The following is a 60,948-nucleotide window of genomic DNA, read 5'->3' on the forward strand; positions in this document are numbered from 1 at the left end:
AGCATTTGTGCCTCATGGGGAGCTCCTAGTAAAGCTCTGCCTCACAGGATGGCGAGGGGGTGGGCTGGGAGGTGCAGGCAGCATGCAGCTGCACCCCATACTGGCGAGGGGGCCTGCTGCCGAGCTCACTGGGCCACTTCTCACAAGCACTTGAGGTGGCTGCTACCAGCTGATGTGCACTATGTGCTGGGACGGGGGCAGAAATAGAAATTGAGTCTTAGAAATGGGGTCACATAACAAGTAAAGCCAGGCTCCAACCCCCAGAGTAGCCTCTTTGCATGGCCCTTCCTGTTGGATGTCTGGGTTTCTAGTACCTCCCCAGCCCTCCCTTGTGGGTCGCAGAGGTGACTATTGCCTTCTGTGCCTTGCAGCCCTACAGGGGCCTCATTATGCTGTTTGCAATGCAGTTTGCTCTGCCCTGTGTGATGACCAGGCCCGGAGGACTCTTATTTTGCGAATTGGGGCAGAGGCCTTCTCACACCAGACCCTCCAGGTGCTCAGCAGACTGCAGGAGCCTCTGCCTGGCCCAGAACAGGTCCTGCCAGCAAGTCTCTGCCCAAGGACCCAGGGGTCTCAGTCCCCTCAGCCCTGTCCTGCCCTAGCCTCTGGCCCTCTTTCTGCTGCCCTATAGGAAGCTGTGCTTGGCTGGGTGGCAGGTGGAAAGACTGCTGAGTTGTCATACCCCTTAGGTGCCTTTAACATTTTTTTGGCCTGACCTAGGGGCTGGGCAAGCACAGACAGTGAAGGGACTGGCCTGAGGGGTCAGTGGTCCCCAGTACACACACCCACACCCAGTGATCCTCAAACCTGGCTGCACATTAGAATCCCCCTCAAGCTGGCAGGAAGCATAAATTCCCAGGCCACATCCCCAGAGACTGGTTTAGTCAGTCTGGGGGTGGAGCCCAGGGATCCACTTTTAGCCATCTTGTTGGGTGGGGTTGGGGGACACTTTTTGAGAGTGAATTATGTCAGAAAACAGGCAGAAAGGGAACTGTCCTTGGTCCACTGGGACAGTTGTCTCCTGGTGGTTGGTGCATTGAACTGGAAGCCCATCTCATCACCCAGCCAAGAGCCATCCAAGTGGCTTGGTGCTGTAGTGGGCCCTCCACCCCCAGGTGGCCCTGTGTGTGGTTGTGCAGTGCTGGGAGAGGGTGCCGGGCTGGGAGCTGTGTCCTCCCTCCCTGGTAGACATCACATGCTGCCTTTTCTAGAAGAGGAGACTGACATTCAGAGAGGTGAAAGGCTTGTGCCACCTCCCTCAGTGGGGGATGCAGAGCCGGGGACCTCGCCAGGCTGCCTGGTTCTGCTCCAGGCACTGTGCCACCTCCCTCAGGGGCTCTACCTGAAGAGGGCACTGAATAATCTTGCTTTAAAAATAAACGTGAAACACACAAATGGAAACATCTGCGAGAGCATTGCCCTGATTAAGGAACTCTCAGACCCTGCAGCCAAATGCCTCAATAGCAGCTCCCCACCCAGGCCAGGCCCCTCACTCTGAGAATGCAGTCTCTTGCCCCCTCCACACCTGACCAGGGACCTCTGCCCAGGGTCCTTGGCCTCAGTGCTCACTGGGAATGTTGAGCCCAGATTCCCCGGGGATGGAGAGTGAATTGTTAATATGCCTTCTAGCTCATTGTAAAGAAGATTTATTCATAGCAAAAATCTGTATCTGAATGAAGGCTGAGCCCTCACTGGGAGCCTGATAGCAGACAAGGCGTAATCCCACCCATCTCTGGAACCTGTACTCAAGCCCTGTGTCCGTCCTTCCTGCTGAGAAGAGGTGCTTGCTCTACAGAGCAAGACACCCGCCCCCCCCACCCCCAGCCCCAACAGAGGCTGGACTCAGGCTAGGGGGCTCCCTGCAGGCTCAGCCTGTTGTTCTCAGGGCCTCTTCCAAATTGGAGGTGACATGATGTGTGTGGCAGGTGGTTTCAAACTTTTTTTAGCAATGAAAGAAACCCAAGATAATGCAATATAGATCCTAAGGACCAGCTTTATTTGAAAGGGCGTGGGAAAGATGGCTGAGAGGGGAGACAGTCATAGGATGACCCCAGGAATAGTATGGCTGTGGAGGCTCCTGATCTGTAAGCCCTGGCACGGAGGAGGTGTGTGTGCAGGGAGCGGGGCAGGCAGGCAGGAAGAGCATTCTGAGCAGAGGGAATAGCCTGTGCAGAGTTCTGTGGGGGAGGGAGCAGAGCCGCCCAGAAGCAGTGGGGATGGGGTCAAGGTGAGTCTGCACCTTGCTAGCCACTTCACCAGGTTTTGTCTTCCTTGAAGCAGTGGGAAGCCATTGGAATGTTTTAAGAAGTAGGGGCAGGCAAAAGCCTCACACAAGATCCTATCTGTAGAGCGGTTAGCAGCTGGGGAGGGGCTGAAATGAGGGAGGGTAGCAGTGAAACAGTGACTCCTTTTTTTTTTTAATAAATTAATTTTTATTGGTGTTCAATTTACCAACATACAGAATAACACCCAGTGCTCATCCCGACAAGTGTCCCTGGGAAGAGGTTCCCTGGAGGAGACAGATGGTCACTTGGACTAGGTTGCCAATGAGGGTGGATAGACAGAAGTGGTCAGACATGGGAAATATAGGGCAGGCAAAACTGCTGGGACCAGGTGGTGGATTGGATATGGGGCAGAGGGGAGGTCTTTGTAGCTCTTTTACAATCATTTCTTTTAAGATTTGTTGCCTAAAGTATGTGTTTCCTCTGGGGTCGGTTCTTCCCTTGGCCCTTTGTCCTTTTGCCTTCATGCTGTTCATTCTTCTCTTAAGCCGGTTTGTACCTCCTGAACCTAAGGTTGTCTGTTTTATGGAAGAGGTCTGGGGGCTGGCTGAGCTCTCCCTTCCTGTCTTGGGGGCAGACTGTATCCCAACAAGTCTTGCCTCTTGCATGGAATTCCCAGACAGATGGGAGCAGGGGAGCCCAGGTGAGTTAGCACGTGGGGGCTGGGGGCCCGCTGTGAGCAGCACCACCCCTCCCCTTAGTGCCTGAGCTTTGAGGGCTTCACTTGGGGCATCTGGCTCCACCTTGGAGGCCTGCTGAAAGGACAGCTCTCCTGCAGCGCCAGTCGCCAGTCGGTAGGAGTGTGCCACTCTGGATCTCAGGGTCATAAGTTCGAGCACCACATTGGATGTAGAAATTACTTTAAAAAATAAAGAAGACAGCTTTCTATGTGGGGTGTACCCCGCCTCCCAGCCTGGTAATGACTTGTCCATATCCTGTGGCAGGAGGGTGGGGTGAGCTCTCCCTGGGGCAGACCTCCACAAGGCCTTCTGTGTGGATGCCCACTTCTCCCCTGAAAGGTGGGGCTTCCTGCTCAGGCTTTTCTGTGACTTCGTTCATCCAGCCACCCCCACCCGCCTTCTGTTTTCCGGAGGTGTGAGTCACTCTTGTCCACCAATGACCCACCCTCAACCACAACTTTTCCTCCGTGTTCCTTTATCTTATGGAGGTAGGGAAGAGTGAAAAGCAAGTGCATGTGCTCCATTTGCCATCTTGAACTAGAAGTCAGAAGAATTTCTTCCTGCAAAAAGTGCTCTTATCAATCCATAGGTGTTATTACCATTTCTCAGGCCTAAAGTTGTGATGGCATCTTTCATTTCCCTTTTCTCAAAACTCACATCTGATTAATGAGCAAACTCCATCCTTGATAAAGTCCCCGGCCTGCTACTTCCCCTGCACAGGCCATCCCCTCAAGCACGTGGAGTTTGCAAGAGTATCTACCTCATCTCTTATATTGATCTTGCCCCTTTGTTTTGTCTCCATAAGCCAACAAGAGTGGTTAAAAGAGGTTGTGTCATTCTTCACTCAAACCCTCCAGTGGGAAGTAAAGAAAGTATGTGGATGGAAGAAAGAGGCAGGGAACATCGTAGATAGACACAGACACCAGAGATCTAAAGAGAAGCCCTCTACTGGTGTGAACAGTGTCCCCAAAATTCATGTCCATCTGGAATCTGTGATGTCACATTATTTAGAAATAGGGTCTTTGCAGATGTAATCAAGTTAAAATGAGGCCATACTGGATTAGGGTGGGCCTTAGCTGGGTGTCCTTGTAAGGAGAAGGGGATATAGAGACATGGAGGGAAGAAGCCATGTGATGATGAAGGCAGAGATGGAAGGGATGCATTGATAAGCCAAAGAATACTGAGCATTGCTGGCAGCCACAAGAAGCTAGGGAGATTCAAGGAAGGGTTCTTCCTTGGAACCTCAGAGGGAACATTGTGCTGCCAATACCTTGATTTCAGACATCTAGCTTCCTAAACTGTGAAAGGATAAATTTCTGTTGTTTTAAATGACCAGTTTGTGGTTGTTTGTATGGCAACCTTAGGAAACTAATCCAAGCCCTTTTCCTGGCCCACAGAAGTCAGGGTTCAAGGCCCAGCAGGATCTGTGCCTACTTCTACCACCCTCACTCACCCCTGCAACACAGGTCTTGAGTAGGTTGTTCCCTGAACAGGCCATGTATGCTTGTGTCCTAGGGATATCTCCTTAGATCCAGATGAATTACTTCAGGTGTTGCTGAGAAGTCATTTTATCAGAAGGGCCTTCCCTGACTGCCTGATGGAAACAGCAAAGCCCCTGGCTCCCTCCCCTCCCCCACCCCATCTACTCTGGGTGCTCCCTGCTTGCTCTGGTTCTCTTCCTGGCACTTACTGCCAGCTGGCATGTATTCACTTGTTTACTATTTGTGTCTTCCCTCTATTGTGTACGCCTCACGAAGGCCAGGACTTTGTCAATTGTATTTATGACTGTATCACCAGTGCCTAGAACAGTGTAAGGCATATACTCACTATGTAATCACTGAATGAATAAGAAAAAAAATCCATGAGCCAGTTGAAAAAAGGAGAGAACCCCCCCAAACCAGTAATTCAAGGCAAAAATGCCTCAGTCTCACTCATAATTAAAGAAATACAAATTGAATCTGTAATGAGATCATTCTCACCTATTATTAGATTATAGTGAAAGTGAGGGGAATTGGGTGCTGTCTCAATGTCCCAGTGGAGTGAACTTGGGCCATCTCTTTCCTCCTTTTTGAAAAAGTTGAAATACATAATTCATATAAAATTTGTGTTTACAAGTGAATAATTCAGTGGTTTTTGGTATATTCACAGGCTGTAGAATCATTCCTGCTATCTAATTCTGCTACCTTTTCTTAACCATAGAAAGAAACCCCCATCCTCATTAGTAGCTGCTTCCCATCCCCTACCTGGCAGCCCTTGGCAGCCACTATCTATTGTGTGACCCAGAATTTGCCTATTCTGGACATTTCATGTAAATGGAATCATAAAACATGTGGCCTTTTGTGTCTCGTGTCTTTCACTTAACATGATGCTCTCAAGGTTCATCCATGTTGTAACATGTACTTTATTCCTTTTAATTATAATATTTCATTGTGTGTATACACATTTTCTTTTTTTTTTATTAAGATTTATTTATTTTTAGAGAGAGAAAGAGAGGGCAGGAGGGAGGGGCAGAAGGAGAGGGAAACAAGCCGACTCCCCACTGAGTGGGGAGTTAGACACAGGGCTCGATCCCAGGACCCTAACATCATGGTCTGAGCCAAAATCAAGAGTTGGACATTTAACCACTTGAGCCACCCAGACACCCGCAATACATTTTCTTGATCCATTCATCAGTTGATGAACACTGAGTTATTTTCACTTTGTAGCTAATATTAATAATGCTGCTGCGAGCATTTACATACAAGGTTTTATGTGGGCATGAACTTTTAAATATCTTGGCTATATACCTGGGACTGTAACTACTGAAAACCATGTTTAAAATCTTAAGGAACTACCAGAGTGTTTTCCAAAGCAACTACACAACTTTATAGTGTTACCAGCACTTTACTAGAGTTCCAATTCCTCAGTAGTTTCATTAACACTTGTTATTATCCATCTTTTTTTTATTATAGCCACCCTAGTGGGTGTGAAGTGGTGTCTCATAGTAGTTTTGGTTTGTATTTCCCTAACAACGAATGAGCAATTTTTTATGTGCTCATTTGTCATTTGTTGTTTTCCTTAGAGAAATGTCTATTCAGATTGCCCATTTTTAATTTGGTTATTTGTCTATTATTATTGAATTTTAAGAGTTCTTTATATAATCTGGATAGTTATGATGTAATTTTATCATATATAGTATAGTATACAAATACTTTCTACCATTCTGGATGTTGTCACTTTGGTATATTTATAGTATCTTTTGAAGGAAAAACATTTTTATTGTGGTGAAGTCCAGTTCATGTCCTTATTATTTGGTTGCTTATGCTTTCAGTGTCATATCTAAGAAACTGTTGCCTAATTCAAAAGCTACAGAGTTTTCACATCTGTGTTTTCTTCTAAGAGTTCTATGGTTTTAGCTCTTATACGTAGGTCTTGGATCCATTTGGAGGATCCATGATGTAGGGTACGTGTTCAACTTCATTCTTTTACAGAAGGCTATTCAGCTGTCTCAGCACCATTTGTTGAAAGGACTGTTTTTTACCCAATGAATTGCCTTGCCACTGTTGTTGAGAATCAATTGAACATAGATACATGGGTTTTTTTTTCTGGGTTCTCATCCTGTTCCTTGGTCTCTATGTCTGTCCTTGTGCCAGTATCACACAGACTTGATTACTATAGCTTTGTATTAAGTTTTAAAATGGGGAAAGTGTGAGTCTTTCAACTTTTTTCTTCTTTTTGTCATCTCCCCGTCGGGGAATCGAACCCCAGTCTCCTGTGTGACAGGCGGGGATACTCACCACTATACCAATGAGGAGAACCTTTTTTCTTCTTTTTAAAAAAGGGTGCTTTAGCTGTTCTAGGTCCCTTCCATTTCCATGTGAATTTTAGGAACAAGTTGTCAATTTCATCAAAAATCCCTCCGAAAAACACATCCCCAACACAGCTAGAATTGTGATAGGGCTCACAGTGACTCTGAAGATCAATTTGGGGAGCATTGTCATCTTAACAATAATGTCTTCCAATTCATGAACATGGGATGTCCTTGCATTTATTTAAGACTGAATTAATTTTTTCCAAATATGTTTTGTAGTTTTCAGTATACAAGCCTTGCATTTCTTTTGTTAAATTTATTCCTAAGCAGTTTATTCCTTTTGATACTATTTTGTGAATACAATTATTGCCAGTATATAGAATTATAACTGATTTTTGTATATTGATCTTTTATCCTGCAGCCTCTGAGAACTTATTGGTTCCAATAACGTGTGTGTGTGTGTGTGTGTGTGTGTGTGTGTGTGTGTAGTCCTTAGGATTTTCTATCTACAAGATCGTGTCACTTGCAAGTAGAGACCATTTTACTCTTTCCTTCCAATGTGTATGTCTTTTATATGTGTGCCCTTACCTAATTGCCTTCATTAGAACTTCCAGTACAATATTGAATAGAAATTGATATCTTTCTTCTTTTAAAACATAGACATTTACAGCTGTAAATTTCCATCTAAGGAGTATTTTAGCTGCGTTCTATAAGTTTTGGTATGTTGTGTCTTCGTGTGCATTTATCTTAAGGCATTTAAAAACATTCCTTGTGATTTCTTCTTTGCCCTGTGGTTATTTAGGAGCATGTTGTATAATTTTCACATATTTGTGAATTTTCCAAGTTTTTTTATGTTATCGATTTCTGCTATTCCATTGTGGTTACAGAACATACTTTGTATGTTTTTATTTCTTTTAACTTTATTAAGACTTGATTTATGGCCTAACATATGGTCTGTTTGGGAGAATGTTCCACGTATGTTTGGGAAGAATATGTATTCTTCTGTCTAGTTGGTTTACAGTATTGTTCAAATCTGTTTCCTTAGTGATCTACTGTTTAGTTGTTTTATTTATTATTGAAAGTGGAGTATTGAAGTTGAGTACTATTTTTGTTGAATTGTCTATTCCCCCCCCTCAGTTCTATCACTTTTTGCTTCTTAAATTTTGGGGCTCTGTTTTTAGGTGCATATATTTATAGTTGTTTACCTCTTGTTGGATTGACCTTTTTATCATTATAAAATCTCCTTTTTTCAGTAGTAACAATTTTTAGCAGTCTTAGAAACATCTATTCTTTTTGAAACATCTATTTTTTAAAAAGATTTTATTTATTTGTGTGTGTGTGTGTGAGAGAGAGAGAGAGAGAGAGAGAGAGCGAGCAAGCATGAGCAAGGGGACGGGAAGAGGGAGAAGGAGAGGGACTAGCAGACTTCTGCTGAGCAGGGAGCCCAACTTGGAGCTCCATCTCAGGACCCTGAGGTTGTGACGTGAGCCCAAGTCAGGTGCTTAACTGACTGAGCCACCCAGGCACCCCAGAAACATATATTTCATATGTCTTCGTACACAGCTGTACATTATTGCAGAATTGCTAATATATCCAATAACTGCATAACATGGTTCAAAATAATGAGTAAGTAGCAATCTTAGAAATAGGTTTAAAAAATAGCATGGAGCTCAACACAGGGCTTGAACTCAACCCTGAGATCAAGACCTGAGCTGAGCTCAAGTCCTGAGCTGAGCTCAAGAGTCAGATGTTTAACCAACTGAGCCACCCAGGTGCCCCTTACAAATAGCTTCTTAACATGAGTCTTTTTTTTTATGTGAGTCTTAAAACAATGCTGTAGTTGATTAGAGACTGATATCATATCCATATACCAAAATAGCAGTTTTCTCAAGCTTCTGAACAAGTGACACTCTAGGAACCTCTTTTGTGTTTGTGTCTATTAACGTGTCTCTACATGAGTTACAGACCTGTAAGCACATCTTTTCACAGAAATAAAACTGTTCTCATCTTAACAAGCCTGCAGTGTACATAAAAACTTGTTTTTTAAAGTATGTGTTTAATCAGTTTTTCTATATACAATACCAATTGGTCAACAGATATACCTAATGAAGTTATACTCTTCTAAATTTTCTGAGATAGTGGCATTCTTAGAAATATTTTTGTATATGTATTTAAATAGTTTTCTAACATGTATTACAGAAATATATTTATTGAAATATTATTCTCAACTGGCCAAGTGTGAAAGAATCACACAAACGTCTTTTTCACATATCTAGTAACAATTTTTTTCTTAAAGTCTATTTTGTCTGATAAATTCTATGTTATCTGATGTTAAAGTCTATTTTGTCTGATACAGCCATTCCAGCTTTCCTTTGGTTATTGTTTACACAGAATATCTTTTCCTATTCAACCTATTTGTTCTTGAATCCAAAGTGTGTCTCTTGTAGAAAGCATATTGTTGGATCATGTTTTTAAATCCATTTTGCCAGTCTCTGACTTTTGATTGAAGTGTTTAATTCATTTGCATTTAATATAATTACTAGTGAGATAGGGCTTGCTATTTGCTTTTCATATGTAACGTCATCTTTGTTCTTCTGTTTCTCCCTTGTTGCCTTCTTTTGTGTTGAATAGGTGTTTTGAAGAACCATTTTAATTCCCCTGTCATTTCTTTTACTATATATTTTTGAGTTTTTGCCTTAGTTGTGCTTACCATTATCACCTTAGTTTTTAACAATGTAGTTCAGAATAATACTAACTTAATGTCAGTAGCATACAAAAACTTTGCTCCTCTGCAGCTGTTACCTTCCTTCTCTTTTGTCATAAAATTTACATCCTTATACATTGTGTACTCATCAGTACATACTTATAATTACTGACTTATGCAGTTGTCTTTTAATTCAGATAGGAGAAAAAAGTTATAAGTGCCAAATACATTTATACTGTCTTTTATATTTATGTATATAGTTACTTTTACTAGTGCTTTTTATTTTTGCATGTGGATTTGAGTTTCTGGCTAGTGTCCTTTCATTTCAGCCTCAAGGACTCTCTTTAGTAGTTATTGTAGGTTAAGTATCCTTGTAATGAGTTCTCTGTTGTATTTATCTGGGCAATTTCTCCTTTGTTTTTGAAGGATAGTTTTTCTGCATAAAGATTTGTTGGTTGATTTCTTTCTTTCTTTCTTTCTTTCTTTCTTTCTTTCTTTCTTTCTTTCTTTCTTTCAAGATTTTATTTATTTGAGAGAGAGTGTGCAGGAGCAGAGGGACAGGAAGAGGGAGAAGAAGAGGGAGAATTAGATACCTGTTGAAGCAGACATCCTGCTGAGTGGGAAACCTGACATGGGACTTGATCCCAGGACCCTGATATCATGACCTGAGCCAAAGTCAGATGCTTAACCAACTGAGACACTCAAGCCCCTGATACCTCTCTTTTTCTTTCAGTTCTTTGTATATGTTATCCCACTGCTTTCTGCCCTCCAGGATTTCTGATGAGAAATCTACTTGGAGTTTGTTGAGCCTTTTGGATATGTAGATTCATTTTTTAAAATCAAATTTGGAAAGTTTCAGCCATGATACTTCACATATTCTTACTGCTCCTTCCCCTACCTTCCCTCTTTTTCTGGGACTCCCATTATACATATGTTGGCATGCACGATGGTATCTGAGGCTCTGTTTATTTTTCTTCATTATTTTTAGTCTCTGTTCCTCAGACTAGATGATAGGAATTGACTTACCTTCAGGCTTACTGATTATTTTTTTCTATCTGTTCAAATCTGCTGTTGAGCCCTTCTAGTTAAAATTTTTATTTAATTATTAGTTGCTATAGTTTTCTTTTTTAAAAGTATTTTATTCATGAGAGACACCCAGAAAGAGAGGAAGAGACATAGGCCGAGGGAGAAGCAGACTCCCCACAGGGAACCCAATGTGGGACTCCTTCCCAGAACTCCGGGATCATGCCCTGAGCTGAAGGCAGATGCTCAACCACTGAGACACCCAGGCATCATCATCCCTGTTATAGTTTTCAAAACCAGAATATATATATATATATATATATATATATATATATATATATCCCTTTATTGATATCCTCCATTTGGTTAAGCAGGTTCCATATTTCCTTAGTTATTTAGACATAGTTTCCTTAATTTTTAAAATTATTTTCCCCCAGTTTTATTGAGATATAATTAACATATTAAATTTTATAATTTTAAGGTATACAATATAATGATTTGATACATTATATATTTCAAAGTGTTTACACTATAAGTTAGTCAACATCTATCACTTCACATAATTGCAAATTTTTTTCCTTCTGATAACTTTAAAGATTTACTCTCTTAGCAACTTTATACACTATTGTTAACTATAGTCATCATGTTGTATGGTACATCCTCAGAATTTACTTAAGGAATGTATACCTTTTGACCACTTTCACCTAATTCCCCTACCCCCTACCTCCTGCCTCTGGCAATCCCAGATCTGATCTCTGTTTCTATGAGTTTGGTTGTTATAAATTTCACATAAAAGCAAAATATACACAAAAAAAGCGAAATATACACCAATTTTTTCTTTCTCTGTATGACTTCTTTCACTTAGCATAATGCCCTCAAGTTCCGTCCATGTTGTTGCAAAAGTCAGGATTTCTTTCTATTTTATGGCTGAATAGTATTCTATTTACATTTTCTGTATTCATTCAGTGATGGACATTTACGTTGTTTCCATGTCTTGGCTATTGTAAATAATGCTGCAGTATCCATACTTGTTGGCATAGAGTTTTTGTTTCCTTTGAATCTCTACTCAGAAGTGGAATTGCCGGATCATATGATAGCTCTATTTTTAATTGTTTGAGGAACCTCCATACTGGTTTTCATAGTGGCTCTACCAATTTACTGTTAGAATGGCTATCATCAAAAAGACAAGATGTAACAAATGTTGGTGAGGAGGTGGAGAAAAGAGAACCCTTGTGCACTGTTGGTAGAGTATCTTTTCACATACCTCTTAAGAGGCTATTTGAATATCTTCTTTGGAAAAATGTCTATTCAGGTCCTATGCCCATTTTATTTTATTTTAAAGATTATTTATTTATTTATTTATTCATGAGACACACACACACAGAGGCAGAGAGAGAGAGAGAGAGAGAGAGAGAGAGAGAGAGAGAGGCAGAGATACAGGCCAAGGGAGAGGCAGACTCCATGCAGGGAGCCCGACATGGGACTTGATCCTGGGTCTCCAGAATCATGCCCTGGGCTGAAGGCAGCACTAAACCGCTGAGTCACCTGGGCTGCCCCCTTTGCCCATTTTAAATGGGATTGTTTGTGTTCTATCTATTTATCTAGCTAGCTGTTAAGTAATATGAATTTCTTATATATTTTAAATATTAACCCCTTACCAAATGTGTGCTTTGCAAATATTTTCACTCATTCTGTAAGTTGCCTTACTTAATTTCTTTGAATACATTTTAATTTTTTAAAAGATTTTATTTATTCATGAGAGACACACAGAGAGAGACAAGAGGCAGAGACATGGGCAAGGGAGAAGCAGGCTCCCCACAGGGAGCCCAATGTAGGACTTGATCCCTGCACCCTGGGATCACTCCCTGAGCTGAAGGCAGATGCTTAACTGCTGAGCCACCCAGGCATCCCTCTTTGAATACATTTTAAATGGCTGACTTTTTGTTTTAACGAGTCAAGTGTCTGAGGGCATCTGGCTGGCTCAGTTCGAAGAATGTGAGACTTTTGATCTTGAGGTCATGAGTTTGAGTCCCACATTAGGGGTAGAGATTACTTACAAAAAATAAGTCAAATGTCTGGACTTCCCCAGGGACAGTTGTTAGTGGTTGCTTTTTTTGCTTGTAGGTTTTACTTTCTTGCATGTCTTCTAATTTTTTGTTGCAAACTGGATATTCTAAATAATTTATTCTTACTTTTCAGGATTTATTGTTATTGCTGTTTGTTGAAGCCATTGTGATTTCTTTGTATAGTGACTTTTCTGAATTAATTCTGCAGAGTGGCCACTAGAGTTTCTTTTTGGTTATCTTAGTTGTCATTTAATAATTGGGCAGGAGCTCCTTAAATGCCTGGAACCAGTAAGTCTCTTAGTCTCTGCCCAGGGGCTCTGTGTGCCTGTTGGGGCACACCTTCAGCTCTTGGCTAGGTAGTGGACAGCTCTGTCTTAGCCTTCACTTCCTGCTTCCAAGTCAGCTGGAGCCAGCAGAGGGTCTTCCCAGGGCTTATCTAAGGATGTGCACATGCCTGGGCATACATGTGGCTTCTGGGTCCCCAGGAATACATTGCAACTTCTTACAGCCCCTGCGGACCTCTCATTACTGAGCTTTGTCTTTTAAGCTCCTTGATTAGTCTACTCTGCTGTTATTCACTGCCTCAGGCAGCTGTGAAGTTAAATGCCTGTAATTGTTTCTGACAATCAACCCAGGGGAATAGGCTTTTCCAATTGGATGAGCTCTAAGTTAGGTCAAATGCAGACATCCTTGCAAAGGGGATCTTCCAGGGAACCACCAGACAGGTAAAATAATGACAGTTTTCTGAGAATGAGGGCTTGCAAAAGTTTTAGTCCTGTTCTGCACTCTGCAGTGGCTTCTAGGCTACTGATTTTCATGACAGGTAGGGTGTCTTGTTTTTCAAGGCATGGGGAGCTAATTGAGTGGAGGATGGGATTATGGCAAATTAAATGCCATATAGCTTACAATTCTTAGTGAGGTTCGGTTTTGTTTTTGTTTTGAGAATAGATGCTTCCTGATTTGCTCCAAGTCCCTGACTAATTACAAAGTTCTAAAAAAGTTGATTCTGATAATTTTTGCTAGTTTTCTTGGGGAGAAAAATTTTATGGGGAGAGTTTTCAGAGGTGCTTGCTCTACCATTTCATTGATACCTGACCATCCTTTCTTGAGAGCACTTCTGTGATGTCTCTTTAAATTTATAATACACCGGGCAGCTGGGGTGGCTCAGCGGTTTAGCATAGCCTTCAGCCCAGGGCCTGATCCTGGAGACGTGGGACTGAGTCCCATGTCTGCATGGAGCCTGCTTCTCTCTCTGCTTATGTCTCTGCCTCTCTCTCCCTCTGTGTCTCTTGTGAATAAATAAATAAAATATAAAAAAAATTTATAATACACATAATCTTTGATCTGATACATCCTATTTTAGGAGTTTATCCTTCAGATATGCTCACATGTTTGCATAAAGACCCTTGGCCAGGGATCCCTGGGTGGCGCAGCGGTTTGGCGCCTGCCTTTGGCCCAGGGCACGATCCTGGAGATCCGGGATCGAATCCCACGTCGGGCTCCCGGTGCACAGAGCCTGCTTCTCCCTCTGCCTCTGTCTCTGCGCCTCTCTCTCTCTCTCTGTGACTATCATAAATAAATAAATTAAAAAAAAAAAAGACCCTTGGCCAAAGATGCTAAGTGTAGGAATGTTTGTGGTGACCATACCCCACCTGAATGCCTTTTGCTAGGGGAACTGTCATGCATGTGACAGCCCAGCTACCTAGCAGAGTATCCTGCAGCTATTACAGAACCTGAGGAATTGCCCAGAAAAAAGAACAAGTTGGAAATAGTGTGTGAAGTAGGAGCACTTTAGTTCAGAAAAAGAACCCTATATGCCCATGTAAATAATTTCATGAACTTAGAATGTTCTGGAAGGTTGCACATAAGACACTGTTAATAGTGACTATCTCTGGGGAGGGGCTGGGGTGAGAGGGGACTTACTTTTTCTTATATAATCTTTTGTAGTTGGTGTCAGCTGGGAGAATGAAGAACACTTCTCTGCAGGCCACGCCCACCACTCTCCCTCCTACAGGATTCTCAGGACAGGGGTGGGCCCCCAGGGGGAAAGAGCATGTGCTCTTGTCTCAGCTCTGTGACTTCATCAGGTATCTTCAGGATAGCCCTGTCCAGTCCTGGCCCTGGGCTGCCACTCATTGAGGGCCCGGAACGGGTACTGGCCAGGGGACCACAGCTCTCTGGGGTAAGAGGAGAGGGTACAACAGCATCCTTCAAGAGCCAGTGATTCTGAGAAAGAAGAAGAGCTCTTCCAGTAATGTCTGTGTCTGCTCAGGAATAGGCATATGCACAGCATACAGGTTTGTGCACACAGAACTCACCTCGTATCCAGTTAGCAACGAATCCCTTTCCGCCAGCCTGGAGCATTATTCTCTCCAGTTCAAGAGAGACTCTGGCTGTGCACAGATGCTCACTGGCAGGCAGCTTCAGTCCTCCCAAAGGAGGAGGGCATAACTCCTAGAGGCCCACTGCCTTCTCACACACCTGACAGCCCAACCAGCCTCACCTCGGATGCTCCTTGGGGGTCCTCTGGTGCTCCTCCCTGCTCAGATGTCTGAGTGGCTGTCAGGGCCTCCTTGTCCACCATAGACAGCCTCTCCCACTGAAGGGCAGGGCTAGAGGAGGGTCCACGGGATCCTCACAGAGGCCCTGGAGCCTTTTCAGGGCCTCAGGACTTTGGAAGGACTATTTGTGACCATATCTGAAGGTGTGGGGACAGGACAATGAACAAGGCGATCAGAGGAGGGACCCAAACTCTTCCTCAAACTTACAATAAAGTATAAGTAAACTGTCAAGAAATGTAACTATCCAAAATATTTGAAGTCAGTGAAGTAAATAGAGAAGCTCAAGCATAGGAGACCACATATTGTTCTGTGGGTAAAAACTCTTCTGAAGGTGGAGCTCAAATGTAACCTGTATCAAGCCCCGGCACACCTCTGCCTGTTGGGCCTCTTCTCTCCCACCAGTTCAAGGATGGTATTGGGTCCAGATAGCTGCCCACAGGGCATGAGGGGTGGGTCTCCATGTGCCTTTGCCCAAGGGATTCTAGAAGCCTCTATTCTTCTCCAAGAGGGAGAATGGGGCAGTCCCAGTCAGACTAGGGTACACAGAGAAATGTCTTAGTGTCTGGGGACTCTGCATGTGGAGGGCTCCTCAAGGACTCCTGCAGGGCTGGCTGAGGCTGGACATCCTAGCATGGAGAGCCTGGGGAGCTCCTGTTTTTGGGCATCTGACCTTAGGACCAGGCTGAGGCTCACTTGTGAGCAGTTATGTCTTATTGAACTGGAGGGCCTGAGTGAACCAGTTGCCCTGGAGTGGGTGACAGGGACAGTGAGGGATGAGCCAGGAATATTATTCTAGAGGGTAAAAAAAAGAGAGGGGCCTGGGCTGGGAATGTGTGCAGAACCAGAAGAAATAAGAGTGGCATTGCAGGCTCCTCCTTCTAGAAATGTGGATGAGAAGAGGTTGGAAGGCAGCCCAAGAAGGGTCAGGGACACTGTTGATTACATGTCTGGACCAGTGTGGAGGGGGCGAGGAGATGGGGCAGAAAGGCTAAAGAGTGGGGTGTGGAGGAGGCAGAGGGAGGGGGCAAGGCCACAGGGTCAGCTCCTAGCACTGACCCACACAGCGGCTGGAGGCTCTTTTTAAGGGGAAGGGTGAAGTGGGAGAGCCTACCAGGAGCCCCCAGGGACAGGGAGCCAGTGAGGAGCTCCAGGAACATGAGGGCTTTGGGAAGGAGTTGCAGAGCTGGCCAAGCACAAGGGGAAACTAAGAGCTCCATGAGACAGGAGTCTATTCCTCATTTGCTGACAGCTCTGTGTCCCCCAGGCCAGGCTGGACCTGAGTATCCCTCCAACACACACACACACACACACACACACACACACACACACACACACACACCACCCCACACACAAGATCTCAAATGTGAGCTCTCTGGCAGTCTCTTCTGAGGACTGTGAACAGTAGCCAAGTAACCTGGTGGAGAGGAGAGGATATAGCCCTCTGATCCAGTCCTACCACACCTTCTCTGGGCATCCCTAAGACATTGCAAGTCCCCCTGTTCCAAACGAGGAGCCTGACCTAGATGTGATTGTGAGGGGGACAGCACTTTGCAGAGGGCAGGGGAGAGGTCTGGCCTCAGCCCTGGAGGAGAGGCAGATTGGGGAGTGGCCAGCCCAGTGACAAGCAGCCCTTAGGCTGCACAGAGATGGCTAGCCTGGATCTAATAGAGTGAAGCTTCCATCCACATCCAGCTGAAAACTACCTACTGCCATGCCGGCCCCAAATGGGTTAAAGCTGGCACCCCAGGTATACTGGGGCTGCTCAGGGTCTCAGGTGGGGGTGTCAGAACCCTGCAAGGCTTTCCGTAACAGAAGAGGTGAGAGCCTCCCAGGTAGCCCCCCTTCCCCAGGCCCAAACTCAGCTATTTTGCTGAGCTTCTGGGGAACTTGCGGGACAGCCAGGAGTGTCTAGGTGTCTCTCACTGGTTTTTTTTTGTGCCTTGAATACACAGAGTTCTTTCCAGCTTTGGGGCTTTTGCACTTCCTATGCTCTCCACCTGGTATGCCCCTAGTACCTTTAGAGGATGGCTCTAACCCAGCATGAGGGTCTCTGCTCCCAGTTCATCTCCCAGGGAGGCCTCCTGGGACTGACAGGCTCTGTTATGTTCATTTGTTTACTTGTTGACCATGCACTGCTCCTGTGGCCCTGAGAGTAAACCCTGAGAGCAAACCCTGAGAGCAGTGACCATGTCTCTGAGAACTTGGCACATAGTAAATGTTCATTACCTTTTAAAAAATGAGTAAGTGAATAGGTCTAGTCAGGGATGCAAATTCCCAGACAATTGTTGAAGAACCCACCAATGAGGAGCTAGGGGAAAGGATGCAGATCCAGTGAGGTGCCTCCTCCTCCTCCTAATCGTCTCCTGAAGCAGACATCAGTAATGTAGCCCAGTTCATTCAATTCCATGGAGCTCTGACATGAGCTCCAATCCTCACAGTGAGGCCCTCCAGGGAGCCACTAGCTCTTGAGAGGCGATGAGAGGAAGACTAGGGTATATGGGGCATGTTATGAGTGGGCTGGCAGTCCTTGGGTGAGGACCTTCAGGATGTGCCAAGTCAGGAAGGCTTTCTGGAGGAGGTGACAGGGTGTACACTGGGAGCAGAAAGGGAAGAAGGACAGTTTGGAGGGTGGGTAGTAACATGAGTCTTAGAGGTAAGAATCAAGTAGACATGTCCTGAAGACAGTCAAAAGCTACTTGTGTGGAAGGAGGGCACTTGTTAGGCTAGCTCAGGGGCCCACTTGCCTGCCTTCAAATAGCTCCCACAGCATGTCACTGCCTGCCACCAAGTAGAGCCTTCTGGTTGGCTAGCTGGAGGGAGAAGCTCGTGGGATGGATGGAGAGGAGTGACGAGCACTGCTGACCACACACACCCAGGAGTGAGGTAGCATGTCAAACTCTCCCAGGTTCTTTATGACAGAGACGAGACACCAGCCCACCTATATGTCTGGACAGTGCTACTCCCATGCAGTTGTGCCACCTGATACAGCCTTTCCTGACACCCCTCCAGGATGGTCCTCAGCTTCTCTGACCTCCTCGTTCCCTACCCCCATCTGCCCTGGGCACCCTCCAAGCTTTGGTTATATACCAGCTGGTGGGAGTAAGTCTGCCGTCTCCGGGAGCCTGTCAGCTAGCTCAAGCCTCAAGTCTTGGTTTTAGAAAAAGAATATGCTTTGCATTAGGCTGATGACAGAGCCATTCACATTCTTTGGAGAAAATTTGGGAAGTACTTGACAAAGATAAATGAAGAGCAAAGAGGGCATGAGAAGAGGCCAGTATGCGGCACGCACCCTGATTAACCTTTCAGTGTGTATATACCAGTTGGTTTTATGAGCCCATGTACACGTTTATGCATACAAAAACACATACAGGCACACACTGGCATACCCACACACGAGTGTGCATGCAACACATGTGCACACTCCTGCACAAAGCCTGCATGTGCAATTACATGCACACATACGTGCTCATATAAAAAGTTGTATGTGTACTCTTGCACACACACACACACACACACACACGGGTGTGTTGTGCTTTAAGCCATGCCTGCTGTCAAGAAGTGACTTCTGTCCTGTGAGGTGCCTTGTGGAAACCCATCTCTGGCTCCACTTCTGGCCTCCTCCTACCTTGGCCTTCCCTGGCAGGTGTGCTAACACTCTGTATTACCTTTCACATTAATTTTACAGGTGAAAATTGATTACTCAGGGATTTTTGTTGCCATGAAGCAATTTGCTCCTTGTTGAGGGCTTTCCAGCATCCTTATTTGCACAAGACTGAAGCCCCCCACCACCCTCCTTTCTGGGTTCAGAGGTGGCAGCTCTGCAGGGTGCACAAGGACCTTCATACCATGTCCTCTGTGCACGTGATGGGGTGGGTGTTAAGAGCTTTGTGGGGGAAGGGGTTTCCTCTATCTTTCCCTTGACAACTCCTGCCCTCACCACCCCCACAGATACTTTTATCAGGCTCTTCAGGAGGGCCTGGTTTATGTCATGACCGGTTTCATGTGGGGAAGTCACCTGCCCCAGCCCCTGCCTGCGGGGTGGCCCCTCACTCTCCGCCTGGACCTCCCACACACCTGCCCTCCCCCCCCCTGAGTTTCACTGGGTTCCACTGCCCTGTGTTTCTGCCCTCCTTTCCTTGAATGGCTTCTGATTGTCCCCTCTGAGCATCGCCCTTCAGTCCCATGGCCCAGCTCTCCAATCTGGGTTCTGATGCCATCTCCAAGAGTTTTGAGTCCCCCCCACACCCAGGGAGGCAGGATCTCTGGGGACTGGGCCGGGCAGGTGCCTTTTCTGCAAATTCCGAGAAGATTTTTCAGGTTTAAGAGCCTCTGTCTAGAGGAAACCCCTGGCCCAGCCTGCCCGCCTTTTCTGCTACCCCCACCCCTGTGGCAGCTCCATGCCACTGAGTCTTGGTGGGGGGCGGGGGGGCCAGCGTGGACCCACGGCCTGCAGAGCCAGCAGAGCGGGACAGCACATGACTCCAGGAAGAGTTTCTGGAGATACCTTGTCCTCTTGGCCTATAGGAGGCAGAAGCGAATGGACGGATTCTTGGAAGTCTTGTGTGAAAAGACATCACTAATCCTCCATGACACTTTAAGGCATTTCCTGATGGAGGGCATTGGTACAGGTGGAGCTTCTGATTCTCAGATGACTGAAGGGACATGCGGGTTCTGGCTTCCCGCCTGGCAGGGGCCTCCTGCAGGGCTGTCCTGTGGACCTACAGTGGGACCCTGGCTAGCAGGCAGGCACACCAGATAGCCAGCCAGTAGGGGGACCTTAGAAGGGTCTTCCTCAGCTGTTGCAGGGTCTCTTGGAACATTTGGGAGGAAGCAGCTCTGTGATCAAAACTTTGAGAAATGCTCTATCTAGTGCTCCCTCCAGAGTGGGGCTGCCACAAAAGGGTGACAGGCCAAGGGGTAAGTAGGCCGAGAGCCAGCTTACCTCCTGCTTGTGACCATGCCTTCCTGGGGTAAGGAGGACTTTTTTCTAATTAGACTAGAATTTCCAACCCTCCTTGGATCTACAAGACACTGAAAAGCCCTGAGTAGGGAGCCCAATGTGCCCAGCATTGATCCAGATCTCTGATCTCCTGTAGCCCATCAGGGAGCACAGGCCAGAGGCCACGAGATTCTCGGGGGCCAGGCTGGCCCCATGTTTGCACCGCTCTGTTCTGCAGCTTTAAGCAGTTTCCAGGCTCTGCTCTGGGCCCTGTCTCCTCACCTAAGAGTCATTGTGGAGGTTGTGGCCAAACTGCATTGGTTTGCAGGTTGATGCAAACCCAGACAGCAGCTCCACCGAGAGCCACCTGCTCAGTGCTTGTAATCATAGTGACCACACGGCTGGGGCATTGTGCAGGTGAGGTCAGATGAAGTGGATGGGAACGACACTCTGCGGCAGAAGCACAGGACAGTGGTCTGGGCTGTCCTGCACCCCCTCCTTTGGGTGCTGATGGCATCCCAGCCCCTGCAGTGGAACAGGGCATCTCTCTGGGCCTCTGCCCCCGCCCTGTAGGATGGAGTAAGGGGACAGGCTAGACGGAGGGGTCCTGTCCTCTGCCCCTGTGCCTCCTGCCCATGTCATCCCTGATTTGGTGCTCATCGGATGTCCTCCTCTCTCCCAGACAGGGCCGGTCATGTGGCCTCCCTGTCCTGCCAGGCTACTGGTTCAGCTCTCTCTGCCCTCTCTCTGCTGAAAGGCCACAGGAGAACCAGGGCCCTCCAAACTGTATTTGGCTCTCAACACCGTCTTGTGAGAAAGAATGTTATGTGTGTCATTTTCATTCCGGGCTGGGGAGGGTGGACTGAGGCTTACAGTAGCTGTGAACCGGTCAAGGACGGTCTGCTAGTGACACCACAGTCCATGCGCAGCTCACTGCAAGTCCCCTGTGCTTCCCTACCATCCAGGGACCAACCACTCTCCTGGACAGAGTGGCCTGCTGTCCCCCAAGGCCAGGGGACGGCCTAGCTCAGGTGATGCACTTTGGGGGACCCAGCCTCAGGGTCTCTGCGCCCCTCCCTGGCCCAGGGCCCTGCAGAACCCAGAAGTCTCACCTCAGACCTGCCCTCTCAGCAACCACTCCAGGGTCAGCTTTCTGGCAACATGTCTTCCAAATCTAGAGGCTGTATCCCCTCGGCAAAGGGAGCATTCTCTGAAGACAACCACTGCCGGTGAAACCAGGCCCCTCAATGTCAGGGCAGCCTTTCAGCGTGGCCAATGCCCATGCCAGACAAATGGAAACTTTTGGGGGGCAACTGACAGATAGGGCCTTGCCTCTCCAGCCCAGCAGGAATCTGACAGTGGTGAGCAGCCAGCTTCCTCTGCATTTCCGCTGCTGGCACCTGTCAGGGGGGCATGTCTGGGCTTCCTTTGGGGGTGCTTCTCTTCTCACCTTTCCTCAGTAGAGAATTCCCTTTCCTCCTCTGTTCTCATTTTATTTATTTATTTATTTATCTATCTATCTATTTATTTATCTATTTATTTATTTATTTTTCTGTTGCAGTTTATTTATTTTTATTTTTTTATAAATTAATTTTTATTGATGTTCAATTTACCAACATACAGAATAACACCCAGTGCTCATCTCGTCAAGTGTCCCCCTCAGTGCCCGTCACCTATTCACCCCCACCCCCCGCCCTCCTCCCCCTCCACCACCCCTAGTTCATTTCCCAGAGTTAGAAGTCTTTATGTTCTGTCTCCCTTTCTGATATTTCCCACACATTTCTCCTCTGTTCTCATAAGATGAATGCTGGCTGCTGGTATCACACAATGACAGGAAAACCACCTCACTCCGTAAACTGGCCCGGCCCGGGGTTGTCACCCAAAGGGAAGCCTCACTTGTGAGAAATTAATTTACTTCTTCATGAGCAGGAATCTTGAGTGTGGCCTCTCCGAGGCCTTTTGTAGGGTAGTAGAAAGGGCCAGAGTGTGGCCTTCAGCAGCCCTGGTGGTATTCACTTGCCCATCCCACACTGGTTCCTGGGACAGCTTAACCACTGGTGGGCACCAGGGCAGTGTCCTGGGTCAGGTCACTCCATCTCTGCCTGGTGATCTGTATAGTGGTCGATGGTCCATACTCTGACCACCTCTGCCAGCCAGGACTAGGGAGACTCAGTGCGAAGGGGCAACAGGACCTGGGGGAACATACCCCGGTCCAGAGCACTGCTAGGATCTGACCCCCACCCCTTCCTTGGAAGGACAGGACCCATAGCCAGGTCTGTGTCTTTTCTTCCCTCCTCCCACAGGTGGCCTGGGTCCCACCTCAGGACCTCACCAGGACAGAAGAAGGACCCCCCTCCTACCTACCTTTCCTCCCTCTCCAGAAGCAGAAGCCAGACTAGGAGCACCGATGTTTCTCCTTATACACCCCAGCTCTCCCTCCAAAGGGCGTGTTCTCTCTAACAGCTTAAAGTTCTTTTTTTTTTAATTTTTTGTTATTTATTTATGATAGTCACACACACACACACACACACACACAGAGAGAGAGAGAGAGAGAGAGAGAGAGAGAGGCAGAGACACAGGCAGAGGGAGAAGCAGGCTCCATGCACCAGGAGCCCGACGTGGGATTCGATCCCGGGTCTCCAGGATCGCGCCCTGGGCCAAAGGCAGGCGCCAAACCACTGCGCCACCCAGGGATCCCTCTCTAACAGCTTAGTACCTTCTGGCACCCTTTGCAGGAGCAGGGCTCTCCTGCAGAGATCCAGGATCTTCGTGTCCTCTCAGCCTCCACCCTTGGTACCCCCAGGCTCTACCCCGGACCCCCCCTTGGACTGGTGAGGACTCCCTGAGGAGTTGTGCCCTCTGGATGCAGACCCAGGACACCGGCAGAATGGACAGAGAGGGTGAGCCAGAGCCAGGCCAAGTGGAAGGAGGTGCACCAGGGGCTCTAGTCTTTGGGCAAGGGCTCTCCAGGGCCTTGGGAACATCCTGTTTTCCCAAAGTGAGTGTTGAGGTATAGAGATGTACAGAGGTAAGGTAGCCCCTCAGGGACTCCAGCACCATCCCTAAGGGTGATGCCCATCCCCGGCATTGAGTCCCCATGTAGCCCACTTCACCCCTCTGTATTGCTGCCATCCTCTGATCCTTGTGTACTGGGAGGGGCAAGGGCAGGCCTACAGAAGGCAGGAGGGGCTGGGCAGAGGGGAGGGGCACCCTGGCTTTGGGAAGAGTCTGTGAGTTAGTTATGAGTAGTTACATGCTGGGTCAAACAACATGGTTAGTTACTCACCCTCAGGGCAGGTGGGCGGCTCGCCCCCAATCTGTTATGATGTCAGGACGAAGCGGAGGGCCACAGGGCAAGGACAAGTGCTGGTGGTAGGCAGAGGCCTGGGAGGTTCCTGCCCCCAGATGGGGATGGGGGAGGTCATTTATTTAGGCAGAGCCCTGACCTCTGTGGTATGAGGGAGGCCAGAAGGTTAGCTGTCCTCCCCAACTCTGCCTACCCCCACCATTTCCTTCAGTGATGCCTAAAACCATAGTGATTTGTTTGCTCAGAATGTGATTCCCCCAAGGTGAGTGTTAATGGGACGGTTTTAGGGAGATGCAGAGGCCTGTGCGGCTTCCCCAGTGGACATCAGATAGTGCCCGATTGGTCCAGGTCTCTTGGGGATTGCATCGAAGCTGAGGAGAACTGGCACTCCTTCCCCTCCCCCGGTGGCAGGCACAGCCCATGGGTATGAGCTCCATAGGGGAACCATGGCCACTCAGGGAGTTGACCGGCTCACAGGCCAAACTGTGTCATGCAGGTTCCTAGTAAATGCTCTTAGCAAGGCCTTGGGAAGAGAGTGTTGCTGAGTGTAGACAGTCCAGGCTATCTCCCAGGGGAGCCTAGAACCTCTGGACAGTGTGAGCCCTGGGAAGTAGAAGTTTCTAGAAGTGCTCGGTTTATTTTACTTTGTGTCTTGCCAACCACGCTCACAGTTGTGTGTCTCAAACCCTGCTTTATACCCGGAAACAATAATTGAGAGCATGCCTTGCCCATGACGCTGAGAGGTTGGAGATGGAGCTCTGCCCACACAGCTACTCTGGGTGACAAGGGGGCCAGTGGGCTGGAAGTCAGCGCAGGAAGCAGAGCCCCACTGTCATCTGCCCCCTCGCCCTCTGTGCCCGCTCCTGCGTGGTCTCGCAGTTGCCATTCAAACTGGCAGCCGGGCCTCCCCTGACCCCAGAGCTCAGGCCTCTGAGGTCTTAGCCTATGCAAGGCCTTCGTTGTCCTTGTTGACACCCCCTGTGGGGGCACTTGGGTTCCTGCTTCCTCTGTTCTGCGAGGTCCGTCAACCCAATTTAGGTCACCTTCCATCTTCCAATCAACACCGGGCAAGTGGTACCTTTTAAAAGACAGGAGCAGGTGTTTTCACAGAGGGGCCTTTGTTCTTGGGCAGATGAGGAGAGGAGGCTAAGGCCCCTGGGGCCCCGAGATGCTCCTTCTCCCACATCAGCTTCCCTCAGCTGTGGCTCACAGAGTACTCAGAAGGTCCCTGAGCTCAGGTGGCTTCTTCCTGACCCATGTCATTATCTTTTTCGTTCTCAACTTTTTGTTTATTTTTTTTAAATATTTTATTTATTTATTCATGAGAGACACAGAGAGAGAGAGGCAGAGGCAGGCGCCCTGCAGGTAGCCCGATGCGGGACTTGATCCCAGGATCCCGGGATCACGCCTTGGGCCGAAGGCAGATGCTCAATTGCTGAGCCACCCAGGCGCCACATTGTTCTCAACTTTTTAAACATAAATTGTTTCAAAGTGTGCCGTATAGCCAGAAAAGTGCCTGAGTCACAAGTGTGAAGCCCCGGTGATTTTTCATGGGATGAATACATGGGTGACCGGCCCCAACCCCAGCAGCGCCCTTGGAGCTTGATGTACACGGGATCCTGATCCCATGTGCCTGGCTTTCGTGCCTGGCTTTTTTAGCTGCACATGATTTGGTGAGATTGGTCCTTGTGGGTGGTTGACTCTGTCTAGCCTCATTGCTGTGGGGCTCTCCTGGATGAATACCCCACAGCTCACGTGGAGGGCAGCCGGCAGCATCCCAGTTAGTGCCATTGTGAATAGTGCTGCTATAAATGCTCCTCGATGTCCCTTTCGGTGTGAATATGTCAGCATTTCTACGGGGGCTACACCCAGGGAGGAATTCCTGGGCTTTCCAGGCACAAGTGGACCATCTTCCCATGGGACCCTACCAGTTCTTGCTCCCACTGCCAGCTGCTCAGAGTTTCCACTGGGCCACAGCCTCCCTGGCACTTGGCACTTTCTGCCTTTTCATTTTAGCCATTTTGGTGGGTGTACGGCAGCGTCACACTGTGGTTTTAATTTCCCTTCCCTGGTGACGAATGAGGTTGAGTGTTATTTCCTTTTTCTTACATTTATCACCATGTTAGAGATCCTTTTTTATGCAATGCCTCTTCAACTTGCCCATTTTTTCAAAATTGAGTCTTTTGACACTTTTGATTTGTTGGAGTTCTTCATATATTGTGGATATGAGGCCCATGCTGGATATCTACATCTACATTTGTATCTGCACATATATGCACAGACACACACAGACACTTATTCAACAGATCAGTGCCGAGTGCCCCCATGCACAAACATCACAATTATTGGGGCACAACAGTGAGCAGGAGAGACAAAGGGCCTCTACTCATGGAGGCCGAGTTCTCCCTAGAGATTAATGAGGAAATAGGAATGTGTGGACTGCAGTACAGTAAGGAGAAAAGGGGGCAGGAAGTGCCACAGTGGAGGTTAAAGTCTGTAAATATGTCACTGGGCAGGTGACGTGTCTGTAAGGACCTCCAGGGAGAGCCTTGCTGATGCAGGAGGAGGGAGGGAGGACAGGCCTTCGGGGGCTGGCACACAGCGAGCAAGGGCTCAGTGGAATGTGGCAGGCTTCAGATGGGGACAAGTCGTTGGGTCACTGGGACTCTGGTTTTCCTTCATTGGGGGTTTTAGGCAGAGGAGGATGGGCCCTGATGTAGACTGAACAGGCCCCTCACCTCGAGCCTCAAGTGTAGGTGGAAGGAGGGACACGGATCAGAAGTCTGTTGCAGTAGGTCTAGCCTCCTGTCCCAGGGTCCCCTCTGTCCCAGATGTTTGCACTGGCGAGGGTGTCCAGGGTCACTGTCACGGCTTCCCTGCTCTTTGCCTTCCTCGGAGTGTCCTCTCATGGTCACCGGATGGAGACGCGGTTCTTGGCCTCACATGCAGCTCTCATCATCTGGGGTATCCTTCCTCTGTACCTTGTCTTTCCAGAAGCTCCCAGGAGATGTCTACTGGTCATTCCATACCTGGATCATTCTCTACTTTCTAAAGCCAAACCTGGCAGTCTCCATAAGCCCTCCCTACAGGATCTTACTCCCTGCACCCAGCTCTACCCACAGCTTCAAGCAAGGGAACAGGCCAGCAGGGGTCAGCCCTGGCATGCCCATCCCCCCACCTCTTTGGGCACCTGGAAGGGTATAGATATAGTCCAGATTCATACATGAATGCTGAGGTCACACTTGTGAGCAAAGGAAAGAATGCCCTCTGTGTCTATAGGGACATTCCCATTGTTGAGACAATGGGCAGAAGGGCCCTCCTTCCTCTGGGGAAGCATCTACCTTGGGGATGCTGGTGAAATCTGTAGGTGAACACCTGGGAGAAATGGCTCTGTGACTGTACAGGAAGGTGCTATGGAGCTGCATATCAGCTCAGCCACCCCCTCTGGGCTGTACTGTTTAGAGCAGCAGAGGAGAAGACTTGTTCTGGGTGCAGGGGGTGGCAGGCATGTTAATTGCCCACATGGACTTCCTGAGACCATACTGTGGCCACCTTAGGGCACAGATGTCACACAGGGTTGTGGGTTAGAGCTGAGGACCACAGGGTGCCTGGCAGGCTTCCCCAGGGCAAGAACCCAGGCTTCACCCTTCTTGGTGCTCTGGAGCCATCTGAAAGGATAGGGTGGACAGACAGGCCCAGGACCCAAAAGCCAGGCTAGTCCCAGTGCTACAAGTCACCTGCAGAGGCCACCATAAACTTTGTATCTTCCAGCTGGCCTGAAATGAGATGCAGAAGCAGCAGGGGGAAAGGGCAATGTGAAAGCTTGGAGGGCTGATGTGCCAATGGTCTGTGGCCCTGGCCATTTCTGCCTGGTGCTTCTTCCCACCCCCCCATGGCCCACCATAGGAGCTGCACGAGGCTGCAGTTAACAGTGCCAGGTGCTAGAGCAGTGAGACCTGGGCTCCAGTCCTAACAGAGAGTGAGGGGTTGGTGGGCAGAGCTCCAAGAGATAGACACCTGTTTCCAAACTCTTGCATCTTCTAGGGGGAGGTAGGTGAGGGGACCCTGCACAGCCCCTAATTATGCAAGACAGAAATAACCGTCCACGAACTCAGCCTGGTGACCAATCTTGGGACTGTTAAGAGAGCAGGCCAACAAGAAGGGGTAACTGGGAGGAGAGATGCTGTCTCACCAGGCTGCTGGACAGAGGGTGGGCCTGTGGGCCTGGTGTGGACACAGAGTCACCTCTGCCCCTCCGTGCTCCAGGGCTTGCGAGTGAACTCTCTTGGGCTTATCTCAGCCTATCTCTGGGCATCCTCTCCTCTCTGTAGCGTGCAAGCTGAGAATCTCCCTGCTCCTCCCTAGTGGTGACTCCCCCATTTGGTTTCCCACCTCAGCCTCGGAGCCCTCCAGTTCCAGGTCTCCCAGGGAAGGTGCTCTTGGCTCAGTCCATCTTTTCCATCCAAATTATCAGAGCCCAGGTTGGGGTCCACGGCAGGCACACGATGGAGGGGGTGACGTGTCACCTGACAGGATTCCTTCGGAGTGCTGGGGCTTCTGGGGGTGGAGTGATGGCTCACTGTGCCATGTGCCAGGCCCGCCCCGCGCCATGTCTCAGATTAGTCCTCCCACAAAAGCAGCTGCCGTATCCCCCGTGTTCACTCAAGGAAATGGAAGAACAGAGTTCCGTGTGACGCTTGCGACCAGAGTGAGCGCCCCGTCAAGGGAAGCATTCAAGCCAAGTGCTGGCCAAGCACCTGCTCTGTAGTGGATATCTACGATGAGGTGAGGTCGCAAAGGTGGAAGAGAGGCTCAAAGGGAGGAGATGGGGTCACAGCGGGGCTCTCCGCGAGCGGGATCTCGCCGACGCATCTGCTCGTACCCCACACCGAGTCGCGACCCACAGAGCCCCCCTTCGCCCGCTGGCACATCGCGCCCCGCAGCACTGACGCGCTGGTGCGGCCGCCAGACTGACGGCACGGCCCGCGCCCCTGCGCTCCCAGCGCCCCGAGGCCCCGCGCAGGGCCCGAGCGCCCTCGCCGCGCCCCCGGCCGCGCGCCCGCACTTGCCCTCCTCGTCCACCCCCGGGCGGGGCCCCGCCCCTCGGCCCCCTTCCCGCCCCCTTCCCGCCCCGCCCCTCGGCCCCCTTCCCGCCCCCCTCTCGCCCCGCCCCTCGGCCCCCTTCACGCCCCGCCCCTCGGCCCCCTTCCCGCCCCCTTCCCGCCCCGCCGCTCGGCCCCCTTCCCGCCCCCTTCCCGCCCCGCCCCTCGGCCCCCTCCCGCCCCGCCCCTCGGCCCCTCCCGCCCCGCCCCTCGGCCCCCTTCCCGCCCCGCCCCGCCGCCCACGCCCCCGCCCCCGCCCCGTTTCTGGCGCGACCCCGCGGGCCTCGGCCCCACCCAGGCCCTCGGGTGCCCCGCCCGCCCCGCCCCGCCCCGCCCCGCCCTGCGCGGGGCCGCGAGCGAGCCGGAGGGCAGCGGGCCCCGGGGAGCCCGCGGGCGGGGCGGGGCGGGCGGGCGGGGGCGGGTCTTCCTCGGCGCTCGGGGAGACGAGCGGCCGCGCTCCGGGCGCTCGCGGCGCCGGGGCTCAGCGCGGGGAGCAGCGGCCAGGATGTTTCTGGAGCCCCAGGTAGGGCTGCGGCACGTGGCAGGTGCCGGACGGCGAGGCGGCGACGTGGGGGCACACGCAGGCCGAGCCCTCGGTTGCGGCAAGACCGCGGGCAGGGGTTCCTGCGCCGCCGAGAGCTCGGGAAGAGGCGCTGTCCTCCGGCAGTCAGTGGACCCTCCGCGCCAGGCTGGCCCCGCTCGGCTCAAGGAGCCTGCCCTAGGGAACCACTCCCTCTGCAGGTCTGCGCTGGGGCACCTGCTGCCAGGTGGGCGGCGCCAGGGCTCAGAATGGGTGGATGCCCTGGGCTGCTACTGCTCTTCCTGGCACGGCTTGCTGATACTAGTGATCCTCTATGGCTGAGGGGCACCTGCACGCGTCGCAGGGGCCCTTGTGGTGTGAATAGGGCCAGGGAGGCAGGAGACAGCAGCCCCAGCAGCATGCAGGAGGAGGGTGGCTGCTTTGGGACTGGCAGTCAGGTTTGTTAGAGCCCGGACAACCCTGGATCCTTTCCCAGACTTGAGGGGTGCAGAACCACCTGTTTGCCCTGGAGGAGGTGGGGGAGAGGAGGAGGTCTGTGACGAAGTGGGCTCGTGGGAGGTGTGTATGTGTGTGTGCCATGTGTGGGCGAGAGTGAGAGTATGTGAAAATGCAGGCGTGTTTATATATGGGATGTGTGTGTGAGAGAGGGAGAAGGAGGGGAGGTGTGTATGGGGGCAGGGTGGTGCCTGTGTGGGCCTACAAATGCCCTATATTTAAGGAGAGTGAGCTCCAGGGTGGGGCTTCAAGGAGTGTGGGTAGCTTCCTTGCTGCTGCAAAGGAGACAGAACATGTCCTGGGTGTAATCTTGATCATGAGGCAGCGTGCTGCATCTCCATGGCTGTTTATTAGAATCCACCCTTTGAGACAGATTGGCAGTGTGACTCAGGTACGGGGAGCTGCCTCTGTTCCCAGCCCCCTTCTCATGCAGCTGGCCGCACAGACCTGGGAGCTCAGGCCCAGTGTGTGTGTGGGGGGGAGGCAGGGACACAGAGGGGGGCCTCCGCTGAGCTGGCCAGCCCTGGCTGTGCCAAAGTCGCAGGCCTCGTTTGTTTGTTTCTTCATTCATCACTTGTTCAGCACACACTGACTGAACACCTGTTGTGTGCAGGTTCTGTGGATTCAGCAGGGGACCAAACACCACATTCCCTGTCCTCATGGAGCCCACCTTCTAGCAAGTGAGAATAGGGGAAAGCACCATCAGTAGATACAACATGAGGGGTGCTTGGTTGGCTCTATTGGATGACCGTGCGACTCCTGAGCCGCATGTTCGGTGCAGAAATTTCTTAAAAAAAAAAAACTTAGAAAAAAAATTAAATATGATGTGGAATGTTGCATGGTGATGATAAAGAGAAAAGGTAAGGTGAGAAAGAGGAATGGGACCTAGGGAGAGTACATGGGTCAGAATAACTCAGGGTATCTGCAGAAACAGATCAACCCCATGAACCCAGTGGGTTTTAACTACACTGCAATTTGGATCCTGCCCCAAGCCTTCCTGAGGCTCTGTGTGGAGTGGAAGAGAGGCTCCTGCACTAGCGTGGTAATCCCCAGCTCAGAGTGCCGCCTGTACTTCTGCTTCCTGCTCTTGAGCCAGATGAGTCGCGTGGCCCTGCTCAGTATCACTAGGATGGGCAGTGACCATCCTGCTCAGACTGGCTAGAAGGGCCCAGTGTACTGACCCCCACTGCTGTTTGCACCTGGGGTAGGATGGTGAGGGGACACCTTGGAACGTGTGCCATGTGCGGTGTGCAGGAAGAGCAGAGGGGAGGAAGGGAAGGAGGTGGTAGTGGGATTGGAGGGCACACTGGGAAAGCGCTAGGCAGGACTTTGAAGAGGAAGCCACCTATGTGTCCAGAGGACAGATGGAGGCTGGGTGTCAGGAGCAGAGCAGGCCAGAGGGACAGGAAGGGGAGCCAGCTGCGTGACCCAGGGGCTCAGGTCAGGGAGCTGCGGTGCAGGGCAGAAGGGCCCATCCAGAAGCACCCTGAAGCTTGGCGAGAGGCCTTGTGGGGGGGGTGCGGAGAGGTGGCACTGGGGGCAGCAAGGGGCAGGTTGACCCCAGGAAGAAGGACATTGCCCCCAGCAAAAGGTGAGGAAAGATGCAGGGAGCACCGTTGGGGTGGGCAGGAGGCAGAAACAGTTTGACATCCCCCGGGGAGATGTCACCTGGCAATGGGAGGGCGGAGGTCTGGCGTGGAGTGCTGATTTGGAGCCCTGGTGTCTCCCATCCTATGGGCCCCTTGCTGCCCCCTTGCTGCCTTCTGGATGTACAGCTCACGCCAGTGCCTGCTGCCTCTGGGCAGCTTGGCCTGGGCACCACACCGCCAGCTTGCTGGTCCTGCCTGCTGGGATGGGGGCCCTTTGTGTGAGTTTCCCCAGGGACAGCAGGGTGGGCCAAGGGCACTGTAGAGTTCGGTATTGACCTGGCTGCTGTGTGTATCAGGGACTGGCAGAAGTCCTGGGGACAGCATGGCTAGTAAGCACAGGACCGCCATAGTCTGGTCTTCAAGGGCTAGGCAGTCGTGAGGGCTGCTTGGGGGACAGTCACAGGCTGGCCTTGGAATGCATAGGGTTTGGCTCAGGCGTTGTGTGGCCTGTGTTGGAGTTGAGGTCTCTATGGAAGCTGCCTATACCCTCTGTACCTCTGGGCTTTGTGGGCCTTATCCTCCAGGGGAGCTGCTGAGGAGTGACCAGAGGATGGCTGCATCTGTCAGCACTGCTGCGTCAGCCAGGAGACCTGTCCTGTCTCCATGCTCTTACTTCTCCTAACCTCCTGGAAAATCCCTGGTCATCTTGGAAGCCCATCTCAAAATCACCTTTTCCAGGAAGCCTTCCTTGACTCCTTCCTACAGAGTTAGTCCTCTCCACCCTTGTGCTTCCTCAGCATTCAGCACAGACTCTGGTTCTGAGTTGCTCACGCTGCATGGTGGTGTTGCACCCGTCTGCTCTGGCAGATACTGAGGCCCATGGGTTCTTCCATTTCCAGGTATGCAGCACAGGTCAGTAGGGCCTCATGGATGTTTGTTGACTGACTAAGTGAGGGAAGGAAGGAATAAACATGAGAACTGGACATGGCCCGAGGAGACTGCTAAGTTCTGCCTCCTTGTTTTACACCTGGGGAAATTGAGGCCCACAGTAGCCTGGCTTACTTGAGTTTAGGTAGGAGGTTGGGGGGTAGAACTGGCTCCCAGACCAGGATGCCTCCATTATGCTGGGTTTTGGACTGTCCGGGTCCCCGTGGTCTCCAGGACAAAGGGGCCCCAGGGCAAGCAGTCAGGTGGGAGCATGTGGACAAAGGCAGTGGTGTTTCCGGGTCTCAGGAGGAGTAAGGCAGCCATGGACCTTTAGTGGGGTCTCTCAGTCTCTCCCCTCAGGAGAGTCCCAGGCTTGCGAGGGCTTCAGCCCTGTGGCCTCCTGTCCTCGGTGGCGTTTCTCTGGCAAAGCCACTGGCGGGCACCTCAGCCTGCAGTGGAACAAGCCGCCTTCACTGTCCTGCTCACACCCACCTGCCTGGCGAGGCCCAGCCGCAGCAGTTCCCAGATGTCACGGCTACCCCCTGCCTGAGGTGGGGCTGGCCACTGAGTCAGAGTCCCCAGTCCCAGGACTGGGTCTCACTTGGCCTTCAAGAGGTCGCTGCGCCGGTAACCCAGGGGAAGGTGGGCTCCAGGCTCCAGGGTCACGGCTGCAGCAGTGCCGGGGAGCAGGAGGAGCTGACGTGCATTCTGCTCCCGGAGCCTGGCCTTCCTGTGAGCTGTGGGCAGCAGCCTTGGAGGAGCGCCCCCGCGGGTTCCCAGGGGACGCTAGTGCCAGCCTGAAGGGCGCAGCGGTGCAGTGTCACGGTGTGTGGCCGGGTGGCTGACCTGGGTGGCCCTTGTATCCTTGGCCAAAGGTGGGGCCACCTGCAGAGCTGGGAGGTCCCGGGACAGCTGCTCACACACACCTCTCCCTACTGCTGCCGCTGGACTGAGCATCCGGCACCTGCTCCACATGGTGGGGATATCTTTGGGGACAAGGACACTTTGTACCCAAGGGAGGTAGATAGCTAAGCTGTTCATTTTTTAAAAAATTAATATTAAATAATTGATAAGTGAATTCTTTCTTACTAGTTTGAACAGCTTTTCAGTTTGGCCTCCTAGAAAACCTAAGAAATTATCAGATTACCTGCACAAGGAACATTCTAGCTCTTCATTTCTAATGTATCTTTTATTTATTTTCTTATCTTATTGTGTTTTCTGAAAGGGGCAAAGCAACATTAAATAATAGCAGTTGTCCTTGGCTTGATCTTCATTTTAATGAGAAGGCCTCTAATGTTTTACTGAGTCTGAAATTGGCTCTAAATTTCAATGGTTTGGATATTCTTCATCATGAACAGTAGGCTCCTCTCCTCTCGCATTAATTGCCAAGAGTGTACAGCAAGAATGGATATTAAATTTCATTGAAAGCTTTCCTATATCTAGCAAGATCATCAAATTTCTTTCCTCCTTGGACCTATTAATGTGTTGACTTATTAGCTTTCCTGAGCTAAATCATCCTCATGTTTCTGGAATAAATCCCACTGGGTCAGACTCAATTGTGCCTTAAAATGCTTCTGGGTTCATTCTGCTGATAAGTTGCTTAGGGTATTTTTCATCCATATTCATAAGTAAGAATTTATCTGTACTTTTTATTAGGGGACAGATTTGTCACATTTATAAATCATAGTTATGTCAGCTTTGTAAAACGAATAGGAAAGGTTTCCAATATGAATTGCATAGTTGAAATAGTTTAAATATCTTATAAAATTATCTTATCCTCCAAGGCTTGGAATAATTCATTTTAGAAACTGTCTCAGCCAGGAGTTGGTTTAATTTTTCCCTAAGGTTTGGTTGGCTGTCAACTTTAATTTGCACTATGGTTATTGGTCTTTTGGGGGTTTAAGCATTTTTTGTTTATTTTGGTTATTTATATTTTCTAAATAATATCCCTGTTCAAATGCTTTTGGACCTTTTAGCACAGATTTATATAGTTGATTCTTTTATAGTTTCTTCTCTATATCTGAGACTAGATTCCCTTTTTCATTCCTAGTAGCTGTATTTTTGCATTTTCTCCCTCCTACCATCTTCCCCCTACTTCTCCCTTCATTCCCTCCCTCCCAACCTCCTGCTCTCCTTCCTCCTTCCCTTTATTCCACCCTTTTGTTGATTAGAACTGTGAGAGGTTTATCCTTCTATTTTGTGTTTTCAAAAGAAAAATCAGCTCTTACATTCAGTCAGCAAGTTTTACTCTCTCCTTAGTTAAATACACTAATTTATATTTTAGTAATTCCTTCCACTTTGCTTTGCTGTAGGTCTGTTTTGTTTTGAAGCTCTTTTTAGCTTTTTGAGTCAAGTGCTGAGTTCATTTTCATTTTTTCTTGTTTACTTAAAATATATTTGAAGTCTATGAATGTTTCTCTGAGAGCAGCTTTGGCCATATCAAATTTCATGAGGCATTTTCTTGTAAGAGTTATTTCTCTGATATGTCTGTAATTGAAGTTTTGATTGCCTCTTTAACACAAACATGACTTAGGGAAGCTTTCTTTTCTTTTTTTTAAGATTTATTTATTTATTCATTCAGAGAGAGAGAGAGGCAGAGACACAGGCAGAGCTCCGGAGAAGCAGGCTCCATGCAGGGAGCCCAACGTGGGACTCCATCCTGGGTCTCCAGGATCACACCCTGGGCTGCAGGCTGCGCTAAACCACTGTGCCACCGGGGCTGCCCTTAGGGAAGCTTTCTAATCAAGTGGGTAGACTTCTTTGGTTCACAGTTTGTTTATTAATAACCAGCTATTGTGTTAAGTTGTGTCCACAATGTTCAGTTACCCGTACATTTCTGTTGGGAGACTCTTTTGGGGTTTCATTGGTTATAGGATGTGTGAACAATGCAGATGAATACTCTGGATGGAAGGTATTCCATGTACTGTCTCTTCATGCTTCCATGCCTCTGGTTCAAGGGAAGACACTGCACTGTTTTCATTCCTTTCTACCCCTTAACTCTGGGTATCCACCACTTGTCAGAAATTATAGAAAATATCAGTTGTTGTTCTCTCTATCTGGTCCATGAAGAGGAGCTCACTGCATTGTGCTTGGACTTTGACAGCTGACCCATTTCCTGGGCACAGCAGGGCAGGCATATTCTCCTATTCGCTTTTCACTTTCAATCCTTGGCAGAAAGAAACAGCCTGCTGGCGAGGAGATGTGGCTAGGCCCCCAGCTCTGCCCTGTCAGATCATGTGGCCTGGGGCTATCCTTAGCCTTCTGGTCTGCACCTCATGGAAGGTGGACAGTAATGCCTTGGAGAGTGCTATGGGATGTGCAGGATGGCCCAGTGGGTAGAAGGCTCTCCGTGAATGTCACCCATTGCCAGTGAGGTTGCTGAGCTGTTTCAGGGAAGTCCTGAAATCCTCCCAGCATGGGATTTCTTGGGGGCACATCATTGGTTGGCCCTGGGACCCTGACATGACCACCCCACTCATCCTGGCCTCAGCGCTGCACTCATCGGGCCCTTCTCTACACAATCCAAGCAGGTGACTCTACCTGGGCCAGGCCGTGTCCATCTCAGAGGGTCCTGGTTGGCTGCTACCTGCCTCATCTTACATCTGCTCCCCTTTCTCCTGAGCCTGTGCTGATGGTTCCAGGTTTTATGTCAGATCATGGTGGTCACATTCACCAGGCTTCAGATCTCAGACTCCTACTTTGGAGTTGTAAGATCTGGGCTGATGATATAAGTAAGCCCTTTCAGCCTTTGTTCCTTCCTCTGGAAGATGGGATGACAGCTGTTGTGCTAGCAGCATATGTAGTGCCTTATGTGGGGAAGTGTGCTACCCTGGGGAGGGATGGAGGCAGTTGGGCCCTTGGTACTCCTGGGGGCTGCTGGCTGGGATCTCGCTACTGGTCATGAGCCCCCAGGGCCAGGGGACATCGGGGGTGTGGCAGTAAAGCTGCTGTGTACAAGGGAGTGGACATAGGAAGTGGCCCAGGGAGTGGAAACAGCTCTCTGGGTCCAGCAGGAAGGAGCTGGGAGCCCCCTTGCCCTCCATCCCAAGGCTACACAGAACCCTCCTACTCCCAGCACAGCAGGGTCCTGGGGCACTCCTCGGGGTGTCTACAAGGAGGGTGACAGTTCAAGCAAAGGAAATTGATTTTTATTTGTTTTAAACACAAAGGAAAATCGTTGCTTAGCCTAATTAGATGTCATTTGAAAATAAGGGAACTGTGTGTTCTTATTTTTCTATACCCCAGCAACCCTAGGCAGCCTTGGAGGTGGAGGCTGACTCTTACACCTAGGAAGGTCTGAGCCACAGCCTGTCCCACTCCCTACCCCACCCATCCTGGGGAGCCCAGCCTCCCTGCCTCTCAAGGACCCTCAGCTCTGATGCAGTCCCCTCACTGTCCCCCTCCTGGAACCCCGGCTCTTCTTGCCTGATGGGCAGAGCCCCAGTGACGGGGCAGGTTCTGAGCAGCAGCCTCTTAGGTGGCTGCTCCACGTAGAAAAGGGACCCTAGAGGAGCGAGTCCGGTAGAGGTGGGGATCTGTGCCCTGCTCCCCTTTGGGACACCTTGAGAAGACTCCCAGAAATGACAGGACTGGCTCGCAAGTGGATCTGTTGGGGCACTCTCCTGTCCTGGCCTGTGGCCGGCCGCTTAACCTCCAGGAGTGCAAGCTGCACCGCACATGGGGGAGTGTTGGGGTGACCCCTGTGGAATCCAGTGGGTGGGCCCCAGGGGAAGGAGGCCCTGGGGACCGCCCCCGTCCCAGGGCCCTCAGCCACGAGTGGGAGGCCGCGTGCCAGCCCGCCGCCCTGCGGGAAAGGGCAAGGATTCTCTGAAATCCTACCTGCTCCATCCCAGGACCTCTCAAGGCTCAATAACGGGATGGTTATTGGTGGACAATGACATTTTGTCCCCTGAGCAGCCACCAGAAGAAGCTGACTGGACAGAAAGGAAGAAAAGAAGGAGGGGAAAAATGAGGAAAAAAGCCGGGCTCTGCAGAATTTGTATTTAGGAGTGTGAAGAGGAGATGGCAAGATTCCTTCACTCAATTCAAATAGTATTTGGTGCTAGGAAGGAATTCAGAAGGAAAAAAAAATGAATCATGCGTCTGTAACAAAGCTTTAATTATCAGCATTGCTCCCTAGTCTAGGCCTTTGTCGAGGAGGCACCCGGGGAGGTGCTGCCCGGCTCTGGTTCCCACAGCAGCTGCCTCCTGGCTGGAGTCCAGCCTGCAACCCCCCGCCAGGCCCCAGACTGCCCCCCCAGGCCCATAGGGGACACCGAGGTAAATACGGCCCTTTCTCATGGCATTTGTGATGTGATTTCCAGAAGCTTAGTTTATGTAAAAAATGTCACTGCTTGCCCTCCAGGAGCTCCTGATGCCCACTCGGCTGGGAGGACGGAGAGGTAGGAGCTGCAGGGTGCTCCCGTGGCCCGATCTGCAGGGATGGGACCAGCCATTTCCTCCCAAGGCCTTCCCTGCTGGAAAGTCCATGCGGATGAGGAGGGAGGAGGGTTGAGGACCTGTCCACAGGGGTGTGTCACCCCCACCCCTCCCCACCTTGGGCAGGGGCCAAGCAGCCACCCTGAGGCCAGAACCAGCTCAGAGCCCCACTTGCCAGGGCAGGGCAGTGCAGGCAGATCAATGGGTCTGTCTGGAGGCAGGAGGTAACTTCTCCCCACTTTTCTCCTGTGTGCAGGAGGGGACTCTGCTGTCCTGGGCACAAGGAGGTGAGTGAGAGGGACCTCAGAGATGGGGTCAAGAGAGGCCAGCACCAGCCCCCAAAATCTGTGTCTAGGAAGGTAGCAGGTAGCTTTGATGACAAGTCCACCCCAATCAGCTGATACTGAGCATGTCCTAAGTGTGGGGGCCTCACTGCATGCTTACTACCACCTGTGATATAGGTGCTGGAGGTGCTGATTTTTTGCAGAGGAGGATGTGGCTCCAGCTTGTGGCATGGTCAGACCTTACTGCCAGTCCACTGGACTTCCAGCTCACGCTTGCAGCCAGACCCCAAATACTTGCAGCATGTGGCCCAGCAGACAGGACCAGGGCTCTCTGGTGCTTAAGGGAGACACATTACAGCTCAAAGTTAGGAGGGTCTGAGAGCCAGTGTGTGGGGAGGAGGAGTACAGCCCCCAAGAGGGAGGTTCCTGCCTTAGGAGTGTCTGAATTCAGGCTGGGGGCTGCTTGTGTCCTTCTGCTACTGGGACAGCCCTCCATTCCTGGGAGTGAAGGAGCCAGAGGCGGATGGACAGCAGGTCTGAAGGAAGCTGCTCCCCTGTGGCCCAGGATCCAACCACTTGAGCCAGAGGACAGGCCACTCTGGGGGCTGGGGCAACCTATGGCTTGCAGGGTCTTGGCTCCTAGAAGCTCTTGCACCCACCAGAATCTATGGAAATGACTGTGAGCTGAGCACACAGATCCTCTCAAGCAGGTGTTGTTAATCTGTGCCCTTTGCGGATGATGCCCTGAGGGCCACTGGCAGGTCACTGGGCCATCTGCCCCAAGAGCTGCCAGCACCACCTGGCCCTAAGTCAGGGTGGATCCACTAAAGGTTTACCAAAATATTTTGCATATGCACAAGGAACCCTATAAAAGTGGTTGGGGGGGCATGCATTTTTTTAAAAGATTTTATTTATTCATTCATGAGAGATATACAGAGAGAGGCCGGAACTAGGCAGCGGGAGAAGCAGGCTCCATGCAGGGAGCCTGATGCGGGACTCGATCCCAGGATCAGGCCCTGAGCCAAAGGTAGGCACTCAACCACTGAGCTACCCAGGTGTCCCCAGGGGGCATGCATGTAAACAAAGCATTTCATTTATAATTTTGATTTGTCTTACAACCTCCCGCCTAGAGTTTCCTGCTGTGTAAAGTGAGGGTCCCCTCAGCCAATTCCTCTCCCCAGTCTGCACCTCAAAGGGGTCACCTTCAGATTCCAGGAGAGCCTCTTGGAAGGCGTGCTTCATCCTGGACCCACGCCAGAGGAGTCTCCCGGAGACCTGTGTAGGCAGTAGAGGAAGGCAGAGAGGGTGCCCTGCCCACTGCAGCCCGACACATTTAGTATGGCTGAAAGATAGGCAATCAGGAAATATTTGTTTGGAAGTGAGCAAGCAAGACATGCTCCAGGGAAGATTTCCAGAGAGCCAGTGGGATGAAGGCTCATAGGTTGTAGGGCCTGGAAGCCTTGACACCAGCCCTTCCTTGCTCACCATGTTCTTCCTTTTCTAGAAGTCTCCTTCAAGTCTGCTCAGACCCTACCTCCTTAGGGAGGCCAGTCTCTCCATCTGGTTAGGTTACCATCTGCTCTGTCCCCACACTCCAGATCCTCTTCTCCTCTTCCTATTCTAGAGTGCTGATTCTTTTTAAACCCCCAATATTGCATCCATTGATATGGGTCATTATGCCTGGCAGCTACAGCCTGCTCCAGTAGGGGCTCCGTGGGCACAGAGATCCTGTCTGCTTCATTGCTGGGTCTCCAGTGTCTAGGTAGGTCTTTGTTAACATCTGTGGATGGATGGATGGATGGATGGATGGATGGATGCATGCATGGATGGACAAGGAGTTGGGTTCTGTGGAACATTCCACCTCCTACTCCGCCCCAGTGCAAATGATTTTAGAGAAGCAGACAGCCCTAGAAGGGTGATGGGGTCCATTGTGCTCCTGCCTGACCTTGGCTGCCCCAGAGTCCCCAGCAGAGCTGGTCTGTGTGTGTTGCTGGCCCTGGTCCAAGTAGCCAGCATGATATTCTCCCCAGTTGCGGCCTCTGAGTGCCAACGGGGCTCCTGCCTGCTCCCACCAAGGCTGGATTTTTCTGGAGCCAGGATGTAACCCAAGATAGCTCCATGAATACACTCATTCTGAAATTTCTGCCAAAGGCTGCCCTCTTGATTAAGTGGCCCACCAAGGGTGGGGTGAAAGCACTGGCACCCAGCTCCCTCCAGGAGCACTTTCTCCCAACCCCCACCCTGTCTCTCTGTCTCTCTTTATCCTCCAGCCAAAAGAAGGGAGACTGGCAAAATGTGTAATTTTCAGTTGCTAATTGTGATGCCCTGCAGCTTGCTGAGCTAAAAATAGTCTTCGTTTTTGTTGAGTAGGTTAAAAAATAGAAGCCCACGTGCTGCCTCCAAAAGAAGCACCCCTTGCGAAGCTGGCAGAGGCAAGGCCGACGGGTGCCCCTCTTCCACCTCCTGGCAGATCATGGGGGACTCATGCAGGATGGGCCCCGAAGGCCATTTTTATTCCTGTTTTCTAGGAAGCTAGTCTTAACTTCACATTTGTAGATGGGCTTCTGGGTACCCACCAGTCCCTGGAATTACATGCAGAATGCCATTGGGATGTGCATTGATTCATGTGTCCAGGGCGATGGCCTCAGCCTTCATCCAGTGCTCAGAGGGTCATGCCCAGCCAGGGACGTTGATGAGCAGAAATGACAGTGCTGAGAAGGAGCAGGGAGGTGGGCAGACGTATTCACAGCTGCCCCCCAGAGCAACATTATACAGATGCCCTGAACTCAGTGCCCTCATCTGAGAAATGGGTGTCTCTGTGCTGCCCCCTGGGTTAGGGGACATTGCATCAAGTGAGATGTGTGATGCCTAGCATATGGCTGGGCTCCAATCCCTAATGACAAACATTTGAAGGTTAGTCAAAAGAAAGCTTATCCCTGCTTTTGTGTTTCTCAGAAATTTCTGGAATTGCAGACTCTGTGATCTGGAAGGGGTGCTAAAATTCTGACTGCCCTGGGAACCTGCCCCAGCTCCTACCCTTCAGAGTCGAGTGAAGGCCTGACCCTGTTCCTGTCCTGCTGTGCAGGAGGCCATTCCCTCCAAAGGCTGCCGTCCCCACTATCAACTGGGGCAGAGTTGGCTTTGTCTGAGGTTAGCCAGTTATCTTTTGTGTTCTTCCAATAGTCCCCCTGGGGCTGAAGGAAGCGCTTGCTTCCTGCAGATGCCCTGTCGGGGTTGAGCTCTGTCTCCCATTTCCCAGGATCTGCCTTGGGGAAAGAGCTGGTGTTGGGAGCTGGTAAGCTGGGTGTTGGAGGCCAGGAGGCCTGAGGGCTCGGCAAGCCCACCAGTGTGGCAGGCTGCGGTCCCTCCCTTGAGGAGGCTCCTGCCCCAGCTGGCCACTCTGAGTCCCTTCCTGCCCAGAGCCAGCCGGGGAAAGGCCCTGCGGGATGAAGCAGCGACCTGGAGGCTCCCTCCAGGGCTGGGAGGCCAGAGATGAGGGCCAGTTGTCTGAGAGCAGACGCTGGGCATGGGAACACCTCCAGGAAGGTGTACAGGGCTGCCTGGACAGTTGTGAACACAGAAGACTCTGCAACAGATACTGCAGGCATCAGAGTCAGTGTCATTTATATTCCTTACCCAACAATGTTCCAGTAAACCGTTGGCGACATCAGCTCATTGACTGTGGGAGTGCTTTGCAGGACCACTGGGCAGTGTCGGGCCTCCCCGGGGCCTCACTGGATGGCTTGGCACAGGAAGCAGGAGAAGCACTTGGGAAGGAGTGTAGCCCTTACCCAGGCCTGGGCCAACATGAGGGGCACATTTGGGTGCTCACAGCAGGTTCCGGCCCTCATGGTGAGGCCCTGGCCCTCTGTCAGAGCAGCAGCTCCCAGGGGCCCGGGGGCTCTGGGGGAGATGGCTGGGGGCTGCAGGGTCTGTGCAGGCCATCTAGGGCACAGCTGGAGTTTGTGGGTAGAAGGACGGTACAGCAGGTCACAAAAGGTGTGCACAGGTCCGGTGCATGGCTGTCCCTCCCAGGGCGTGTGTGGCCTTTGCACACGTGTGGCCAGAAGCAGATGCCCTCCTGTGTTGCTCCCCGAGGGAGGGCCTGGACCCCTCAGGGCCCCAGTCTGCTGGCGCCGAATCAGGAAACAGTGTGGTCGTGTGTGGTACTCACGTCTCTAGCTGAAATCTCTGAAGGAGGCTACAAAAGGGAATTTGATTCATAATCTTCTACAGAAAACTCCTAGAAACCCTCTTTTTCCTCCACTGCCGGGTCTCTTGGGGCGCTGAGGCTGCCTGCCTTCTTGCCACTTACTCTCCTGAAGTCTCTGAGACCATCTGCCCCCACTCACTGCACTTCCCTCTCTTCCTCCAGGGCCCTCTGCTCACTCCTGACGCTTTTGTCACTGTGTGTTTTCCTTACAAGGTTTGCATGTGTGTGTGCAGACTTGAGATGCGGGGCAGCTGCAAATACTCAGAAGCTAAGAACTTTGGCCACGTCCCTAAGACGGGCCTTGACTCTGAGCTGCATCAGGCCGAGCTCCGGACCCCCGGGAAGGCACCCGGATGGAGGAGTGTGTGCAAGCGGTCCCGCAGCTGGGCCGAGCAGAGGCTGGAGCAGGGTGTTCACCTCCTGAACTAAGGCTGCCCGGTGTGTGAGCGCAGTTCTGGGCCAGAAGCCGATCTTGTGCGTTCTCCCCTCCTGCGCTCCCCACCCCTGATGTGAAGCTCAGGGGCCAGCGACCTGTCCCATAAACTCTGCCATCAGCATGTGCCCGTTGCAGGCACGGCACGGGGGAGAGGGGGTGTAGGGGACAGAGGGCACAGAAGCAAGACAAATGGAGGCTCTTCTCCCAGCCCAGCTTCCCCAGAGATTGGAGCCTGAGCCAAAGCTAAAGTGCCCGCACTTACCCGGAGTGTGGTCCAGAGACGCAGGGGCGAGGGAAGGGGAACGAATGGGTATGGGGATGCCTTCCTGTAGGAGTCCATCTCACTGGGTGTCTTTGGAGAGGCTCTGTAAGACTTTTGTACCTCCAGCAGTCCATCTGGGGTGGGGAAGGGGAGTTTACCTGTGCTTCCATGTCCCGTTGATCCGAGTCCCCTATGGGGTGTAACCTGCCCCCGCTACAACTTTTGGGTTGTGCATGGGGCCTGGACGGATCCACAGAACATGGCCCAGCGAGAACCCACAGCTGAGGGTGATGGTGTGAGCCCCTAGGCCAGAGGCTGGTCAGAAGCCGTGGCAGCCAGTACTGGCCACTCTGTTGTCATTGAGGCAAGGCACAGACATGGTGGCACACAGTGGCATCTAGCACAACTCCCAGGGATGCTGGCTTCCAGTTTCTCATCTAGCCCTCACCATCACTCTGTCAGGGAAGTGGGGCAGGAAACTATACCCAACTGATAGCAGAGGGAACCGAGGCTCAGAGCAGCTCAGAGACTTCCCCAGTGTCCTTGAGACAGTGTCTCCTGACTTATTCTGGACTGTCTCACTGAAGTCCCAGACCTGAACCCCATGAAAGGGCCCGGGCAGGTGTGGGTGGGTGGTCACTATTGGGGTGAAGATGAGCATTCAAGGAATGCAGGTGAGGTGGCTGGGGGTTTTTCCAAGGTCATGTCCCTTATCAGACCATGGAGGAGGAACAGTAAGCAGGGGTAGCTGCAGGGCCCCATGGTAGCCGTTTCATTTTCTGGGGAGCAGCAACAGATAGGTCAGATGGAGCAGAGTGGTGGGGGGTACCTGGGAAGGGGCAGAAGGATGGAGAGAGGTCAACGGTTGCAGCTCGTTGCTTTGCCCTCCTGGCCTACCTCACCTCTGGCCAGCCTCCTGGACCCTGCTGGCAGCAGGTAGCTAAGGGTCCCTTGGCCTGCACCTCTCCCAGGCCAGCCCTCTCTGCCTGCCCCCATCCCACTACAGCTGCCACAGTGCCACTCGGCCAGGGCAGGGGCAGTAGCTTCTCACCTGGTTGCCCGGCAGAGCCAAGTAAGACCAGGCATGAAACAGGCAAGTGCTGGCACTCAGCGCAGAGCCAAGTGTCTGTCAGGCTGGCAGGAGGGCCCTCCCGCCTGTGCCTGGGTACCTGGGCCCCCGGGCCTGGCCTGGTACCCACCTGGCCCCGTGCGGAAGGTGGGAAGCTCTCAAGGCCCAGCTTCCAGGAGATGGTGAATCACGTTCACCTGCCTCACTGTGAGCCAAGTGCATCTCTAATGAGAAGGTGCTTGCCGTCCTGCCTGAACAGGGGAGCTGAGGGGAGGCAGAGGAGGTCGGGTGTAAGTGGCCTCCCCTCCCCTCAGGAGGCTGCTGCTTTGTCCAGGTGGGAGGTGTGGGTTCTGACCTCAGGACCTGCAGAGGCTGGTGTGAAGACTGGCCCACCCTGGCTCCGTCCTCCTGGGCCGGGGCTCAGGAGGCTTCCAGAGCTCTCCTCCGAGTGTCCATAGCCTCCAGTCGTGTCTGGGTTTAGCCAAAGGCAGAAGAAGTGAAAGAGAGGCTCCCTGTACCCCTTGTTCCCATTTTCACCTGGAAGACCCTGAAAACTGCCACAGCCTGGACGGGACCCCGAGCCAGTTAAATCAGGGTTGTGGGGGGCCAGGGCGGGCAGAACGTTTTTTTAAACACCCAGGTGATTTTGGGGCAGCCACAGCGCTGGCCGAGGTGAAGCTGGCTCGCTTCGCTTGCAGGCTGACGCTCTCAAGGGCACAAGTATGTCCCACGAAAACTCCATGTCGCCGAGGTAGGCCTGGGCTGGAACTCGAGGTCCTGCATTTTAGCGAGTCTCCAGGTGAAGGTGCTGCTGGGTGGGCCATGCTGGGAGCCGCGAAGCTTTAGGAGAGGGTCTAAAACTCCTGAGAGTGGGTGAGTTCTGACTCAGGCCAAGGTGCACCACCTACAAGTTTCCTGGTGCTACTGCTACTGCTGCTGCAGCTCCAGCACCACACTCGTTTTAGGGCGTCTGTGTAGGGCTGGGCCCTCTGAGGCCTCTGGGGGCCTGTGTCTAGAATAATCTTGCACCTCTGTGTCCTGGGAACCCACATGGCCTGTGCGGGGTGCTGAGCAGGCGCGTCCTGGGAGTTGGCTCCTCCGGGACGGGGAGGTGATAGCATGTCTCATGTGCAACACTGTGCACATTTCATCCTCCCTGCAAATCTCAGAAGTAGTACACACCCTGTGCCCATCCCACAGGCGAAGAAATTAAGGTTGAGGATCCTGACAAAGTGACAGGTGGCCAAGCCAATTTCAGATTCAGGTCTCCCTGATGGCCTTTGCTGCCATCCGGGTGCTGCTGGAATCTAGCTGTGTGACCTGGGCCAGTTACTTAGTCTCTCTGTGCCTTGTCCTCATCTGCAGCATATGGAGAATAACAGGTTTTATGAGAGTTCTTGTGGGGTTCTTGTGAGGATTATTTATTTATTTATTTATTTAAATTTTTATTTATTTATGATAGTCACAGAGAGAGAGAGAGGCAGAGACATAGGCAGAGGGAGAAGCAGGCTCCATGCACCGGGAGCCCGACGTGGGATTCGATCCCGTGTCTCCAGGATCGCGCCCTGGGCCAAAGGCAGGCACAAACCACTGTGCCACCAGGGATCCCTTGTGAGAATTTTTTTAAAAGATTTTTGAGAGGCATGAGCACAATGGGGTGCAGAGGGAGAAGCAGCCCCCCTCCCCCACTGAGCAGGGAGCCGAAGTGGGACTTGATCCCAGGACATTGGGACCCTGACCTGAGTGGGGGGCAGACGCTTAACCAACTGAGCCATCCAAGCGCCCTATTATGAGGATTAAGGAGGGGCTCAGTGCTAGCATTGGTGTCACTGATGGCTTGTGTGAGGTCCTCAACCTGAGCTTTGTTTCTATTATGATTGCGATTGCTGTGTGCTACTCATCAGGACAGGAGCCCAGATATCCTGGGCGTTCCACTCTGAGTGGCCCTTCCTTGAGAAGTGGGCCAGTCAGGACAATAGACACGAAGGAGTGTGGCCAGTGACGCAGTTCTGCTCTTGCTGGGATGGGAGAGGAGGACCCCAGTTGCAAGAACAGAAGGGACCACAAGGCCAGGGCGGTGGCCAGCAGAAATGCCAGGCAGGCAGGGGGCTCAGCAAGGGTTGTCCTCATCTCCACTTAATGGCTACAGAAATTGAGGCAGATTAGATTTGTCCAGGGGCAAGGAGCTGGCTGTTGTGTAGTGAGATTCAAAACGGAGGGTGCTCGAAATCTTTGCCCACTTGGCATTGAGCCTGGAGACCCCTCAACGCTTATGGCTGGGTGGGGGGCTCTGTTAGGGACAGAGAAGGGAGCAAAGAAGGGGCTCTGACAGGAGCCATGGACTCAGTACACAGAGGAGGGGAGAGAGGAGGACATGTGGGCAGCATCCCTGGGTGGGTCCCCGGGCAGGATGGATGCTGGGGTGGTCCCATACAGCCCCTGTGGGCCCTCCCTGTTCTCTGTGTGGGTTCCAGGCCCCCGCCTTGAAGCCTGCCTTCTCCGTGGACCTGAGGTGGTGGCTGTGCTTCTATCCACAGGCCCAGCCCTGGGCATCAGCCTCTTTAATGTGCTTTTATAAAAAGTACTGACTTCAAAAGTCAGCTGCTTTGCAGCTAAAAAACAGTTATTTTATTATTTTTCAAAGTTATTTTTTAAAAATGACAAACGGACGTACCATTTAGAAAAGCTACCAAATAGCTTGCAAATGTGTAGAATGGAAAGTGAGTCTCATCCTTCCCCAGTTCCGTTGCAGTGAAGTCTGTGATTAGTGTGGTGGTGACGGCCACACATTTCTGTGCACTTATGTAAGCCTATATTGATGTCCTTGAAAAATGGGCACTATGGGATCTTGTACAGTTGGGGGGATAGTCATGGGGTTCTCAGCCCAGATGCTGCAGGAGGGGCTGCTGCCTCAAGCCGAAGGGATGGGCCCCTCCTGGCAGCTCCATCCTGTGGTCTTCTGGGCTGTGATGAACAGGGTGTGGTGGGGTGCACTGGAGGACCAGAGCCCCGGGGGAGGAGGAGCGGGGTGATGACTGCAGGGCCGGCCATGGGCAGGTGCGAGGTGTGGTCAGGTGGCTGCCAGAGGCATGTGGACTTGAGTCCCCTCGGAAGCCCCCCAGACAGCTCGGTAACGCACAGATGGAAGACAGACGTGCCTGAGTTTCTGACCTGGCAGGTCTGGGCCAGGGCCTGAGAGTGTGCATGCCAGCAGGTGTTGAGGGGTGTGTTCTGGGAGTCTGAAACCCCATCCCCAAGTGAGGCAGCTGAGCCTGGGGATCAAGGACCTTTCAATCTCTGGGGCTTTTCTTGAGTGTTCACTCTCCTTACAACGAAGTTTTGGGGAATTCTAAGGCAGTCTTCAGGTGTTTGCAGGTAAGCCTGTGTTATTTAGGCTGAGTGTCCTTTTTCCCTCATGTGAGGCTCAGCTGATGTGCTGTGGGGTGGAAGTCGGATCTGCTTGTGTAGACCTTGGAGAGCCAGGGTCCTCTCCTAGCAATAAAATACTCATGACTACTGTTTGCTCATTGGGTAAACTGAGGCCACACTGGCTCAGAAGCCTGCCCCAGTTTGGATCAGAAAGCAGGCGAGGGCTGGGAGGAGCAGCAGCAGCAGAGGTGAGCGCTATGGGAGCCCAAGGAGGGCGTATGCAGTTTCCACTCCCCTAAACAGGAGGAGGTGGCCTCCACCCCTAGGGAAGCAGAGCAGCATGGCTGACTGGGGAGGCCGGGCTGGGGCACTGGGGCCTGCTCACCAGTACTCAGTGCTCACTAGATATGGAGAGAGCTCAAGAAGGTGCCCCATTCCTCTGCTCCAACCTAGACCTGCCTGCCCTCTAAGTGGGGAGAGGGTGAGACTAGTCTAGCCAGTAGCACAGGCCACTCTGGCTGGCAGGAGGGGGAGCATGCACACGGGCCGTAACTTTAGAGGCCTTGGGCTGGCAAATGTGCCTCCCTCTGAGCCCCGTGCAGCACCTCCCAGGCACTGACAGCTGCCCCGGGCACTGGGAAGTGGAGGCCCAGGAGGGCTGCAGAGTCTCCTAGACCTCATGAAGACTTCCAGTAGAGGCCCTGCTGCAGGGTGAGGTGGGCACCCTCCTCCTGCTCCTGCCAGGCCGCTGTGGGCAGCCGCAGCTGTGGGAGCCCTGAGCACCCAAGACTGCTGTCTGATGTGTATGTCTAATAGGCAGTTCAAATTCAGCTCCAAAAGCAAGTTCCACATCTTTCCTCAAACCCCACCCTCATGTTCTTCCCCGTGCTGGTTAATCCTCAGGCCCGAGACCATCCTTTACAGCATCCGGAGTTGACCCTGCTTCCCTCTACCACCTGATCTGAGCCATCTCTTCCTGGGTTATAGCAAAACCCACCAGTTGGTTTTCAGATCCCTCCCTTGCTGGGTCTCCACACCGCAGAAATAGTGACCTTCACCCTGAGTCCTCCTCACGGAGTCCCTGTGCCTGCTGTCTCACTCAGAGGAGGTGCACATGGCCCCCTGCCCCCAGCCTAGGTGTGCATAGTCTGGCTTGTTACTCCTCAGACCGTTCTCCCTGCTTCTTCCCTCTACACACACTGGTCTCAGGACCTTGGCACCTGCTGTCCCTTATGCCTAGAATGTTCCTTTCTTATCCCAGGATGCTGCATGACTAACAGTGTCAGTCTATCCCAGTGGTACCACCTGAAGCTGCTTTGACCACCCCTACATGCTTGGTCTTCTCCTCCATAGTTTTCTCTTCTTCACTGGGATGTAACCCCAGGAGGCAGGGTTCTGTGTGTCCGGGCTGTGGGAATGGGGCCTGCTATGCACAGAGCAGGTGCTGAAGAAACATTTATCAGATACCCAGTAGCTGCAGGGCTGCCAGGAGGCCTGCCTGCCCACCTCTGATACCCACCCATGGTTGGGGTGCCCCTCCTGGCCCTGGTGAGAGCCTCCTGGTGGGGCTCTCACTGTGTACCTGCACACACTCCAGATGCAGGCCAGCCTAGGAGGAGGAGGAGGGCCTGGCGATGGGGCCTGTGATGCCTTTTTCTTCTTCCCAGGAAACTATGCCCCAGACGTCTGTCGTCTTCTCCAGCATACTCGGGCCCAGCCATAGTGGACAAGTGCAGCCCGGCATGGGGGAGCGAGGAAGCGGGGCCAGTAGCTCTGGGGACCTTGTCTTCCAAGAGGGTCGCCTCATCTCTGGGTCCCTGGAGGCCTTGATGGAGCACCTGGTCCCCACAGTGGACTATTACCCGGATGTGAGTGCCACGACCTGGAGATGGGTGGGATGAGTGGGGGCCACCTGGGTTTCAGGGGAGGTTGCTTCTGGGATGGGGAAGGAGGCCCGGACCAAGAACTGAAGAGAGCAGTGTGGTAGGGGAAGGTCATCAGGGAGCCTCAGCCCTGCTTCCTGCCCTGCCCCCTGCCCCCAGCCTAGGGGAGAGGCACCTTCATTGACTTACCTGCTTACCCCAGGCAGCTGGGAGATGGCCTTGAAGGCACGAGGAAGGATACACAAGGGGGTGAAACAGGGACCTGAGCTCTGGCAGGGATGTCAGGGAGGAAGAGCAGTCTAAGGGGTAAGGCTGGTGCCTTGGAGTCCTGGTGAGGGTCTACCCACCCTGCGTGTGTGTCCTGTCCCTGAGCTGGGAAGGTTGTTTTGTGCGTGAACTGCCATCGTCTAGAAAAAGAGGAGACAGGCCCACCGCGCTTGGCCAGCATACAGACCCCCGGCGTGTGCCTGCGTTCAAATCCTCCCTCTTCATTTCAAGATGCCATTGGTACATTCTTAGAAGGAGTCCCTTGTCGTGTGGCTTCCCTTCTGCCTCTGCTAGGGGCCATCTCGTAGGTACAGTGGTGTTAGGCCTGCTGTTCCCCAGGACGGTCAGGCTGCAGCAGCGCATCCCAGCCACGACCCCCCTCCATCCTGAGGGCAGAGCTGTGCTCCCCACCTGCAGGGGCTGCCCCTCCCCTCTCCGGCTTGTATCTAATGCTGCTGGAGCCTACTCAGCTTCTCGGTGTGCCTGTGCCCTCCGGCCCACATGGCACGCCTCCCACCTACCCCCGCCATAGGGCTCCATCCCTCCTGAAAACCCTTCCAGACCTGGGCTGGGGCTGGGATTGGTGGTGCAGCTGGGAAGAGGGGCCTTGAGGCCCTGAAACAGCTTAGGGCAGGGTATCAGCCTCCCAGGGGCTGGCACCCCCAACTCCAGCTCTGCTCTGTGGCCTTGTGGCGGGGGCTACTCCTCATTTAGGTCTGTCCCAGAAGGGCCTTCTTGGCTGCTACTCAGGATTATCCCCCAAACACTATGCCTGTGTTCCCGGAGCAAGTAAGGGGGCGGTAGAGCAGAAAGGTAGGGCTGCCAGAGTCCAGCTAGGCATCAGCTCCTCTGCCAGCTTCCTGGGTTCCCCCAGCCTCCCCCTGCTGCCCCTGCCCCATGTACACTGGCAACTGGGGATGCATGCACACCAGTACATCTCTGTGCTCCTTGGAAATGCATGGCTCCGCCCTGCGAGCTTTTCTTACTTTGGCTAAGAACTCCAAGGTGTGATGCCCGGGTGACTTTCATCACACGTCTGAGCCATCTGCTTAGAAAGGGGCCACCGACCAGCAGGGATCTCTGAGCACCCATGTTGCACAGCTTGGGGACAGGTCATGGGAAGTGTGAGTATTAGGGGATGTGGTTGGAGGAACCCCTGCGGTTCCCAGGAGAGTCTCCTCTAATGGCCTCTGGAGGCTGCATGGGGGCAGTGAGGGCCTGAGGCTCTGAATCCCGAGTCCTGTTCCACAAGGCCTTGTGGGCCCAGAGTGTGGGCAAAGGGTCCCAGGCCCTCCAGCCTGCAGCAGTCATGCAGGGGTAGACTCCCCAGGAGAGCCCCAAGCAGCTATCCCCACTCCCAAGTCCACCCTGTCTGTAGGCAGGGGCCAATGTGGAGATCTCACAGGTGCTGACCCAGGTGACACGAAATGCTTCTGAGAACCCTGGGCCTGGGGCCTGTTCCCTTTTAGTCCAGGTCATGAGGACCTATCAGAACCTGTACCACACAGCCCAGTGACAAGAGCACATGGCTGTGGGACAGAGGGGCCTTGGTGTGCCAGGTGGAGATAAGGCCCACAGTTGGTTAGTGACTGCACTGGGGCTTGCAGCCATCTGCTGGTGCTGGGTGCTGGGTGCTGGGTGCAGGGCCTGAGACTGCCCCACCATGCCCTCAAGCTGCTTCCCCTGGCAAGGCCAGTAACTATCTGGAGAAGCAGCACGCTTGGAGCCTGGCCCCAGGAGCACTGTGTAAGGTTGGGAGAGTCCCATCAACAATCAAGGTTGGGTGTTCTCTTCCATCGTGGGGTAAGACGGGGTGGAGGAGAATCCTCCAGAGCAAGCTGCTGGGAGCTGAGCTTGTTGGGGGAAGCCTCCAGGGGCTGCTCGGAGGGGGGATTTACTTTGTGCTTTGCAAGGGGGCGGGGCGGGGGTGGGGCAGGATTTGGGTAACTGAGAGAAAGGGAAGGGCAGTCAAGGCGCAGCAAAGCAGGCGGGAGAAGGCACGGCCGCTGGCTGGTGCTGTCGGGCCGCCATGGGGCTCGCTGGCCCTGACCTCAGCGGTTGGGGCCGCACCAGGCCTGACCTGCTCCTCATCCTCTCTCCTTGTCTCTTTTCTTCAGAGGACATACATCTTTACCTTCCTTTTGAGCTCCCGGGTCTTCATGCCCCCTCATGACCTGCTGGCCCGTGTGGGGCAGATCTGCCTGGAGCAGAGGCAGCAGCTGGAGACTCCTGGGTCTGAGAAGGTAAAGGTGCTGATGGGTGCTACCTGTCTCTGTGCCCCCAGCTCCTGGCTTGCTCACAGCTGGGAGAGAAGCTGGCAGGACAGGTCTGGCTGAGCCCAGCCCAGGGCCCTCCCTGATTGGGCAAGGTTGGCTTGTCTCTGGCCCCCTGGGCACCCCTGGGGCATGGCTCCCTGTGGGGCATGGGGTGCACACACAGCTCAGCACTCTTCATGGGATGCTACAAATAACTGTTCTTGGTGGGTACTCACACCTCTTTCCAGGAAAGACAGCCCTGCCAGCAATCCTGGTCAGTGCCGGGACCCCAGCTGGTAGGAAAACCACTCTGGGTAGAGGTCAGGTGGCAGCACTCCCAGGCTGACTCTCCTGCCTGGAGTGGTTTTCAGGAGGGCTCTTTTCCCTGTTGTCTCTTCTGATTGAGCCAGGCTTTGGTGGCCAGGATGGCTGTGGGCATGTGCTTTGGGAGCAGTGGCTTCTAGAAGTCTGGTCTGGTGCAGAGGACGGGGTGGTAGGTATGCCATCCGAGAACTGGCAGGGCTTAGTCTGGGCTGCGGCAGAGCATGTCCTGCCCCCCATTTGCTAATGACTTTGTCCTCTATGTTCCCTCCACCAGATCAGGCCTCACCGTGCACCTGCACATGCTCAGGATGCAGGCCAGCCCCGGGGGGAGAACCAGCTGGGCCTGTGGCCAGGATCAGGCAGGCTGGAGGCAGCTCAGCAGGGGTGGGGCAGATGTGGGCCAAAAAATGTGGGGATGAGGAGTGGCTAGAGGCCCACAGGGCAGCAAGAACAGCCCGGAGGGCAGGCCCAGGCAGGCAGGAGCCTAGGTGGGCACAGAAGGGGTGCCGGCACATGTGGTCATTTTAGCGGGACAGTGTGGGGCTGGGCACTGAGGACCAGCATTGGGCACACCCTCCTCGGGCCTTATGTGTGTGGCCCCGGCAACGGCAGGGGTGCCCGCCCACCTTTAGTGACATGAAGCTGGGAGAGGGGATGCCTCTGAGCATCTGCACCCCTTCCCAGCACTTGCCAACCTGCTTTTAACTGAGAGGGGGCAGGCGAGAGTCTCTCATTCAATAATTTTGCTTGGTTTTCAGTTATTTTAAATGGGTGACTTCTAATAACAACAAAGGAAATTAGTTTTCTATGTCATGGTAGAGGATAAATTTTTTTGAAAATGAATTTAAGTGAAATTGCTGTACTAAGGGGAATATGAAACAAAGCAGGTACAACAAAATCCACAGGGGACAAGGAGGGGATGGTCCTCCCAAGCACCCTCACCCCAGACCCGGAGGAGAGGGGGAGGCTCGTACCACTTGTCATCTCATTGCCCACTGTGGAGGGTGACTTTGCTCTACGTCCTGCCACCTCAGGCCAAGCTCAAGTCTTTCTCAGCCAAGATCGTACAGCTATTGAAGGAGTGGACCGAGGCCTTTCCCTATGACTTCCAGGATGAGAAGGCGATGGCCGAACTGAAGGCCATCACTCACCGGGTCACACTGTGTGATGAGGTGAGGTCTTCCCTGGAGCCATGCAGAGCTCCGTGGGTGTATGTCTGGGGGAGAGGGTCTACTCTCACAGGAGGGCGGGTCTTCAGGGACAGCTCTCTATGCAGTCTTCTATGCTGTCACCTTTTAAGATGACTGGGTGGCTCCATTTGTACCCATCCCCAAACTGCTCAGCTGTCCAGCAATGGGCCTTGGCACACTTGGCTTGTGAGAGACCCTGTGGCCTAAGTAGTGGGCTGGAATGAGCCCAGGCCCTACCCTTTCCTGGGTTTGGGGTGAGTGGAGTGGGAGCCTAGTAAAAGCCGGTTTGCAGTTCTGGCATCCCAGCTCACTTCCGGCCTTTTGCGGAGACAGGAAACCTGGGGAGTACTCTGTGTGCTCTGCGTCTTGTCTGGTTTGAGGGCTCACAAAGCCCAGGGAGAGCTCTGGGCAGGGAGTGAAGGTTCCGGGTCCTAGAGGATGCTCTCTTCCCTACTGTAGGCTGCCTTACTGTGGGAAGACCAAAAGTGGTTCAGCTGCGTGCTCCTGGGAAAGCCATGGTTTTCTACCCCTGGCTTCGGCCTGGCCCTCAGCTCCCATCCCCACAGCGTAGGCAGCTGAGCCACCCTCAGCAGGACTTAGAGGAGCTCCCACTGTTCCATTCTGTCCTCAAAGGCCCGAATATTCGTGGCAGATTTGAGTAGGGATGTGGGCTCAAAGTTAGGCATATCCTTAGGGAGGAGATGGGTTCCTCTGGAGAGGTGATGGTCTTGCCAGCCCACACCAGCACCTTCACTGTCCCCTACCTTCACAGGAGAATGGCACAGTGAAGAAGGCCATTGCCCAAATGACACAGAGCCTGCTGCTGTCTCTGGCTGCCCGAAGCCAGCTACAGGAGCTTCGGGAGAAGCTCCGCTCACCAGCCATGGACAAAGGGTCTGTCCTCAAGGCTAAGCCCCCAGCCACTCAGAAGGACATCCTGGGCGTGTGCTGCGACCCACTGGTGCTGGCCCAGCAGCTGACTCATATAGAGCTGGTCAGTGCCACAGCATGCACTGCTTGGGGTAGGATGTATCACCGATGCTCACTCATTGGTGCCTCCTCGCTGGTCGGTCAGACTGGGGAGTCAGGTGAAGCTCACGTGCCAGCTCAAACCTCTGCTTCTGGGTCCCCAGGATCACAGCAGCCTTTTGTGCATGGGAGGGGCTGGGGTGATGGGACTGCAGTGGCCCCAGGATAGAGGACTGGCCCAGGAGGTGAAGGGCTTGGAGGGGGAGAGCCAGTTCCCCCCACCCCGTCTCCTCATCTTGCCTATGCCGTGGGCTGGAAGGTACCCTGTAGCTAGCTGCCACTGCCCCAAGGCCTCACTCCCATGAAGCCCTGTTTCCTCCCCTCCCAGGGGAAGGTCTTCCAGACCCCGAGGGTACATTTGGGGATGGGGGTGGGCAGAACCTGCCCACTGGTGATGCTCTGATCAAGGAGAGGCTGTGGCACACACGTGCAGGAAGGTCTGGACTGCCACTCTGAACGTGGCCCACACCTTGGGTATGGGGCCCAAGAATGGCAGGCTTGTCACCTTCCCGTCCTTGCCCATCCTAGGAGAGGGTCAGCAGCATTCATCCTGAGGACCTGATGCAGATCGTCAGCCACATGGACTCCCGGGACAAGCACAGGGTGAGGGGCTGCTGTGTGCTCGGGGGTGGCCTTAAGGGGGTCCCTGTCTATACCCCGTGCAGGGTGGGGGCCTCACAACTAAATGGGTCTGGCCTAGTGCCTGTTCCAGGGGGTCTGCAGACAGCAATGCAGGGTGATACAGACTGGAAGGGGGCAGTGTTCCCAGGAGCTTGGGGAGGGGCATCCTGGGAGCCCTGGGCCTGTCCAGCTGCCCATAGCCCACTGTCCTTTTCAGTCTCTTTTGGCCATGGTGCCAGCTCATTTCTGGGGGTAGGACTGGGGCGGCACCTGCTGGCAGGGTCCTCATGCTCCCTGTGATCTGCTGTGTGTGCTCTACCAGTGCCGAGGGGACCTGACCAAGACCTATAGCCTGGAGGCCTATGACAACTGGTCCAACTGCCTTAGCATGCTAGTGGCCACCGAGGTGTGCCGGGTAAGCACTGCACGGCCCATGTGTGTAGGGTGGCACTGTCCCTTCTCCAAACCCACGAGGCTGCCTGGGGCTCTGACTTCTGTACCCCTCAGATGATAAAACTCTGAAAGTGGAGACAGAAGCCTCCATTCCAGGGCCACCAACATCCCTGCTACCCCTACCACCACTACCCCCCCCAGTGCCCTGGCCAGTCTCACAGTGATTGAGACACACCCATCCGTGGAGTGTACCAGCGCAGTCTGTGAGTTTATCTGGGGCTCCCTTAGTGATCTCGGACTGCTCTCCTGCCTCTTTGCCCAGCATCGAAGATGCCACTGCTGCATTTCCTGCCTCTGCAGCCCATGGGAATCTCCCCAACCCTGGGTCTGACAGCTCTGAGGGCCCAGGGTGGCTCCTGTCCAGCCTGCCCTTCAGGGACGGGTGGTGGAGGGATGCTCGTACGGTGGGCTCACCCTGAGGCTGTCTGGCTGCTCTCAAGGTGGTGAAGAAGAAGCACCGGACCCGCATGCTGGAGTTCTTTATTGATGTGGCCCGGGGTGCTTCAACATCGGGAATTTCAACTCCATGATGGCCATCATCTGTGAGTGTCCAGGCCCCGGGGCTTCCTAGCCAGCTCTTGCATGGCCTGCCTACCGCCATCCTGACCCTACCCGCTGTTCCCTGCAGCTGGCATGAACCTCAGTCCTGTGGCGAGGCTGAAGAAAACGTGGTCCAAAGTCAAGACGGCCAAATTTGATGTCTTGGAGGTAGGAACCTCAGCCTCATCCTGCATTGGCCTGAGGAAGGGTGGGCGACCCATCATGCTCTGCCCCCTTGCTGAGAACCCACTGCCCACAGTGCCATCTGGTGTAGGGCATGTTGAGCTGGCCTGGCTGCTCTAGGAGGTGGGTACCTGAAGCTCTCCTCAGCCCTTGGGACTTTAGTCAGAACTGGCATTGCCTAAAGCAAGTTCTGGAGAGTGGTTAGGAATCAGGTTGAGAAACATGGGCCCATGAGCCCTGTGCTGGGTGATGCTGACTAAGCAGACTGGCCTTTTCCTGGCTTGAATTCCTGTGGTCCTGGATTATCTGGGTGGCCCAGGAGTGGACAGGCCTTCCCCAATATATTTGATCACAGAATCCACTTTTTTTTTTAAATTGTATTTATTCATTCATGAAAGACACAGAGAAAGGCAGAAACATAGGCAGAGGGAGAAGCAGGCTCCCCGCAGGGAGCCTGATGTGGGACTCGATCCCAGGACCCTGGGATCATGCACTGAGCCAAAGGCAGACGCTCAACCACTAAGCCACCCAGGCGTCCCCAGAATCCACTTTCTATAAACATCTTGCAGAGCTTGTCAGGTTTGGGAGGTGTTGGCCCCAGTAGAGGGGCAGTGGAAGGTTTTGAAAGGAAAGTGAGACCCAGGCTCAGCAGGGCAGGGAAGAGGTGTGTGTGAGCTGTGAGACTTCTCTAACTTTCCTGATGGTGCTTGGGCCCAGACGCAGTGCTGAGCCAGATGCTCACTCCTGGTAAGGAGGCCTCCTCTGGTGACGGTCCAGGCTGCCCAGTGGGGCAGTACCTTCCCCATCAGTTTCCTGACCTTCAAGGGGGACTCTGAACAAGTCAGGTGCAGGGAGAGCCCGGCCCACCACATCCTCCCATCTGCCCACAGCACCACATGGACCCATCCAGCAATTTCTGCAACTATCGCACCGCCCTGCAGGGGGCCACGCAAAGGTCCCAGATGGCTAACAGCAGCCGAGAGAAGATTGTCATCCCTGTGTTCAACCTTTTCGTTAAGGACATTTACTTCTTACACAAAATCCATACCAACCACCTGCCCAATGGGCATGTTAACTTCAAGGTGAGCTCAGTCCCCTTGTGGTCCAAGGGGAGGGGGGCCAAACTGTCTCAACACAAGGCAGGACAGACCCCTCAGCCTTATCTTAGGGCAGACAGTCTGTACCATTAGGCTGCAAGGTGGTGACCCTGGTACAGAAAGGCCTTTAGGACTGAAAGCTCCAGGGGGGCTATGTGTGCTGTTTACGAAGTATCAGGGTGACCCCAACCCTTCTGGGTGGATGCTCTGGTTATAGGGCTTGGAGCCACAGGGAACTTGTATTTACCCAGGACCCTGGTCCCAACAGGTAGACAGAGAAGGGGGCTATACCTTCTGGGGGGTTTGGGAGGGAGGAAGGCTTTAGGCAAGAAGGGACTTGAGCAGGAAGGAAGCAGCAACAGAATTCCAGATGGAAGCTAAGGGTCGCTGGCCAAGGGTGGGAAGGTAGGACAAAGGTCATCGGGGAGGTGTAGGGGAAGTGAGGTTGTCCAGTGTTTACCTCACACAGGTAAGGGGTATGAAGGAATTCGGGATCCTTACACAGGCCTTAAAAAGTGAGATCATGGCATGTTCTGGTTGGTGGTGTTGTGCCAGGTGTGGCCTGCATACGTGCCTCAGCTTGGAGTCTCAGATGGGGACCTCTTGGGTCTTACACAGGGGGGGCACAGACCCTGCCACACACAGCCTGATGGTCTAGGCAAAGAGCAAGCAGAGTGGTCTTGGGGACACTTACTGGCTCTCATGCTGCATCAAGTGCTGCTGTGGCCACAAAGTCAGCTGACTAGGGTCACTGTCCCATCTTGCTGGCATGCAGAATGAAACCAGAACCTAACCCTAACCAAGGATTTCAAGCTGAAAATGACAAATGAACATCCAGTTGGTCTTCTGTATTTTCAGAAATTTTGGGAGATCTCCAGACAGATCCATGAGTTCATGACATGGACTCAGGTAGAGTGTCCCTTTGAGAAGGACAAGAAGATTCAGAATTACCTGCTCACGGCACCCATCTACAGCGAGGAAGGTGAGGCCCAGCTCCCCGTGGCAGCACACCCATGTCCCCACACCATACATGTTACCCTGACTCCCCCACATCCAGGGCCTCTGCCCTCATGGGGTTGCCCTGGGAGGCGGGCCTGATCATTGTCCTCATGTTCTACAGGAGCAGCTCAGCCCACAGGTTGGGCATGAGGTACATGAGGTTGGGCAGTGGGTAGATGACAGGATGAGGACAAGGAGAGAGGGCTCTGGAAGCCACCTGAGAGAGCCAGAGCATGGTTGGGTTAGTGCTGCAGGACCAGAAATTTCTCAGTCCCTAAGTCCCTAAGGAGGAAGCTGGGAGCTCTAGATCTCATGGGGCCTATCACCTCATGAAACAGAGACTTGTGGAAAAGTCCAGACCCCAGAGGTCATTGTCCTTGCCCAGCTGCTCCCCTAGAAAGGGTTAACTGGTGTGGTGTGCAGACTGACTGCACGTGGACATGGGTTCTGAGGGGCTTCTCATCTCGCAGCTCTCTTCATCGCCTCCTTTGAAAGTGAAGGTCCTGAAAACCACATGGAAAAAGATAGCTGGAAGACTCTCCGGTAAGAAACCCCCGGGGACAGGCCTGTGAGCCCCTGAGACTAGTCCCATGCCTGGGTCTACAGGAAGGGAGAGGACTGGGGAGCATGATCTGTCCTTCTGAAAGGCGGCCAGGGGGTACCTCCACACAGGCTGCCAGTCGGTGGGAGGCTGGACTTGGGTCCACGTGTCCCTGACCCTTCCCCTGCTGGCCGGTTGCTAGAATCCAGGCCCTCCCCGGATAGCATGGCCCGCCCTCTGCCTGTTTAGGGGAAGGGCCTGCCAGCCACCTGACCATTTCCTTGTGCCCTGCCTACCTCTAGGACCACTCTCCTTAACAGAGCCTGAAGGCACGGATGCAGCCGGCAGACGCTGGATGAAGCACACACATGCACTGAGTTTTAATCTTGATTGATAAGGGTTGAGATGAGGAGGCCTCACTGGTTGGGGTCCATTTTGTATATAACTTTTATGAAAAATATTTCATGCATCAACCTTTGGCACTTACAAAGTTTTTTTTGTTGTTGTTATTTTAAATAACAGGGCAGGGCCCTGCTTTGGGGAGGGGTGGGGAAAGAGTATCATGGGAGATGGCATCCATGATAACATCTTATTCTAATGAAATGTAGATTTTTATTTTCTACTTTTGATTATTAACATCTTATGAAAAAATATTTAAAAAAAAAAAACCCAACCAAAACCAATGTGAGCCCTGCCTGCTTGGACGCCCCTCCAGCCAGTGTCTCTGATGTCGGGGTTAGTGCCTTAGAGAGTACTGGAGGGCCGGTCTCCCGCTCTGTTCCTTTAGCCCTCAGGCAGCCAGTGCTCCGGAATCGCCAGGAAAGCTGTGCCCTGGGCCACGAGGCACCTGCCCTGAGAGCCTAGGCCAGAGAGGCTCCAGCAGGAAGGGCTTGGCTGGCCGGGGGGCTTCATTTGCATCCTTCTAGAAGCAAACCTGAGTACGGGCTTTCCAAAGTTTACATTTTCATTTTCCTTTATCAGGGATATAGGGGTTTGGGGAGGGCCGGGGGATACCTGGCAGCATATTTTCTGTTGGAATATGTCTGGCAAATTGTTCAACTACATTATAGGAAAAGAGAAAATCTAAAATAACACAGGGGAGGATATGGTGCAATTGTCCGTTTTCTAGGCTGTAACAGGTACACGGAGCTGTAATGAAGAGAGTACGAAGCCGACTTGAGGATGGGGAGATTTAAAGCAGTTCTGGAAACTCCAGTACAAAGTGGAAAGAAGCCACTCACAAAGCGCCCTCTAGTGGCCCGCCTCCTCCGGGCCTCTAGGTGGGGGTGCCCGGAGGGAATCTAACAGAACATCACACCAGACTGCTGGAGCCCACTCCTAAAACTGCCCAGCATGTGGAGGTATTTTCCACACCCAAACTTGAGGAGTATACTCCATTTTCTGTCTTTCTGGCTGTGGGATGGCAAGTCCTGATCCCCCAAAAGCCAGCGGTGGATCATCTGCTCTCTCTCCCCTCACAGTGGGGCTTTCATTCAGCACAAGCAGATGTGGAACTACTCACCCTTGTTTCTCTCTATGCCTGGCTTCCTTCTGCAGGAGCCGCTGCGGCTGAGATGCCTGAGTGAGGATGGGGCAGTTAGTTGCTAATTCCCAAAGCTCCTAGGAGAGCCTGGAGATGTGGAGGTGAGGCCTCAGGAAGGGGTGGCTCTGAGATCCACTGCTGACTGCAGCCTTGGGTGGAACCAGAATATTTACACTGTATTGTCACAGTGTTTTCGCACTTTTCAGACATTCTAGATAGTACATATTGTATCTTGATAGTACGTATTGCTTTATGTATTTGAAAAAAAGGAAGGCTAAAAACTTGAGACTATATATTTGGAATACAATGTTAGAACTTTCCCTCTTGCTTTAAGGAGCTTTCATGTCAATGTGCACTCGCTCCACTGGGTCATCAGTTCTAGTACCTACCTGATACAGTGTCTATGTTTGCTACTTTATTTTCCCACTTTGATACACACCCTATGATGTTTTGGTATTTTGAGATGAACTCTGAGTACAAAGCTGTACCATAATGCAGGATGTCAGTTGTTGGTATGACTGGACCTATTGCATCAATAAAAGAACATGTTGCTCCCCTTGCATGCTTGCTCTGTGTGTGTAGCTGGTGAGGCCTGAGGGCTGCTGGCAGGAGGTGTGGGGATGTCTAGGTCCTCCATGGCCTTTCAAAGAATGAGCAAGGACCTCTCATCTACACAACACATTCAGACAAAGGGCTTTTCAAACAAATAATGCAAGATCGGACAAGAGGTACGTTCTACTCTGCTTTCCTCAAAGTAAGATCCAAAACTGTATTATAAGCTGATTGTATCACTTGGCCCTGTCAGTTGGGGAAACCTACCCTAAATAAGATTGTAAAGGCTCCTTTACTGCAGGACTAATCAGAACCATCAGTGTCCCTGGGCACTGTGGGTCTCTCCTGGAGCAGGGCAAGTTGGGGACACCTCCTGACCTCTTTCTGCAAAAG

General features: G+C 52.3%; 1 protein-coding gene across 1 annotated transcript; it reads left to right on the plus strand.

Moving 5' to 3' along the window:
* The first annotated feature begins 28,081 nt into the window (after window positions 1–28,081).
* Window positions 28,082–60,563, plus strand: RASGEF1A (RasGEF domain family member 1A). The gene is given in 14 exon segments (XM_055345708.1): window positions 28,082–28,137; window positions 48,746–48,946; window positions 51,346–51,471; window positions 52,842–52,979; window positions 53,770–53,991; window positions 54,555–54,629; window positions 54,970–55,062; window positions 55,541–55,595; window positions 55,598–55,642; window positions 55,729–55,808; window positions 56,714–56,905; window positions 57,779–57,902; window positions 58,390–58,462; window positions 58,763–60,563. Coding segments are annotated over 13 exon segments (1,443 nt in total). The 5' UTR covers window positions 28,082–28,137; window positions 48,746–48,751; the 3' UTR covers window positions 58,788–60,563.
* The last annotated feature ends 385 nt before the right edge of the window (window positions 60,564–60,948 follow it).

This window comes from Nyctereutes procyonoides, unplaced genomic scaffold (genome assembly GCF_905146905.1).
Source record: "Nyctereutes procyonoides isolate TBG_1078 unplaced genomic scaffold, NYPRO_anot_genome, whole genome shotgun sequence".
In the NCBI taxonomy this organism is placed as follows: Eukaryota; Metazoa; Chordata; class Mammalia; order Carnivora; family Canidae; genus Nyctereutes; species Nyctereutes procyonoides.